The sequence below is a fragment of the Chenopodium quinoa genome, unplaced genomic scaffold (genome assembly GCF_001683475.1).
Source record: "Chenopodium quinoa cultivar QQ74 unplaced genomic scaffold, ASM168347v1, whole genome shotgun sequence".
In the NCBI taxonomy this organism is placed as follows: Eukaryota; Viridiplantae; Streptophyta; class Magnoliopsida; order Caryophyllales; family Amaranthaceae; genus Chenopodium; species Chenopodium quinoa.
Genome location: NW_018742204.1, coordinates 21,482,777 through 21,551,263, shown reverse-complemented (window position 1 = coordinate 21,551,263; position 68,487 = coordinate 21,482,777). Strand labels below are relative to the sequence as shown.

At 33.2% G+C, this 68,487-nt stretch overlaps 8 protein-coding genes across 9 annotated transcripts; 6 read left to right on the top strand and 2 right to left on the bottom strand.

The window, feature by feature from the left end:
- Positions 1 to 6,823: 6,823 nt before the first annotated feature.
- LOC110723270 (histone-binding protein N1/N2-like) lies at positions 6,824 to 11,185 on the top strand. Its single transcript, XM_021902616.1, has 6 exons — positions 6,824 to 7,269; positions 8,333 to 8,604; positions 9,179 to 9,376; positions 9,535 to 9,625; positions 10,200 to 10,419; positions 10,529 to 11,185. The coding sequence occupies exons 1-6, from the start codon at positions 6,983 to 6,985 to the stop codon at positions 10,862 to 10,864; spliced, it is 1,404 nt and encodes a 467-aa protein (XP_021758308.1). The 5' UTR covers positions 6,824 to 6,982; the 3' UTR covers positions 10,865 to 11,185.
- Positions 11,186 to 18,768: 7,583 nt separating this feature from the next.
- On the top strand, positions 18,769 to 21,555 carry LOC110723258 (BTB/POZ domain-containing protein At5g66560-like). Its single transcript, XM_021902605.1, has 3 exons — positions 18,769 to 19,315; positions 19,440 to 20,699; positions 20,825 to 21,555. Exons 1-3 carry the CDS (start codon positions 19,196 to 19,198, stop codon positions 21,377 to 21,379), a joined length of 1,935 nt encoding a protein of 644 aa, XP_021758297.1. The 5' UTR covers positions 18,769 to 19,195; the 3' UTR covers positions 21,380 to 21,555.
- A 4,961-nt stretch (positions 21,556 to 26,516) lies between these two features.
- On the top strand, positions 26,517 to 28,018 carry LOC110697660 (cold-regulated 413 plasma membrane protein 2-like). Its single transcript, XM_021875076.1, has 4 exons — positions 26,517 to 26,985; positions 27,122 to 27,229; positions 27,333 to 27,403; positions 27,494 to 28,018. Exons 1-4 carry the CDS (start codon positions 26,801 to 26,803, stop codon positions 27,745 to 27,747), a joined length of 618 nt encoding a protein of 205 aa, XP_021730768.1. The 5' UTR covers positions 26,517 to 26,800; the 3' UTR covers positions 27,748 to 28,018.
- A 2,457-nt stretch (positions 28,019 to 30,475) lies between these two features.
- On the bottom strand, positions 30,476 to 34,974 carry LOC110723247 (vesicle-associated membrane protein 724-like). 2 transcript variants are annotated; one of them, XM_021902589.1, is made up of 6 exons: positions 34,888 to 34,974; positions 31,583 to 31,830; positions 31,338 to 31,482; positions 31,010 to 31,130; positions 30,855 to 30,917; positions 30,476 to 30,744 (listed from the first exon to the last, which is right to left on the bottom strand). In XM_021902589.1, exons 2-6 carry the CDS (start codon positions 31,782 to 31,784, stop codon positions 30,595 to 30,597), a joined length of 681 nt encoding a protein of 226 aa, XP_021758281.1. In that variant the 5' UTR covers positions 31,785 to 31,830; positions 34,888 to 34,974; the 3' UTR covers positions 30,476 to 30,594. The 2 variants fall into 2 exon arrangements, with proteins under 2 accessions (XP_021758281.1, XP_021758286.1); XM_021902594.1 differs by lacking the exon at positions 34,888 to 34,974 and having other exon boundaries at positions 31,583 to 31,895.
- A 1,600-nt stretch (positions 34,975 to 36,574) lies between these two features.
- Positions 36,575 to 38,904, bottom strand: LOC110723238 (pentatricopeptide repeat-containing protein At1g20230-like). Its single transcript, XM_021902580.1, has one exon. The coding sequence runs from the start codon at positions 38,655 to 38,657 to the stop codon at positions 36,597 to 36,599; it is 2,061 nt and encodes a 686-aa protein (XP_021758272.1). The 5' UTR covers positions 38,658 to 38,904; the 3' UTR covers positions 36,575 to 36,596.
- Positions 38,905 to 40,384: 1,480 nt separating this feature from the next.
- LOC110723226 (CASP-like protein 5C1) lies at positions 40,385 to 43,956 on the top strand. Its single transcript, XM_021902569.1, has 3 exons — positions 40,385 to 41,207; positions 43,328 to 43,460; positions 43,559 to 43,956. Exons 1-3 carry the CDS (start codon positions 41,074 to 41,076, stop codon positions 43,751 to 43,753), a joined length of 462 nt encoding a protein of 153 aa, XP_021758261.1. The 5' UTR covers positions 40,385 to 41,073; the 3' UTR covers positions 43,754 to 43,956.
- Positions 43,957 to 56,239: 12,283 nt separating this feature from the next.
- On the top strand, positions 56,240 to 57,387 carry LOC110723216. The gene has a single exon (XM_021902560.1). The coding sequence runs from the start codon at positions 56,653 to 56,655 to the stop codon at positions 57,178 to 57,180; it is 528 nt and encodes a 175-aa protein (XP_021758252.1). The 5' UTR covers positions 56,240 to 56,652; the 3' UTR covers positions 57,181 to 57,387.
- A 7,865-nt stretch (positions 57,388 to 65,252) lies between these two features.
- Positions 65,253 to 65,624, top strand: LOC110686929. The gene has a single exon (XM_021863580.1). The coding sequence runs from the start codon at positions 65,253 to 65,255 to the stop codon at positions 65,622 to 65,624; it is 372 nt and encodes a 123-aa protein (XP_021719272.1).
- Positions 65,625 to 68,487: the final 2,863 nt, after the last annotated feature.

Genomic DNA, 68,487 nt, shown 5'->3' with positions numbered 1-68,487 from the left:
TATAGAATGCTTGGATCAATTGCCATTGTGCTAGATTGTGGTGGGGGCACTCTCTCTGTAGGTCCTTGAACCTCTCCCAAGCCTCATATAACGCTTCGTCGGCCTCTTGAGCGAAGTTCTGAATAGCACTCCTTAGCACCGCTGTTCTCTCTACAGGATAATATTTATTATAGAAATTCAAAGCAAGAGTTTCCCAGTCAGTAATACCAAGTGCAGTTCTATTCAAACCATTAAACTATAATTTTGCTTTGCCACATAATGAAAAGGGAAAAAGAATCTCCCTGATTTGGTCTTGCGTGACCCCGGCTTGTCTAATGGTGTTACAATATTGGCAGAAATCTGCGATGTGAAGATTAGGATCTTCACCCTTAGCTCCGTTGAACTGCTTCCTCTCTATCATAATGATAAATTGGGGCTTGATCTCAAATTGAACTCCATCTAGAGCCGGAGTGGGAGTAAGGTGCGGGAAATCTGTGAGCTTCGGTTGCGAGTAGTCACTGAGTTTCTTCTGGGCCGTCATCTCTGATTCTGAATCTAAAGGAATATCTGTGTCACTAGAATCAGAGGGAGGATCGCGGTGATTATTGTTATTATCACCAGAATCCGCCAGGATTTGCTTGTAGAGATTTTTCTGTCTATGGAAGGAACGTTCGATCTCAGGATCGAATGGGATGTAACCTGATCTGGAACACCTGGTCATAAACAAGAACTAGAAGCAAATATGAGAATTGCCTCGAAGAACTAACGTTCTCTGAGGCAAAAAGGGGATAATCTAGACTACAAAAATATAATCAGAAAACAAAAATAAAACCGTTTCCCCGGCAACGGCGCCAAATTTTGACAGGGTAAAGTTGTATCCCCTAATCAAAAGTAATTCCTAAGTCCTCTAACTAAAGTAGATAGGGAAGTAGGGTCGAACTCCACAGGGAAACAGATCTTTTCACTCCTAATTAATTATTATAGTCTAAATTATCTAAGTAACCAATAGTTTTGGGAATAAATTCTATACTACGAAGAATAAGTTTAGGGAGGAAAGAAATAATAATAAGGAAGCCTAGGGTCACAGGTTCACTAACCATTAATATTCCGGGATAGAACGAAGTAACTAATAATTAACAATGCACAAATAACATGATTAACAGGCTCTCGCAATTTACTAATCAACATAGATCCAACAGGCTCTCGCAATTTACTAGATCTAAGTTCCTATTGAAAATAGCCTTTAATATTAAATTAACATCTGCTCGATTCATCAATTCAATATTGCTAAACATTCACAATCAAATTACATCTGCTCGATTCATAATCTAATTGCAAAGAATTAAAACAATTCAATAAGAAATTATCATGCAATATCAATAATCAATAATAACAAACTATCCCTTCATATTAATTATGGATCCCCATAAACCCTAGAATGAAATTACTCACGCATCATCATAACTAAACTAATCAAAGAATCAAATAAAGGCATAATCAAAGAAGCAAGTAAAATAGCTGAAATTAAAAGAGAAGAAATTGTTACCAAAAAGAAATTTGGAATTAATGGAATAATTAAGAACAAAAGTTGAGAGAGAATTTAAGAGAGAGAAAAATACTAAGTAGAGAGAGAAAGTCTAAGAAAGAAGGTAATATAAAAATTCCTTACCAAATCGTACTTAAACGTTTCCTAAAACAAGATTTAAAACTAAACTTAATCAGGTCTCCTAAAAACGCGCGCCCGATCGGGCGCGCCTTTTTCTTCGCGTTCTTCCCATGCAGCATCGCCCGATCGTGCTAGATGCTCGCACGATCGGGCGCGCCTTAGCACGCACAACACAAAAGTCTTGCCGCGCCCGATCATGCTAGAGGTTGCCCGATCGGGCGGTTGCTTCTCCTTGTGCTTGGACTTCGATTGGGCTAGATTTCTCGGCCCAATCCGGATTTCCTCTCGGGTCTTGAATACTTGGTCCAAATGCCTCGGGATCCCAATTACCAAGCCCTTAATCACCGGCTCTCACCGATCCTAGGCTCCAAAAGTGGTTGTGTCCTTCTAGCTTCCGTAGTTGATCCATAAAGCCTGGGAAAATGCTCCAAGAGTGCAATTTCCTGTAAAATACAACTAAAACTACGAAAACACTAGAACACACAAATTAGTAATAAAAGTGGCTCGAAAGAGCCAAAAACACTACTAATAACGACCAAGGGACGGGGGTAAAACACTATATAAAATGGACATATCACCGTGTATGTGCTTTGAGGTTTAAGATACTTCCTGAATCTAAGCAGTCTTGTTTAGTGGTTTCAACAATCCAATGATACTCAAATTCATCAGGTGTTTCCGCACTGCTTGAAATTCCCATCTCAACAGATACCAATTGTTTTCAAGGCCACATCTAGAGGTGCAATGTAAAAGAAGTCACGTTCATATTCATTCAGCAAACACCAGCCATCATTATCAGCTGTCCACACTCCTGCAGGATCATACTCGTCAGCCTTACTTAGAAAGTCTTTAATTAATTCCAGATTCTTATCCAATGATGAGCTTGAGTCGACTAGCATGTCATTGCCTTCCATCTGGTCTTTTTCTTCATTGTCAACAGAACAAGGATTCAGCACACCCGTCTTGACCTGCAAAGATCACGCTCAAAAGGAAGGCTCTTACAACTGTACATTTCTAATCTAACCATATCAGAATTAACAAATCTACCTCTTTTTGCAGCATATTCTTCTTTTGCAATGCATCATGCACTCCTACAATACAGTACATCAGCTAAACAAGTAGATTTGAAACAATCAAAAGTTTACTGCCTCTCTCCATCCATTTTATAAGTCAAAAGGACTCAGCATCCAAAACATACATATGCTTATTAGTTGTGCTAATAACAGAATTTTGTCGGACACTTAAGTGAACTCAACAAGAAAATTACCTTTAATTTAGTGTAACAAAGCAACTTCCTAGTCTGCAGCAAGTGGTTTTAATTAGCAGTACAACCTAACATGGAAGTGGCCTTCTTTATCCTAAGTCAAGATAATTACCATCTTAGGGAACCTTGGATCCAGCTGTGCTGTAATACAAAATGCTTACTACTCATGTTTCCAACCTTGTCTGTGGGTCCTCTGATGATTGGGGATTCAAGATCTGTTGGCTGCAATTTAAGTTGGTGGAGTTCCAAAATGAAGATATATGCCATGAATAACTTTAAACATAGGAAAGACATGTTGGAGCAGGGACAACAAAAATGCATATATATCAAAGCTCTTGTTACCACAGTAAAACTAAGAATCGATTATTTTACATGTTATTACTTTTGTTCTTGATATGTTATTGCAAGATTCAATAATGTCACCCGAAGAATGTAGTTAGTTTGCACATGTGTGACTCCAATAGTTGTGAACTTCTAAAACTAAAATGTTACTGCATAAGGTTATGGATCTTGTCAACTTTTAAAAAAATTTACTCGTATCATCTTATGAGCTTAAGGATTTCCTCTAAAATAACTTAAATTACTACATACTTAGTATGCATAATGACAAGCACAAATACAAGAGATCATACATGCAAACATATTACATGATCAAAGTAGAGAAGCTTCATCACAATTGTGCACTGTAATGAGAAAGAATATAATAAAAAAGTATAAGCATACCAAATTTCATACTAGTATACCACTACTTTGCTATTTTTTTTTACCTTTTCTGGCTAATATATAATCAATCAATTTTCCAGAATTGAGTAGTTCAACTTCCACTAAAATACAAAGTTTGATCTCCAAATATTCAGCACAAATGCTCATCGCAAACAATAAATCCATATGATAGACACAAAATCAAATTACAACTGAATTTAAACTTTATGCTCACAAATTTATCAATTAACATTCAATTACAACTACTTTGTCAGACATTTCTGGAAACACTTGGCATAAACCACAGCTCACAAACTCAACAATAATAGTGATATTAGCCGATGAAACAATTAACACAAGAATAAAGGCAGATTTTGATGATCACAAAGTAATAATACAAAATTAAACCCTAATTCAAGCAACGAATAATCAGAAGCTCACAAACAACGAAAATTCAATCGATGACGCAATTCACACAAGGATGAAGATAGAGTTTGATGATTACATTGTAATAATACAAAATTAAACCCTAATGTCACGGGTCATCTCCCTTGCCAACCACTTGCCAACCATGGGCGTCATTTGGGTCACTAGGCAACGATCGTGGCTAGGGGGCTTGCCCTTGGTACCCAGGCAAGCACTTCCCCCTAAAGAGCTTTATTTAGCACCTTGTGTAAAATCCCAGTGAACACCCAAGTGACAGTAACACAATAATGGGTCATTTGGAGACCCAAACGAAGTCCAAATGGGCACAAATATGGGGGTCCACCGTATTTTGGGCCAAGGAAGACGATGGTGGTGTCGATTTTCCAAGATGAGGTTCCGAAGTACAAGTTTTGGCAGCAGGTAGTCCGGAAAACGCGGGAAGCTTCTAGAAGGTTCCGGAGCTATCTATGAGGTTCTTTGGAAGATTATTCTAGAGTGAATGACTCTAGAATAATCAAGGAAGGTCTGGTACATCTTAGAATTCTTCTAGGTTCTTCTATGTATGTACATTTGTATGATGAGTTTCTAGAATGTTCTAGGTCTCTCCTTAGCATTCTAGGTAGGAAGCTTAGCTTGTAGAAACCTCCATGTATCTAGTTCCTAAAGAGGTGGGAACTCTCTAGATACTTGTAGTCTAGAACCCTCCATTTGAGGAGGTTAGGAATTTTCTAGAGAAAGCTTGTAAGTAGGGAGGAGCACTATAAATAGGCTCCAAGGCCTCATTTGTACATTCAAGTTGAGAGTAATAGAAAAAGCCTTCCAAAAGCACTTGTGTTCTCTTGTAATTCAACCCTTTCCTTCAAACACTTAGAGAATGTGAGGAAAACCAAGGCACGAGGGTGCTAAGAGAGTGATCGGGCATACTAGCAAGGATGATAGCTTCTGTGCTCAATTGTCTACGATACTTAGTTGTAAATCCGGACTAAGGCACTAGGGGTGAGTGCTTAGTTCAACCAAGGGGACTTGTTAGCACCAAGGGGACGTGCTAGCAAACATATTTGATCAGCACACAAGGACGAAGATAGATTTTGATGATCACATTGTAATAATAATACAAAGTTAAACCCTAAGCTAAGTAGAAATTCAAGAACCGAATTATCAGAAGCTCAAAATCAACGGAAATTCCATCGACAATACGTTTAACACAAGAAATCAAGGATGAAGATAGACTTTGATGAACACATTGTAACAACACAAAATTAAACCCTAAGCTAAGTAAAAATTCAAGCGATGAAGTACCAGAAGCTCAAGATCAACGTAAATTCAATCGATCGAACAAATGATAGCAAATTTCATCTCAGATTTAGCAAAGAAACTGACAATTAACTTTTCAATTTGAAAGAAATTTACCAGAACATCAAATTGTTTCTGAGCTAATTCCTATTCATTCACCAGCTGTGTGACAACCTGAAACGAAAGGAGAAGCAGAGAATTGAACTTAGAGGTGTAAGAATGATCCGAAAACAGAGAAGTAACGAGTATGAATGAGGATTTTTAGAAAAACAACGAGAGATGAACCGCCATGTTTGTGAGATTGGAGAAAGAAACTTGCACTGCAAGATTAGAAAGGAAGGGAAAGGGGAGTTTAAAGTTGAAGGAAAGTGTACAGGAAAAATGGTGAATTGGGATATATATAAGATCGCGGGAAATTTGGGGAAGGAAATGTTCAAGGAGTTTATTTATTTATTTATTTATTAACTTGTACTCCGTAACATAATATTACGTGTGATCCGTGTCACCACTTTAATTTTATTTCGTGATATAAGCATATAAAATTTTGTTAAAGTTATCTTAATACTTAATTAAAATTTACTTTTTATTGAAATTCATTCTATTTACTTAATTTTCATCAATTTGGAAATATGGCTAAGTTAGGATTCAAAAATTATCCGGCTGAGGTTATTACTTTCTTGTATGTATCATTATATAATTCACTATACACATACCTAGTCTAGTAATCTCCAATGAATTTTTTGGATCGTAGGAGGGTCGGGGACTTGCTAGCCCACCCCTGGCTTTGCCCATGTCTGAAATTAAAAAGGTCTAAGATTACAAAATTTGATCATAACACTTCCCTTTTTTAGAAACTAGATCATAACACTTTAGGAACAATATAATATTGTAAGATCTTGTCCACCCAATGCTAAAATAAACTTCAATATTATCCTTATTTGAGCTTGTTTGACCTTACTAAAAAAAATCCCTATGAAATACTTCGTACGTTCTTTTTTACTTGACCTGTTTCTTTTTATCATGGTTGTCGATACACAACTTTAGCCATCAATAACTTTTATAATTTTATTATAAAAGTTATATATTGAGATACTATTTATTTAGACGATTCTAACAAGATCTCACATGAGCATGTTTTTCCTTATCAATAATTCACAAAAAAGACGGTCAAAGAAAAAGTAATGAATAGTGTAAAAGTCAAAACAAATCAAGTAAAAAACAACGGAGGAAGTAGCTCATAATAAGGAGAACATTATAAGATCTTCTCTCTCGTCTGTGAATGTAGGTAACACATTGTTAGTAAACCATGCATTGTTTCGAACCTGATGAATATTTTGCTTCTTAGACGAGGGTCCATAGCATACTAATTGAGTAATTGGTATCTCAAACTGACAAATAGCCTAATTCGTATCTTAGCCAGACTAAACCAGCCCAACAATTTAGAAACCAATTCATACAAAACAGTCCGTTTATCCAAAAAAAAAAAAAAAAGAAAAAAAAGAAAAAAAAAATGTGCGCTGATTGAAATAATTTTCCGTATAGTTTTTCCGCCACAACACAAACCAAAGGGTTTTGCATTTTCCCCTAAATTTCTTTTTCCTTCTCTCTCCTAAATTTCTTTTTCCTTCTCTCTCCTAAATTTCTTGCCAATTTCCATGGCAGATGAAGCTTCAACCATAACTTCTACATCAAAAATGGCGGAAGATCAACCAACGCCTAATCAGTCTGAAACTACAAACGAGGGAACAATTCAGTCGAATGCGCAAGGAGAGCACTCTGAATCATCCCTCAAAAACCTTGAATCTTCCGAAATCTCTGCTGTAAATGACCATGAGAAGACTCTGGAGTTTGCTGATGAGTTAATGGAGAAAGGAAGCTTGACATTTAAAGAAGGTGACTTTCCTGATGCTGCTGAACTTTTTAGCCGTGCCCTAGAAATCAGGTTAGGGTTTTAATTCTCTCTCATTTGAATTTGATTTTACTTAGAATTTGTTTTTTATGTTTGTTTTTGAACAAGGAATTGCTTGAAATGAATTTGATTTAGGTGTTTGATTTTAGTGGTGAAATTGAATGCTTCGAATTTAGGGTTTTAGCGAATTTAGGGGATTTATTCTGGATTGAAGCAAGTAGAAAATGACTGATGATTTTGGACAGTAATTGGAGGTTTATTGTTTGTTAAAGGCTGCCCCATTCCCAAAATATGTGCATTTGATTTTTAGGTTGTGCCCCTTTTTATGCAGAATTTGCAGATTAAACAACTTATTAAGATAAGACAATATGATTGCAGTAAGATCAAATTAGTTATAAACCTTCAATGTGTTTGGTTTATGATGACGATTCACTGTTTTCGATAGGCAATGCCGGGGTTGGGGGGGGGTGTTGGAGGGGGTTATCGAAAATATGAAACAAAGCATACCCAATGGCGGATCCTCCCTCTCTTGTGATCTCTTCCTTATGATTGTAACTTGAAAATAAATCTGGGATATCCTTCATGTTTTTGGTGGTCTGTAACTCTAAAATTCATTCAAAAACAACATTTAAATTTCCGGATATACCATATAGGTGGAACCAAAATCTCTTTGTAGTTCTAAATGATTGAAGATTGCATATGTGCTAGCCTCCTAGACCCTGTAAATAATGTGATAGATGTTTGCTGTTTTCATTTTGGTCTATGGAGAAGCCTTTAGATGAACTGTAACTCTTGTAAAATAATTAATTTGGAAGCCTTATCGTCTTGTATGTTTGTTTTTTGATGATTATATACCTTGACATTGGGTTGCCTTTTCTTTTACTACAACAGGCAATGGTTTAACTTGCTTAAGAACGTGTTTGTCCCCAGTTGTAGTGATATTCTTGTACTTAAATGGTGTAGCATTTACTTAGCTGCATTACTTGGAGTGCTCTGAATTTATGTATTCGCTTATAAAATATAAAATTTCTGTATATTCATATAATTATATAAATGGTTAGTAATCTTAGTATGGCCATCTTGTGTTGTTTTGCAGGGTTGCTCATTATGGTGAGCTTGCACCTGAATGCATTAAATCATACTATAAATTCGGCCTTGCATTGTTGTACAAGGCACAGGAGGAGGCTGATCCCTTGGGATCTATGCCAAAGAAAGATGCTGAATCCCAGGAAGGTTCTGCTAAGATTGAATCTTCAAAGAAACCTGTTGAGCGTGAATCATCCCTAGCTTCCATTTCAAGTAATGCTGAGCAATGTGCAAGTTCAAGTCAACCTGCGAGTTCAAGTCAGCAGCAAGGCGCTGATGATGGTAACTCTATTAGCATGTCTGTGTTTGATGTTTAAAAATGCGTAAATACTACCACCTCTGTTTCTTAATTGTTGCATCATTTTGACTAGACACGTGTGCCAATGTAGTACGTTGATTGTGACAAAGTATTATCTTTCATTATGCTTTTATAGATAATCTTATTTTGAAAGTATATAATGAGATTAACTCAACACAATTTTAAAAAATTAGTTTGCAAACGGTTCCTTATGACAATGCATGTTAGGCATGTAAGCTGGCCCCAAATCATTTTGGGAGTAATGTGGTCAAAGTTATTATAGGAATGGTGTAAAAAATTAATATGATGCAACTAGTGATAGATGGAGGTAGGAGTTTCAATTGGATGTTGGTATATTATGTTTTAACACCATTGAATAGATAAATCATAAACATCTCAGATTCATGCTTGGCCTAAGCCCATGTTTGTTAGTCTGGCAAAACAGTAGACAGTTGCAATGGCCAGAAGTTCAATCCAAATTTTTCTTCAGAAACATTATGCACTGTATTTGTTTTCCTCGCATTTCTTGCTTTGATGGTTTACTTTCTTTCGAGATAGTTCCAAGCAAGGATGATGGAGATGAAGATGAGGAAAGTGATACAGATGAAGTTAATGAAGCTGAGGAGGATGAGTCTGACTTAGATCTGGCGTGGAAAATGCTTGATCTTGCTAGAGCAATTTCAGAAAAGCAGTCCAAGGAGACAATGGACATGGTTGATATCTTGTCGGCTCTTGCTGAAGTTTCCCTTGAAAGAGGTATCATATAATAATTTCTTTTAATTGGCTATGAATCAGTCTGTTGATCATTACCCCAGTTATTGACTGCCTGTTCAAGTTTTCTTGCTGGCCTAATATATCATTCTGGTACTCAGTTTCACTAAATCATGTTTGATGTTTTGATTGCTTCTTTGCAGAGGATATCGAGACATCTCTCAGTGATTATCAGAAAGCACTTGCCATCTTGGAGACTTTGGTTGAACCTGATAATCGCTATATCGCTGAATTGTATCCTTCAAGCTTTGCTGTATTCTGAAAATCTTAGGTGGCATCAAGTTTCCCCCAGGATTGGGACTATGTTTGTTGACTGTTGAGTTCACTTCCCTTGCATAGTGCATGCTAGACATTTCTTTATATGTTTTATGATTGCTTCGTAAGCTAATCCATGCATAGCTTAACTAGAACATTCATAATTTACATACAGGCTGGAATACTCATGGTTATATGGATTACATACAGGATTGGGACTATGTTTGTTGACTCTTGAGTTCACTTCCCTTGCATAGTGCATGCTAGACATTTCTTTATATGTTTTATGATTGCTTCGTAAGCTAATCCATGCATAGCTTAACTAGAACATTCATAATTTACATACAGGCTGGAATACTCATGTTATATGGATCATTCTATATTCTTTGGACAAGGTTCTAGTTAATTAGTCTTCTTGGTAGCTTCTTATTCCAAGTGTTGATTCTATGTTAATAGAATGCTTCTTGAGTTATTGGTTCCAGGCTTGCTGTAGTTAAAAATCATTATCTATTTCATTGCTTTGCTCATTTGTAACCTTCACAGTATATGTCAGAAACTTCCGCATCTGCCTTTGTCTAGAGGTTGGCTCCAGGTCCCAAGAAGCTATTCCGTATTGTGAGAAGGCAATATCTGTATGTAAATCAAGGATGCAGCGTTTATTGGATGAATTGACAAGAACACCAGATGCTTCTGAGGATGCTGCCGCTGATAAACAAGCAAAAAAAGCAGAGATTGGAACATTGAAGAGTCTCTCCAGTGACCTGGAGAAAAAGGCAAGTCTCCCGCTATCTCTTTCTTTTTTGTACCTCCCCTTCCCCAACCTTCCTATGATTACCTCTTCCTGCTCTGGGACTGCTAGGCTAACTGTGCATCTGTCACCAGCTTGAAGATCTGCAGCAACTGGTATCCAACCCGACATCTATCCTATCTGATATCCTGGGATTGGCAGCTGCCAAAGCAAGGGCCAATGAGCAGGCTTCTGCATCTGCACCAGCAAGTTCTTCACGTGTTGGTGTTGCCACAAGCAATGGAGAATTTGATTCCTCCACTGTATCCAGTGCTCACACTAATGGAGCTGCCAGCGGAGTCACACATCTTGGTGTTGTGGGCAGGGGAGTAAAGCGTGTGAACATGAATTCTGTGAATGTAGAATCAGACTCCAGTAAAAGACCTGCCATTGATCCTAAACCTGATACAGGTGATAGCAGTGCTGCTTGAAGAAAAACATCAGAAATTCTAACAACCGGATGTGAGACATTTCTGAGCATCTAGATTCTGATTGAGCAGCATAATATTTCTCCTTTATTCTTCTTGTACTATTTTATGCATGTATGACTTGGATTGTACCAAGTAGTAGTCTGGCTTTGATTCCTCAAAACGATATCCTTCTGAGTGATAGTTATGTATGCTGTAGAAGCCTGCTGGGGCGCTTGTCCATGGTTCATCCTGCTTCCTCTTATTGATAGACACCGTCTCTTGTAGAGTTGTGATCATGGTTTACTATTTTCATAATCAAATCAGACCTATCTTAGATTCATACTTCGTATGTTGTTTAGTAGGCCGGCCTAGTCTTCACAAATTATGGCCTATAGATCTTCTGTTATGGCCTTTTTCTTTTCTCGTAACTTGATATCACTATATCTACATCAGTGGATGATGTTCTACAGCATTTGGGCCAATTTATCAACCTCAACAATTAGTAATGTGAAATGTCTAAACTATAGCAATTGTGATTATGTAAATTAGCCTTAATACATGTCTTTTAAATGTCATTTTTTTACTCGTTATAATCTTTACTCATATTTGATTAGATGACAAAATAATACTTTAGCAGGCGTAGACCTCAAAATGTAACATTTATGTTGAAAATTACTATGTAATTCTCAATTTATCTAAAAAATTACAAATATGTGAATGTAGATTGCATGGAAGTGGACAGAGGTGTATAACAGTGAAATAAAATCAAAGCAATGCATTGAATCATCAAATCATAATGTCATATTGTCAAGTACAATAACTCAATAGGCAATAATTAAACGAATTTTGACTACTTTTGTCTAATACCATAAAATAATAGGAAATAAATGTTGAGGTTTGTCGAATTTTGTTCATATTACACTGTAAGTGGCTCCACTATTTGATAATTACAGTGAGGCATCCTACTCAAAAGCGAATTTCATTTGCCACTAATTAAGAAATCTTATCTTAAAAATCTCCATTGATATTGAAATCTTAAATAAAATTGGATCACTTTCCTATATATACTAATTCTTTCTTTTGTCTCGATGATCTAGACAAATACTCGTGATAATGAGGTTTATTCTAATTGGAATTTAATTTATTCATCTCCAAAATTGTTGCTTAGAAAAATCATCTTATATTTAGTATATGTACATTTGTTCAACCAAGAACTAGTAGAAATAAAAAGTTTAACTTTTTGCATTTATATGTACATTTATTCAATATTAACCTTGTATTAACTTTTTGCATTTATATGTACATTTATTCAATATTAACCTTGTATTAAATTTTTGCATTTATATAGCCTAAAGTAATTGAAAATAAGATGAACAATGTTTTGTTCACCTTATTTTCACTTATTTCAGGTATAATAAGTTCATTTCAGGGAAAATAAGCTTTGATAAGGGTTGTCTAATTTCACATTACAACTAAAATAAGTTTTAATATGATTTGATAAGTTCAGATAAGTGAAAATCATGTAAATAGAAAATAACATCCAATTAAAATTTCAATAAAGTACATTATTTTTATTTATTAAAAAAAAGGCATTACCATCTTACGGTAAAGACAACAAAAGTCAATAATCTAAGTGAATATTTTTCATAAAATTACAAAAGCATAAGCTATATATTCCAGAGAATCTTTGCACAATACAATATTTATTAGAGATTGAGATTTGCCTTAAAGATGAGTAATATTTTTAATCCTCCGTGAGTAATGCATGAGAGGTTAGATTAGTGACTTAAATTTATGGATAAAACTATTGTTTAAAGAGTTAAAAATAATGTCAACTAGTAACTGATCAAAGTTCACGAGTGTATGATCTAATAGTCATAGACCTGAGACCTCAAGTTAATTGACCAACAATTAATTAATGAAAGTTTTGGATTCTAATTAATCTGTTTTCTACCTACTTGGCTTTTGCACTTTGTCCAATGATTAGGTGAATAACTAAGCTTATTGTCCTCAAATATTCAAGTTTAATTAGTTTTTCTATATTGTTAGTCTTTGATGATTTCTTTGTGCTACCAAACAATCAACAACATATTCCTTTTTCACCAATATATAGGAATAGGATTAGGCATTACGGCAGTATAGTTTAGTTTAGGGTTCTGTTATTAGTACTCCCTCCGTCCCAAAAAGAACGACCCATTTGAGTTGATTATGCGGGTATTAAGGAAGTTAAGTAAAAAGAAGTAAAAGTATATTGGAAAAATAAATTTACATGGGGTTTGTAAAAAAATAGAGAGAGAAAGTAAAAAAATAACATGGAAAATCAAATTTTTATATGAGGAAGCTAATTTTGCACAAATATTGTAGCAAATTGGTGGGTGTTTTAATGCAAATGGGTCATTCTTTTTGGGACAAAGTTTTGGCCAAATGGGTCGTTCTTTTTGAGACTGAGGGAGTAATTAATTAATATGATTATTTATTTATTTTCGTGCTAACAATATAATGCATTAATGCTCCTAAAACAAGACCAGTGCAATTAAGATTTTAGGTATCAGACTGTACATAATCAGTACATATATTGATATATATGATATGATTGAGATTTTTTACCCCACATTGTATTTTACTAGTATCACTATTTTTGTGTATGGTTAATTTAGCAACCATAGACGTGAATAGAATTTGATTTCGGATTTTAGAAATCGCCCCATGAGCGTAATTCAACCTATATTTACCCTTTTACCTTATTGTTTGAATTTAAACAGTACACCCATGTATAATACTTGTACCTTTTCACTTAGTATTGATACATAGAGTTTGATCATTTATTCAACTTCATTTTTGTAATATATTTAGAGCCGAGTCACATTGTAAAAAATTATTTTTCAATTATATATGTACTCCGTGTCAACACCTTATACGAGTTTGTCAGCCAAGTTAAGTCACACTTGGGTTCAAACTCGTGACTACAAAGTAGGGGTGGCAAACGGATCAGGTCGGGTCGGGTTCTTGTTCGGGTCACCTAGTTTCGGGTCAGGTGACCCCTAACCCGAACCTGATCCATTTAAGTTTTCGGGTTGAAAATCCCAACCCGAACCTGATATTTTCAGGTTCGGGTCAACCCGAAAATGACCTGATTTGACTTGTTTTTTTTTTTTTTCTGTTCGAATTTTTTTAACATATTATACACAACATTCCTTGAATTCTTCTGGATCTATCAATCATAAAACCCAGAAAAATATTCAAACAAAAAACCCAGAAAACAATACAAACAAATCGCAAAAAAAAACAAAAAAAAACCAGAAAAAAATATGTAAAAAATCAGAATAACTAGATCGATGAAGAATAGGCGATTATCAGGAACAAAATGTATATACTTACATTATAATTTCATCAAAAAAAATTATAATCAGAAATTTGAGAAAAATAAAACTAGATGTACAATCTAACCTAAATTTAAACTAGATCTAAAGTATAAAAAACCCCAACAATAGACGGTGACAGTGATGGTGGTCGGTCGGGCTTGCTGTGACAGTGACGGTGGCTAGCTTACTCACGTGACATTGTTGACTTGCTCGCGTGAAGAGAGAGAAATAGGAGCTTTTAAGGATTATTCGAATATAAAGAACAAAATTCACAAAAATCAGAGAAGAGAAGTTCAAATTCGGATTTTCTGGATGAATTGAAGCATTCTAGAGGAAGATAGAGAAGGAGAAGAGAACGAATGAGAAGAGATAAGGAGAAGAGAATGGATGAAGAGGGATATAGAAGGAGGAGAATGAGTGAAGAGAGATAAGGAGAAGAAGGAAAGAGAAAATGTAGGTGACGGCTTGTGAGAGTGAAAATGAGTTAGGGTTTATGCTTAAAGATTTGGGCTTGGGTAGGTAGTAGTTTTTTTTTTTTTTTTCTTTTTTTAAAATTTTCGGGTTAAGTGGGTCATTTTCGGGTTGAAATTTTCAACCTTAACCTAACCCATTTAATTTCGGGTCGGGTTCGTGTCAACCCATTTAAGTTTTCGGGTCAAAAATCTCAACCCAAACTCGCTATTTTCAGGTCGGGTTCGGGTCGGGTTTTCGGGTCGGGTCAGTTTTTGCCACCCCTACTACAAAGAGCATGTTCACTTCAGTTTAGTTTCAGTTCAGTTCAGATCCAATCAGTTCAGCTCAGTTCAGTTCAATTCAGCTCCAATCAGTTCAGCTCAGCTCTTTATTTCATTCTCTCATAAAATATTCATTTCAGTTCGGTTCAGCTCAATTCAGTAAATATGAACAGACCCAAAATTTTCACCAAGCAAGCTTAGTTAGTATTTTGAACTGATAAATGTATTATCTATTATAAATACATAAAACTTGGTATAAGTATAAAAAAAAGTACAGTACTTGGTATTTACTTTACATGAAAAGAATAGCATCATATTGTGGTGGGTAGAAGGCAAAGCATTAACATAAATAAGCAAAGGAGAGGGTGGACCAAAGAAAGAGACATGAAATAAAGTTGGACAAAATAAGATAGCCGTGGGAGAATTGGAAGAATTCAAATATGGACATAGCAGTTTCAATCGCCTCATTTAAGAATGAAATAAATGCAAAAAATGTCACATACATACATTAACATTACTCAATTGTACGACCTAACTCTCTTTATGTCTTACCACAGTGGGGGTTGTTGCACTTGCAGGGGTAGATACGATCTTATTTATGATTATACACGAATTGCCAACAACACCAATTTCATACCATTGGTTTTCTTAGGGTACTATTCTTTTGAATTTTGAGTAGTAGGCCATATATTGGTAGGATTTCTGGATTAAAGGATTAAATCATAAACCGATTTGATAGAGCTTGTAAGTGTGTATATATATATATATATATATATATATATATATATATATATATATATATATATATATATATATATATATATATATATATATTTGTGTTCCTAATAAGCAATTAATTTGAACATGAGGCTAACAAATTACTATTACTCCGCAGTACTTTCGTTTGGCAAGGCAATTTCTTGTCTTATACTCCATTAGATTTGTGTTGTTTTAAGACAGACATGCAATAAGTATCATGTAACTAATGTTAGTGATTGAATTTGTAATTTCATAACATACATAAACGTACAAACAATAAAAGATATAGTTGCATACATAGGTACTGGTTCCTCAATTTCTTTTTTTTTTTTTAGGAGGAAGGTTTGTGTGATGATGTAACATAAATAATGATCTTTGTTTCGATTATCTAAGCTTCATGCTTCTTGTTAAGCTTTTATACGTAGTATATATTAATCTCTTAGGGTATGTTCGTTCTGTTTACCTTATATTCACTTATTTCAGGTCTTATAAGTTCAGTTCGGGAAAAATAAGTTTTGATAAATGTTGTTCAAATTAAATTATAATTAAAATAAGTTCAGATTAATTCAGATAAGTTCATATAGGTAAATATCAGGTGAATAGAACACAATATTAGGGCGTTAAGTTTTATGAGTATGTACTCCCTCCGTCCCTAAATTACATTCTTCCTTTCTATTTTTGGTAAGTTTTTTTAGTAAATCAACTCTTTTTTTTGTTTTATATTTAATGCTTTCTCACTCATCCTTACCTAATCTCACTCATAATCCTTGTGTCAAATTACAATGAATATGATTGGTTAAAAATTTTCAATTAGGAGCATGTGATTAGTCCTTTTTTTTTTGCAAAGGATTGATGACATGTCATGAGTAATAACTAATCTATCTTTGTACTTCCCATTGCATTATCTAATTATTGTTATTTGTCTTATTCTTTCCTCCTTAATTCCCGTGTAAATTTCCAAAGAGGAATGTAATTTAGGGACGGAGGGAGTATCAATTTGGCTAATTGGCCTTGCTTACCATTCAAAGCTAAAGCAATTAAAGAGAAGATTCTTGGAAAATGGGACAAACTATTTTACATGGTTAAATGATGTTATTATTAAATACATGTAATATTTCAAAAATTGATCATTTCATCATTAGATTGGACATTGATTGCTCCTGTCTTCACTTTTTTTTCATTAATTCATTGTTTAAAGCTTTCTATACACTCTTTTAAACAAGTGGGTCCAAATTATGAGCAATAATTTACATAGCCATCCAAGACCAAAACAATAATTATATGTCTTCATGGTTATAATGATGCATGAGTACTTCGTAATTAATTTTGAATCATTTCATTAGAAGCATAAGTGTTACTCCAAACTATAATAATGTGAGGTGAGGCACGAGGCAATAATCATATGTTTCATATCCTTCTCTTTTCTTCTCATTCTTGGATGTGACTCTCATACTATCATACACTACACTAGTTTGCTATTGCATGCCTATCAATATTGTAGTAGTATAGTTTCAAATTCTTTAACATAAATAAACGAGCTTATGAACATAAATGAAAGAATTATTTGAGGAGAATAAAAAATGAAATTACATACTCCATACTTATGTGAACTTAAATGAACAAACACTTCTACCACGCGTCGTACTTCTATTTCAGGCTCAAGCTTATCCTCCCATCATAGTTTGTTTAAAATTATTCATTAACTGTACTGGATATTACTATGTTGGATGTCTAAGTTTATTGATCATTAACTCGATATTACTATGTATTGGAGAAAAATAATCTTACTTTCATTTTTCATGTGGCTGAGCTGAGGGTTTGTTCTCTTCAACTTATTTTCAATTCAGTTCGGTTCAGCTCCAATTAGTTCAGTTCCTAATTTCCTGCTCGATCTCATAAAATATTTAGTTCAGTTCAGTTCAACTCATTTCAGTATTTCAAAACAGGCCCTAAGTTTCATATATAGATGCAAAGATCATACAAAACTTAACCTAATAGTGAGTCTTTGGAGATAGGAATTTCCTTATTCTTTCCCTCGCTTTACACAAATTTAACTTGCAAATCTACATTGAAATGTATGAAATGATAGTATTTGCCACATCTCAAACTCTTTTTGCAATTGAATAATGGTTTTTTTTTTTTTTTTTTTTTTTTTTTTTTTTTTTTTATATTACTATATACATAGATGAGCCAACAATATTCAAATTATTGTACGTAAACCAGACCCATACGTAGTTTAAAAATCTCATACATTGATTCATTGTTTAACATTTGTGGGTGACAAAAGAAAGGCAATCCCAATAAAATAAATAGAGGGGGTCTCAAATTATTTATTGTAGTGATGTAAGAGAGGGGGAGTCTAGTACTCTGTTTATATTTCATTCAAAATTTCAAATTAAAGATTTATTTCAAAATAGAATTACTACCTTCATTTCTTATTATTTGCATTAAAGAAGGATTATTTGTATGATATAAAAAATTTATCTGTTACAAATAATACGAAATATAAAGGTATGTTAGTTGAAATGCATATTTTAAACATATTACGGAGTAACATTTCAAGTGTTACCTTGTCCGATAATTAAAGATAATACTTAAATATTGTCATATGAAAAAATTATTCCTATTTAGATGGTAATTGTCGTTAAAAAAAAACATTTATTAGATAAGAAATAAATAAAATTAAATTAAAACTATATGATGATCATGATGCTAATAATTAGTCACCACTAAAATACCCTAGTTACATCAATAACAGTGAATGTAGATATTTTAAAGTTTCATAACATGATAATATCATCTTAAAACTAATTTACATTTTATTATGTATACTAAGGGTCTGTTCTGATTAACTGAACTGAACTGAATATTTTATGAGAGAAGGAAATTAAGAATTGAACTGAACAAAAATGAACTTATTGGAACTGAACTGAACTGAATATTTTATGAGAGAAGAAAATTAAAAACTCTACTGAAAAGAACAAAAAATAAGCTGAAGAGAATAGACCTTAATACTACATTAATTTTTATAATAATTTTATGAAAAACTCACCTGCTGCATTTGTTTTGATTTCTTTGTAACCATAACAGAGATTTTCTTTATATTTTTGGACGGATTACTGTGAGATTCTTCTTCTTAATTGAAGACAGTAGGATATTTCTACAATCATAAAATAAATAATTAGAAAAAAAAGGTAGAATATTCAAAATAGAAAAATAAGGAAAGAAAGACTGTAGTTGGACCCCCTTCCCTTTTATATGTAAAATTAAACCAAAATCCTTTTCCTCATTATTGGATTCCATTATACCTTTCCTTTTTATTTTCTCTTCTTTCATCTTCACTTTATCATTTCCCATTTTTATTCCACTCATTTTTTTTTTTCTGTTTTTTTTTTTTTTTTGGGTTTCTCTCTATATTTCTTCATGCTTTTTTCATAGATCTGTAGCATTATAAGTTCTCTTTTGAGTTTTCTCAGAAAATAAATAAATAAATAAAAATGGTGAATGGAAAATCTGGTGCTGCTACTCCTAATAAAGGTCAAGCATGGTTTTGCACCACTGGTTTACCAAGCGACGTCGTTGTTGAAGTCGATGACATGACTTTCCATCTTCATAAGGTACTCGATTTGTTAGTTTTTTTTTTTTTTTTTTTTTTTTTTTTTTTTTTTTTTTTTTTTTTTTTTTTAAAAGGTGGAATTTTGTGTATTATTGTGTAATTTGTTAATTCGTAAATGATTTCAGTTTCCATTGATGTCGAAGAGTAAGAAACTCCACGACCTCATAAAAGAACAAGAAGCCAACAAAGTACAACCACTAGAGCAAAGACAAGATACACAAAACGACGACGTTGAATCCGAAGACGACGAAGACTTAGTTGAGCAAGAGCAATGCCACGTGTCACTCACAGAATTCCCCGGCGGCTCAGAGACATTCGAAGCCGCCGCGAAATTCTGTTACGGTGTAAAAATCGACCTGACCGCCGCCAAAGTGGCCCCACTCCGGTGCGCCGGAGAAGTTCTAGAAATGACGGAAGAATATTCTGAAGACAACCTCATCTCCAAAACAGAAAGATATCTCACAAACAACGTTCTCAAAAACATCAAGGATTCCGTGAAAGCGTTAAAATCATGCGAGTTTATATCGTCGCTTTCGGAAAACCTTGGCATTGTTGACCGATGCATTGATGCTATTTCATCGAAAGCGTCGCTTTATGATCCGACATTGTTCGGGTGGCCGGTAAACGACGTCGTTGTAACCTCTTCCGGAGGTTCTAGAAAGAAGAATATGACGTCGTCGAAGATGAGAGACGCATGGGTTGAAGATCTTGCTCAACTGAGCTCAAATCTCTTCAACCGAGTCATCTCCTCAATGAAAGAGAAAGAAGTGAATCCGGAGGTTATTGAGAGTTGTTTGATTCATTATGCGAAAAGATGTTTCCCTGGGATTAGTCGTTCCAACCGCAAGCCGACGCCATCATCGTCGATGATGGCGTCGGAAGCGGAGCAGAGACAGTTATTAGAGACGATAGTGTCAAACTTCCCGACGGAGAAGAGCTCTCGATCGCAAGCTGCGACGAGGTTTTTGTTCGGGTTATTGCGCACTGCGAACATTCTTAATGCTTCGGAAGCATGTAAATCTGCTGTGGAGAAAAAAATTGGAGCTCAACTAGAGCAAGCAACATTAGATGATTTGTTGATTCCGAGTTATTCGTACTTGACGGAAACTTTGTATGATGTTGATTGTATTGAGAGGATTTTAGGCCATTTTTTGGCGGATTTTGACGGGAGAGAAATTGAAGGTGATGGTGATCAAACCCTAGGTAATGCCCGATCACCGGCGATAATGCTCGTCGGAAAACTTATTGATGGTTACCTTTCGGAAATCGCTTCGGATTCGAACTTGAAACCGGAAAAATTCATTCAATTGGCTCTTTCGTTGCCGGAGGAAAAAGCACGGTTATATGATGATGGTGTTTATAGAGCCGTCGATGTTTATCTCAAGGTATTATCTTATATATTAAACTATTTCATTAATCATTTATTATATTAAATTTTGTATTAATTGTATAGTTGAAATGTTTAATGTGATTATTAAGTTGTGTTAATTATTTGTTGATGTTGTTATAGGCGCATCCATGGTTATCAGAGGAAGACAGAGAGAAAATAAGTGGAGTAATGGACTGTCAAAAGCTAACACTCGAAGCGTGCACACACGCAGCACAAAACGAGCGGCTGCCACTAAGAGCAGTAGTTCAAGTACTCTTTTTTGAGCAGCTCCAACTCCGGCACGCCATCGCCGGTACTCTAATCACAGCCGACATTGCGGCGAGTGAGTCCACTCGTCCTTCGGTCCAAGACGAGGACGAGGGGGAGAGGGATGGCGGCGATGGTGGAACCGGGGCGGGGAGGGAACAGAGTACATGGAAGGAGGCAATAAGGGAGAATCAAGTGTTGCGGCTAGATATGGATAGTATGAGGACAAGAGTACATGAGTTAGAAAGGGAGTGTTCAAGTATGAAGAGAGTAGTTCAAAAGATTGATAAGGTGGGAAGTGCTTCTCCGAGTTGGAGAAGCACTATAACACGTAAGTTTGGGTGTAAGTTTAAGACACAAGTTTGTGATTCGCATGAATCAACGGTTGTGGAGAATAGGAAAGGGAGACATCACACCAATCAACGGTGATTAATTAAGTCTAGTAAAAGTAAAAACAATGTGTCTATAGGATTAGAGAATTATATTTAAATTCATACTTAATTGATAGGCATATTTCGTACAATTTGTAATTTTGTTGATTGTGTATTTGGAATTGGAAAAAGAGAGGTTCAACTAGCATTCTAGCAGTATTATTTGGTGTGGTATTTCTCGATTCTTTTATTATCTTCTGGATTTGGTAAATTCTTTTTGGTGCGATCTGATATGATGAGTACATAATGATGTTTTTATACTCCGTAAATGAACCTTCATAATTTACAAATGACAATAAGGTAGATAAAATTCGAAAAGGATCCTGAAGTCAGTATTGTAACCGCATTAATAGTGTACGAGTAATATAGTATTACTGTATTAGTAAAGTTGGTACTATTGTAGTGAGTCACTTTATTGCGCCAAATAAAATTATGTGAAAGTTGGCAATACCAAAAAATATTGTGGGACTTTTGAGGTGGAATGGAGGGAGAGAGAGAGGGACCGCTAGAGGCCAAGATGTATGGGGGAGTGGCCTACGGTAGTGGGGGGAAGTTGGGGGGGAATTACTACTTTATTTGTGCGAATGATTTGGGGGACTGAATGGGTCCGGGTTCGGGTTTGGGTGCGAGTCTGAGTTCGAGTCTGAGTCCGTCCGAAAGACTTTAAGGTTATATTAGTACTAGTAAACGTAAGATGGAGAAGTGAGTGGGTCGCATTGAAGTGGCCGGTGAACAATACAGTTGCCCATGCAAGAGTGGGGTTGCTCGTGAAGTTGCCTACCTGATACGTAATGGAATCATTTGGTTTGGGGCATGTACTCAATTGGTGTGCAAATGTTTTAGGTGTTTTAGATCTTAAATTGCCGGCGAAGTTAAGACTAGTTGTAGCGTGTAAATGAGATTAACAAAATACTAATTTGTACTTTTTTAAAAAAAAAATTGGTATAATGATTATTGATTAATAAGCTGGTAGTGTTTGGGTAATAAAAAAAAAAAAACTAAGTTCATTTAAGGCATGCTTATTGAGATTCATCAAGCCATGTTGAAGTAAGAGAAAGTTAGTTGCATGAGAAAAAGTAGAATGGGAAAAGTAGGTTTTGTTTGGGTGGCAGATTAAACTCAGGATTTGTGTGAGTAAAATGAGGCGAAAAGGGTGATTGGTTTGTAGGGGGGAATTAGTACACAGTAAGGTTGGCAATGCTTGATAAAATATACTAAGCTCTTAGTGCGAATTAATTCCACTTTAAAGAAAGGGCGGATGAGATTTGAACCCGTGAACCCGTGACCTTTGTGTCACACTGGCTCCAATACCATGTTAATGTATCAACTCAACCAAAAGCTTAAGTTAATAGTTGAGGCCCATGAATATGTTTTATACCCTATCAAATAATTTATTAATATTAAAAAATATTTATGAACAAAGAATAAGTATTTCCTAACGGCTCTATATTACTTTGATTACAGCTTTTTGTTAATTACAATAATATACTTGTACGTTAAACTGTTAACTATGTATATGGATGATGTTGGATTAATTTTATGAGTGTTAGAGTTTTAAAGTTTTACTATAATTAAAATCTTGTAAGGGTCAAATTATGCATTTACAAATGTGTTGATTGAACTTCCGCAATTTTACAAATACATAGGAAGTACTTTAAAAGGTTGTACACTATACAACAGTAGGTGGTTTAGTGGAAAAGAAGTTTGTGGAACAAATTAACAAACACAAATTCATCTTTAATAATCTAAAGTACGCGGTTTACGTAAAATAAACGAACTAAAGATTCGAATAGAATATGGAGTAGAATATTTGAGGATCGGATTTGCATTATAAATATTTTGCATAAAATTTGGTTGTTACAGTAAGAGCTTTTAGTGGAATAACATTCGAACAGCGCTTTTGAGTTGGTGAAAAGCTCATAATAATTATGTTTGTGCTTCTCACAAAATAAACTATGAATGTTATTTCAGTGATAATATGAAATGGGTCTGGGCAATCCGAATAAAGAGGAGAAGAGTTTGGTCTACAAACAAGGCTTAGGAGTTTCTATACTAGAATCAATTGGCAATAGTAGGGGTAATTTCTCTACATTATAAAGTGGAACCATCTCTCATTTTTTTTCTCCAATATAGGACATACACAAGTGGACTACAATGAGTTTCAACAAAGAATTCAACTACATTCTTCAAAGGTGGTGAACTTTCAACACTGTAACTCAATACAAAACTCTCTAGATACATAAACCAACAGAAAAAGATCGTAGAGTGTGTTGTACATAGGTCGTTTAAACCTATTTAATTATTTATAAGTTATAACGATAAGACCGATTTAAATAATTATTTAATCATATAGTATGAAGCATCAGATAGCTAATTTTAAATTGATTAATTATCTAATAAGAAATTAAAAGGAAGCAAATTTGTTTGGTCGTTTTGGCGATCATACTCATAGAATTTGAATATCAAAGTTCAACCAACGAGTTAGAATAAACTTAGAAGAGAATTGTTTCTTTTGTTAGTTCAATTTGGCCTTTGCACATAGCTCAAGTATATCTTAAAAAGGTATTGGCAATTATTTTGTTGTCTTTCTACAATATTTTAAGAGAAGCTTTTTTTTTTCCCCTTCCAAATAGAACAGCTTTGGAGCATGTTGATCAATTTCTTAAGTCGATCTTATACTGATAAATATTATCTAAGTTCAAATAACAACTAAATACGAGAATTAGGGCTTGTTCACATTTACTGAACTGAACTGATTGGAGCTGAATTGAACTGAACTGAGTTCAAATGTATTTTATGAGAGAGGGAAATTAAGAGCTAAACTAAACTGATTAGAGTTGAACTGAACTGAAATTAAGTAAATGTGAATAGGCCCTTAGTTTTAATAAATTCTAATTAAATGAAATAAGATAAGTTCATAACAGGTAATGAAAATTAGTGAATAAAACACAATGTTAATGGAAGAAGTCATAAAATTTGAATTTCTATGGAAAAAAATACTACAAAGTATGTAATAATTATGATGTCTTCTATATGTCAGTTTGTCAAATTATATGAGCCTTAGAAACCCAAAAATGTAATGTCAACATGTACAATTGAAGTATAGTACATTAACAAACTTGTAAAATCAATCTCCACATTGTGCATATGCATAATTAGTTAATTACTAATTACCAGGTCAAACACAATGTGAATTATCAACTATCACCAAGTCTCCTTGAACCTAACATGTAACAAACTTTAAAAATCAATCTCATCTTTCGGTGCATCCATATAATATTATCTCCTTGTGTTTAAGCAATAATGTTAATTAACGATGATAATCATAATCCAAAAGTGAAGACGACCTTTTCAACGTGGGAAAATTGGGTAATTATTAGTCAAATTATGAAATAATCAAGTAATTATCAAGGCCCAAAAAAGTAGACTTTGGCATAAAACTCGGGCCATTGAAAACATAGATCAAGTATAATGATGACACTCATAGTTTAATATACCATAATTTCTTGACAATCATGTGTGAAAAGTTTTTTCATTGATTTAGGACAAAGGAAAAGACGTTCTAAAAAGGTTAAAAATAATATGGTGGAAATGCCTTTCTATAGGACTAATAGGAGTAGGTGGTAAACAGGTTATTAAAAGGGTCATGCATAACCTGCTACTATCCTTTATTTTTGACAAAATAATTTCTGCCCACAAGAATCCTGTTCATGATTGAAATCGTCTTTTGTGGGATCAAATTATAATACTAATTATATTTCATTTACTTGTCCTATTTTTCTATTTAAATTATTGCTTTATTTAATCAAATTTATTATAAAATAAAAAATAAAAAAATCACACTCGCCCCCTTTACATTTTCTAGCATATAATGCTAGGCAAATGATATAAATGGAGACAATGAAAGTATAGAATATGTTTTTGGCTTAAAATGTGTATTGAATTAAATTTACGGCCTGTTCACATTTATTTAATTTCAGTTCAGTATTTAATTTTCCTAAATGTGAATACGTCCTTAATATTGGAATTTTTTTTTTTTTTTTTTTTTTTTTGTGTTTCACCCGGTTCACCTTTTGAGCTAATCCGGATTTGGGGATCGTTTTTGGGTGGTTAAATACCACTCCCCTTCGAATTGTTGTTGCGGGAGATCAAACACGGGTCCTCCGTGCCAATTGTAGTCTCAATCACCACTACACCAACATTTAATTTGTTATTGGAATTCCCTTTATCTTATACTACGTATAAATTCTAGATATGTAATGAAAGTTGAACCTTTATTCATGAGAGCATACTGGAAATAAGGATATGGGCATGATATAGTTGTTTTTTCATTTTCCCAAAATTAGAATAAGTCTTTTTGGTAGTTAGTAGTGACCAGCATTGTTTCATTATTTTTAGACGTATTTCTTTGTATTGTTGTGCCTATTATTGTACATATTTAATTATTAATACCTCTGATTATGTCTAAAAAAAGAAAAAATCATTTATTCAGACAAATCAAAAGTATTACACAATTATTTTTTTTCTTACATATCAAAAATAATTTAAATTATTCCCTAAATTGTGAAAAATTGCAAAATTATGGTTAGAGATGGAGGATTGGGTGGAGCGTTATAATTATAATAAATTTTAAAAAGTTTACATTAATACATATCTTTAATCTATGTATCGAAAGAGAGTACAAAAAACTGTTAAATCGATCTCTTCAACAAATAAAAGTAGTTTATAGTTTTGATGTATTATGTATATTATACATATGACTTGAAATTAAGGAATGATATTTAGCTCCAAAAATATGAATGGTTAGCTTTTCGTCCTAATGACTATGTAAAAATGTACCACATTACATTGAGATGCAAAAATTAACTACTCCGTACGACTCTACAAGACTACAAATACTACCTCCGCTAAATGTTATGTGCAACTTTGAGGTATTATTTGTGAGATATAAAATATTCCAAAGTTGCACATAACATTTAACGGAGGTAGTATTAATTCTGAATTGAAGCAGCTTAGAAAATTACTTTATCCTTATTTATTTGGGCTGGACCATCTCATTGTAATTCATAATGGCAGATCAGATGACAACTTGAAGCTAAAAACATTGAAAAACAAGCAATATTTTTTGGGCCTTTCATAAATAGAAACATGGGCCAATTTTGTACAAAGGCATAAATGGGCTTATGGGCTTATAGTATAAACTAACAAGTGTAGTTCCGCTTGTTAAGGTTTCAGCAGCCTATTCATTCGGATCAAGCAAATTTTGTGGCTATTTTACATTCTAATACGTTCGAAACGTTACTTTATTTTCTTCAATCTTCACATACTTACCGTAATAATATTACACTTTGGTTTTTCACACACATATTATCATTTTATAGGATTTAAGCGAGCTAAGGAAAAGAATAGGAGACCGAAAATGGGCAGAGGAGTGAATTATATGGCAATGACACCTGAGCAACTAGCCGCGGCCAATTTGATCAACTCCGACATCAATGAGCTCAAGATCGTTGTGATGACACTCATTCATGATGCTTCTAGACTCGGCGGCACCTCAGGATTTGGAACTCATTTTCTTAGATGGCTAGCCTCTCTTGCTGCTATGTGAGTTTCTATTTTCATTCGCAATTCAATTGCCTATTGACTAGGTACCATATGATCATGTATCATAGTTTGGCTGATGAAATAGAAGTGGCTTCTTGTATTTGCTAACGCAAAATTTTTAATATTTTCAATGCAGTTACTTGTTGATCCTGGATCGCACAAATTGGAGAACCAACATGCTCACATCACTCTTAGTACCATACATATTCCTCAGTCTTCCTTCTGGCCCTTTTTACCTTCTTAGGTTATTCTTCCTTTCCTTCTCTATTACCATCATATAGCACCCTGCTTTCTATAATGGTTTAATTCATCGATCATATAACTAACTCACAAATTACATGCCACAGGGGTGAGGTTGGGAAATGGATTGCTTTTGTCGCGGTTGTGCTAAGGCTATTCTTCCACCGCCGCTTCCCAGGTACATATCATCCTCTAAACTCACACTCCTTATCTGTATCAGCTCATGAAATCATTTACGAAATAACAATTGAACACGTAAAATGTGCAGAATGGTTAGAGATGCCAGGATCACTGATACTATTGTTGGTGGTAGCTCCAGAATTGCTAGCACACAAATTAAAGGATAGTTGGATGGGAGTTGTAATTCTGTTAATCATAGGGTGTTATTTGCTGCAAGAACATATCAGGGCAACTGGTGGTTTAAGAAATTCGTTTACTCAAAGCCATGGAATTTCCTATACGATTGGGCTGCTTCTCTTATTGGCTTACCCAATTTGGTCCATGGTTATTTTCATGATTTAATTTGTTCATCAACTTTTACTTTTTAAATTATACACTGCCATAATTATTACTCCTGTTAAATTTGTGAAATAGGTAATTAAAAGGTTTTCATCCAATTTTCATCAATCCCATCCCATTTTCTTTGGTCCAACTTTTGCTTTCTAATGTCATTCATTATAAATCCTTGAGAAATGATAAATCTATTCCCGTTATATTTATACAAGAATCAATCAAGGGCCTTTTTTGAAAACTAAACTTAAGGCCTGTTCTCGTTGACTGAACTCAGGTGAACTGAACTGAACTAAATATTTTATTAGAGAAGGAAATTAGAAGCTGAACTGAACTGATTGAATTTCAACGTAAGAGAACAGACCCTTAATTGGAGGTGAAATGAATATTAAGAGAAGAAAATTAAGAACCGTACTTATTAGAACTAAATTAAACTAAAAATAATCTGAAGAAAACAGTTTCAAAATTAACATTTAAAAGCATATTCCTCTTTAAATCCGTAATTGTTCAAAACTATTGCAAAGTACAGAGTAGTTTATACAAGAATACTTTACCAACTAAATTAACTAAAAACAATTTGATTAGAACAAAAACTTTACCAACTAAAATTAACCAATTAATACAAGAAAAATGAAGAAATAGAAATATATATTTTGAATATTTTCAATTTAAATTTAAAAGAGCTTTGATGATTGAAAGCGGGGTAAAACGCTCATATTCTATGGGTGTATAGATGAGTCTATCATGCCATTAAAATAGCAATTCAGAACGAGGAATTTTTATAATCACTGCTATTTTACCCCAACTTTGGAAAAATTTCTTTAATTCAATTTGTTGCTAACTAATTCCATTATTATTATTGTAACTTTCATTTTAAGTAAAGTAAAATAATGGACCACATTTCTAAACAGAAACAAATCCCTACATAATATCCCATCAAATGAAAGCCCATTATTGCTCATCATAGGAAAATCATTATATGGTTTTGTAAACACCTTTTAATACTATATATATATTAACATTATGTTATAATTTATTCATTAATAAAACTATACAATTGAATCAATATTAACTTAAAATTATCAAGATTAAAAATTTCATCCAGGTTGAAAAAGCAGAGAAAGGGGGGAAATTGCAGCTCAAAAGTGCTTGAAAAATAATCATGAATAGCATAGAATAACTACCACTATTCTCATTAATTTAATGAGTGTAATTACTTTCTCATCATAGCTGCTTTTGCTTCCCTTTTAAGCCTTCACAAACACCCAGAATAATAATCAATTGAAACAAATATTAATGAAATTGCAAATTAAAAAAAAAAAAAGTTCAAATTTATTTATAAAATTTCATGAAATTAAAATTAAAGAAAAAGAGGGAAGAAATGTATGATTCCTCTCAGACAAATGCCTCGTTTTGTCGTCACAATGTTAAGAATGGATCGGACTCGTCATCTGTTTGTATCATCAATGAGAAATCAACCATTTCTTCTGAAATTTACACCAAATTTTTTTTTCCAAAAAACTAACAAACAAATTAAATTCAAACAAATAAAATAGATTATTCAAAAAATATTGAGAAAAATCGAAAACAAAAACAAAATGGATTGAAAATGAAGAGTGAGAAAGGAGGAGAGAGATTGGAAGAGAAATGGAGAAGAAGGAGGAGTAATTATAGGTAAAGTCTAAAAAAAGCGGTGGATATTAGGGTTAAGGAGTAGGGTTGAAAGTCAACTACTCATTATTTGGTCTAAGTTAGGCCCAGGCCCAGGCCCATTTACCCACTTGAAGAATTTCCATTCAACCCTCGTCTAATGAAGTAATGATGTGTAATGAGTAGTCACCATGTGTTGTTAAGGGAAAATTAAATGATTAGGGGTTACTTTGATTTGCTTCTAAGGTTTCATGATTTGAGCATGGGGTTAAACATTAAAATTATAAGGAATTTTGAGAGTTAGGTTAAGATGATTTGAAGCAATGGGAATATTATTGTTAATATTTTTAGTTTTGTTCGTTTTGATTTGTGTTAGAAAGTTAAAAAAAATGGAGTCCTATGAGGGTGGGAGACTTGAATTAGAAGTCGATTATTTGGTTAGCTAGATAACCAAAGTTGAATGGAATTGAATGATTTGTATCGATGTGCCTGGACTTGGTTGTTAATGTCATTATCATTGATTAATTTGATTTTAGTTATATTTACTCAAATAATATCAATTCAAACTTAACAAATAATACAATAAGTACTGATAGTCTGATAGATATCAACTATATATATATATATATATATATATATATTTTTTTTTTTCTCATAGACACTTTGGAATGAAGATTTCCTTATTCTTCCCCCCACTTCCAAATGGCCTAGCCAGCTAATACGGACCAGGTAATGTCAATTAGGTACATTTATGAGAACAATAAAGTATAAGATAAAAGTCCATGTGCTTTACTTTTTTGGGAAAACGCCTAGACAAAATATTTGACCTACAAGCCTTTATCAAAAATTACAATTTCATTACATTATTTCCTAGTCTGATATACGGAGTACTTCCCCCCAAATTTCTTAGAGCAAATAGTTTATCATATTAGCTTGTTTCATACATGTGTAACATCTTTTAGCTGTGGTGTACCAAAAAAAAAAAAAAAAAAAAAAAAAAAAAAAAAAAAAAAAAGAAATCTCATTCAACTGTTATCTATTTTTTCAAAAAAAAAAAAAAAAAAAAAAGCACAATTGAACAATAAGATAATTTTGAAACAAAACCGAATACTTCTCATAAAACAATGAAGGCAAACGTTGCCAATTGTCCTCTTCACCTCTTTGTACAACATACATAATGTAACACAGCCAGTCCACAAATCATAGCAGTCAGCTACAGTTAAAACCGTTGCAAATTGAAGCCCAAATAATCAATGCCAAAATCAGAAAAATTACTCCTAGGATGATTAGTTTTATTTTGGCATTCTGATACCACATCTTCCTTCTTATCTCTATTGCTCTATTTTTGTACTCAAGAGACTGAAACAACAAAGAATTAACTACATATATTAGCAATTGCACAATCCTTCTAAGAAAAGGCGGTATGTTTTTCACTTTCAAATAGATGGAGTATGATATAAATGAATTACCGAATCATGTAGAGCCTCAGCCTTGTCTACAACAGTGTTTATTTGCTCCCCTCTCTCAATAATCTAGAATACAAAGCAATTAAACAGATAAGCGTTAAACTCAAAACATTGCAATCGTTCAAATCCATTTCCTTATTAGTCTCAACTTTATTTACCTTGTTTACATTGTCTGTTATGATAACTTGGACCTCGGAAATTTGAGCTTTCACTTTTGCTACCCTATCAATTTCTTCAGCATGATCAACAACCCATTGCATATTTTGCTTCATTATAGGCCTGCTCATTATACCGGAAAAAATAAGCTAACATAAAAGTTATGTTAACTGGAGGAAACACATTTTTTTTTCAAGAAACTTTCTTCCATATTCCTTTATTTGGTTTGTTCAGAAATCAAAATTCAGTTCAAATTAACTTACTGCGTACCAAATTTAATCTAAGTGTTTAGATTTAGATGTTTAGTTTGGCAAGGACTTAAAAACATACCCAAATTTCTTACTGAGACTTTTTGCAGTGGCAGCATCCCCTTCCCCATGACCATATCTTTTCTTGAAGTCCTGTTTAATTCGGTCAAGAAACTCGAATAGAATCTGTTGTGTTCCCACGGTTTCTCTGGCTACAACACCGTAAACTGCACATTTGGAAAAGAGCATACCTCAGCATAAGCATATTACTTAGAACATACTCCTTTTAATCTAACAAATAAATGTTATTTGGAATGTTATGACTACCATATGGTCCATATCCCTCTTCAACTAGGAAATTAAAAGTGTGGCCATCGTATTTCATGGTGAACTTCTTGTGAGGATCAGCAGGGAGATTCTCGAGCCATTGAGCAGCAATGCTCGGTAAGTTGCTAGGCCGGGTGGTGTGCTCAGCCAATATAACCGCCCCTCGAGCTACAAAACTGTATACAATCCATTCTTGACCCATGTTATTATCCCCAAAGTACCAGGATTTGGAGGTTTCGTAGCTTAATCTGTAAGTGGCAAGAAGTTTTAGAAAGAGCTCTGAAAAATACGTACAATATATACCTTGCTATTAACTTTGGCTTGTTTAATCTGTATATATTTGAAGCTGAAATTTCTTTATTAACTTAAAGAAATAATTCTTGAAAAAATCAGATGTTGAAATTGTCTTATTTCAAAATGTATCAGCGTTTGGTTAAGAAGACCTTTTCTTTTCCTTCCAAGAAAAAGCATAGATTTAGTTTAATTGACGAGGTTTGTTCAATATTTTGGTCATCTTGACCAAGGAACATCACATACTGGATTCAATATATCGTTAGCATTCTGTTCACGCCATCAAGCTATTCACTTTTGAAGACATTATTTTACATATAAACAATTTGCAACTATATATATGCTAATATGCAAACACACCTGCGGCCTATTTGACAAACAAATATAAATGGGATGAAGTAATAGTGTAATACATTTCAGAATTATTTCTTTGAAAATTATTCAAGAATAATATTCCAAAGTTTTGATGAACCTTCTTCCCATCTAGAGACAAGTTTGAAATCTAACCCAAAGGAAAGTCTCAATCTTCAGGATTAAATTTAAAACTCCAGATTCTTTTCAAATATACTCATCCTTTTTCACATTATTTACTCTAAAATTCACCTCAATTATCCTATAGCATTTTTTTTTTTTTGACAAAGATATATAAAATATCAGTTATTTGATCTTTATCATTGAAGGGGATAGCATTTATCTTTTGGGAGGATCAATAATCTACTTGTAGTAATTATCTTATTAAAAGTGGTGGTTATACCTACACTGACCAGGACTTCATTCCTAAAAAAATAAAAAAAGAAAATGACAAGGACTTCATTGTGTAAAGTACAAAAACTATTAGAGAAACTACTAGCAATATTAGCCTCAAGTCTTCAATAGAAGAAGACCTCTTATCATCGTATGACTCCTATCCTATCTTTTTGTCCTACTCATATAACCACAAAATACCCAAACTACCTAGATTAAGCTCTCTTTTTCTCAGTTTTACATAGCACTATAGCAGAGAATAAAGAACCCTTCATGCAACCCTCTAAGAGTCTAAGGTAAATCCTTGAGGCAATTGGCGGCGAAGCAGATGCTGGCCAACCATCTTTCTTCAATGTAGGTTTTGCGTCGAGTTTGATCTGCTACCTTCGATCTCACTTCACGCACATTGCCTCGGTAAGTTGCCTGGATCTCTTATTAGGCACTCTCATTTAATTGAATAAAAATCAAAATCATTTTTAACAAATACAAACTCGTGTGTCCAACCTAGACGTATGATGTGGCTAGATAATAAGAGTTCTTGTTTCAAATCTTACACATTGGTAGAAAGCGTATTACATTTGAATTCGCACAATATTTGTTGTGATGATTTATTGTAAAGGCAAGAAAAAATACATCATTAAGGTTATATTAAAGTTTTTGTAATTTTTGTAAAAATCATTAATTACCTAGTCAATAGCTAAGTATATTATGCCTAAGATAGAGCCTAGAATCATGCCTATTAACAATGCAGAGGTTAAGAGAATGAATATAAATATGAATATTTAGTTGTCTACATACATACTGACATACATAAAGAAATGTGCTTTAGATCATTTTTTTTTTTTTTTAGAAAACTAGGGACTCTATACTGCTCCATTGGATTAGTAGACAATAATTCCTTTGGAAATGCAGAGTACCCTGACATTGAATAATACACCATCTTTGTTCCAAATCAGTTGCATTGCTATGTTGCATCTGATTCGTGATAGATGGTGACAGACTCATCTTGTGTAGATGATACAAATTCGTTTCAAATATCTAGCAAGTTATTAGATGATTGAGGAAAGTTTTTAACAGTGTGTTTGGATAGGGTAATTTGGAGGGGTAGGGAGGGAAGAGAAAGCGAGGAATTTCGTCCCTATTATTCCCTCCCTTCCTAATACTTCCAATGTTGATACATTTGGAAGAAAAAAAGCAAAGTTTCTTTCCCTTTTGTCCCCTCCCTTCCCTTTCCTTTCTCTGGTCTTTCCTTCTTTTTATTCTGTATTAGAATTTCTAAGTAACCTATTAGAGCACTCACACTAGTGAGCAAAATTTTTTTTGCTCATTCTCTCTCTAGCCACTTTCTCTCTCTTACCAACCATGAGCATTTTTTGTGAGCATTTTTTGTGAGCAAATTTTATCCCACTAGTAAGCAAAAAAAAAATTGCTCATCAATCTCTCTCCTACTTTTTCACATACCCCATCAACATTTCTCTCTCTTACACATCACCATATTATTATTAATTATGTTTTGGTTAAATGAAGTTTTAGTGCTACTAATTACAATTATACTATTATTTAACTTAATACAATTATTAAATATTAATTAATAATATTGAATTTTAATCGCTAAACAATTATAAATTATAAATCTCACTAGAAATGGGAGAAGAATAATATAGAGTGTTTTTGTGATTTTTGAAATTATACCAAAATATGTCAAAATTGATCTCTATTTGTAGAGAAAAAAAATTATAACTGTTGATAATTTTTTTTTTAATTATAAATCGGCCAAAATAGCCGTTTTAAATTAATTACCGTTTAAAAACGGTAATATTTGCTGATTGGAGGAAGAAGCTGACAGAGACATTGGAGAAATGCTGGGCCCCACATAGTTACTATTCATCCTCAAATTTGCTCATAAGATGAGCAAAATCAGAAATGCTCATGAGCATTTTTCAATATGCTCATTGATGGGGAACCATTTTTAACAAATTTGCTCACCATTTTTGCTCATGAGCAAAAAAATGCTCACTGATGTGAGTGCTCTTAGGGTCTGGTGCAGATATAATTTCGCTATACTGAAAGATTGGTTTTTGTTGTATGATGACAGGTAAATTTTACCAACTGCTTCGTATCATTATTGTACATATTTTATAACTTTCTGTCTCATCAAACTGGCAGAAAATGTAATCACTCTAGCAAACAATGTGTTATTAATATTAAGCTACTATTAATTGAACCCACAAGTCACAAGAGATTAAAATGTGATGAGATCTAAGACTTACCTTGAAGACGAGGAACTGGATTGCCAATCAGTGTTCAATGATTTGCATGAAATTTGACTAATGGCAAAGTTCTGCCTTTATCTGAACATATACACCGACAATCTGACAGAGGGTATGAACATAGCTCCACTGAAGTTCCATGACGCTAAACTCCTATATCATCTGACTTGCATAATGAGATGAAGGGATCATTCAAAACCCTGATTTGATCCTACTCTGAAGTTCAGCTTCCTGCTGGTAGGACTGTGCTCTTCTTCACTATTAAGGGACTTCTAACAGTTAAAAAGCCAAAAAGCTACATTGGAAAATTACTTGTCCCATCATATGCTATTTTCTCCAAAGAGGTAGCTATAACTATAACAATTTAGTAGTGTTGCAAGCTCGAGGAGAAATTTGAACAAGAAGAACAACACTTCATCATCCAAGGAGCCAGCGCGTAGTCTTGCCAGGAGCAAGCCTGAGAGCTGGGTGGTGATTCAGGTGTACCAAACTGTACAGTTATCAAGACAAAGGTGCAGAACGATGTGAGTCTGGTGTGATCGAAAGCAACATCACATTTTGTGTATGAAATAATGATGATTGCACTCAATTTGTTACCTTTACCATTTTAAAGGCAGTTTTGATGATCCCAAGGAGAAACTCCAAAAGTTATACAGCCTGTGAATTTGTGATTGTGGTCAAGAAGCCAACTTCTCATCTGAAAAAGCTCATGTCCTGCATCATATCAAAAATCTGTATCAACCATGACTGCTTGCACCAATGGTAAATCGAAACACACCTCTTGAATCTAATCTGTTTAAACCAACAAAAATATTTTGCAATTAAGTCATAAAAATTGAAATTAAATATACAACAGAAGTTTTCCAACCTAAACCACTGTAGCTTTGGTAAGGTCAGGAAAGTGAGAAACAGGGAAGAGGGGGTTAGGATTTTGTACAGAACAGCCCATGGAAATGATTCCATTCTCAGAATCCTTGATATAGATGTAAAATGTATCACGTATATATTCTCACTGTTGTTACAGATTAAGCTCATCACAAGTGCTAAACCAGTTTCTGAAAGCTGGCTGTTTAATTTTTCAGTACTAGCTAAAGAACATGCATTTCATGTTTTACCTGAGGCTAAGACCTATGTTTGAAGCATAGAAACATTATAGTCTTTGCAGCCCTACATGAACAATATGAAAAAATAATCATAATAAATAAATAAGAAAATCATAAAGGCTTCCACATCTTTCAAAATGGCTAGAGGCCTTAGCGAGAGCAAGACAGTCCAGGATTGGACATTGTCAATACCTAGTCCATGATGCAGGCTGTTCACAATACATATGTAAGATGATGGTTTTACACTTTTACCTCCGGTTTTTTGCCTGATGAACTATGTTAATCTCTAATTAGTCTAATAAAACAAATTATGGACTTGATTTTTTTTACCTATTTTCCTTGAACTTGGTTGAATCGTTACCTCTACCGGTCTACCCTGTAATTAGCATCCATATTGAGCATCAATTTCTTCCAGCAGTTGTGCATGCTATGCTCATCAGGGACATAAAGCATATGTCCCTGCTGCTTGACAGCATAATAAGTACGAAGTACATGTCAAACTGAACTTCTAACATCAAAGCAGCTTTGGAGCTCATAGGCCTTGAGATAGATCATGTCCACAGTTCATACACCGTATATTTTGCTACCAGATTTTCAATGAAGTAATCACCAAAAGTCTTGACAAGAGCACAAGCCATCCTTGAAATGGTGAAATCTCAAAGAGTCTCTAACAATTATCTGTATGCCAACAACCTTGGCTGTGAATTTTATGAAATTATGACAGTCACCACATATTCTTAAATTTTTGAACACACGAATTGAAGATTCCCCGTTTAAATTCAGCAACCCAAAAGCAACTGCTAGCTTCTCACTATGGTTGCATAAGACTTCCTCTTTCTCTTCTTGATCCAGATCTTGCAGAACAAAATCAGTATTTGGCAAATACCCAGCCAGTCTGACCTTATATCTGATGTCACTTAAGAATTGGGATATTTTATCACTTTGTTCATTGCTATTATCACCAACAACAAATGAGTAAACCTTGTTCTTGACCTGAATCCAACTACAACCTGGAGGTTTTGATATTCCCTTTTCTTCCATTATTTTCCTATACTTAGAAGCTTCACCCCACAGTTTGCCAGCAACAAAGATGTTTGACAATAAAACATAATTTCCAGGATTGTCAGGTTCAATTTCAAACAGATGCTTGGCAGCGATTCGTGCCAAATCAACATTCTTATACACTCTACAACCACCAAGTAAAGCTCCCCAGGCAGCAGCAGTTGGTTTCATGGGCATATTCTGAATGTATTCATAAGCTTCTTTTAGGCGACCAGCACGACTGAGTACATCAACTAAACTTGAATAATGATCTGCGTCGGGCTCAATAAAGTGATCCCTCATTGAATGAAAAGCTTGAAGACCCTCATCAACAAGTCTTGAGTGACTGCAACCAGAGAGAACCCCTGTAAAAGTTACAGAATTTGGCTTAACCCCATAAGTTATCATATTTTTGAAGAGCAACAAAGCTTCTTCCCCTCTCCCATGCATGGCATTTGCAATAATCATGGTATTCCAAGCTATAGCATCCTTTCTAGGCATCATGTTAAATATCTGACTGGAAATCTCAAGCTCACCGCATTTAGCATACATATAAATCAAGGCTGTTGTGGTAGTCATATCAGCGAAAATCCTATTCCTTAAAATGTATGCATGTATCTCCTTTCCCTTCCTTAAGCTCTCTAAGTTCGAGCATGCAGGTAAAGCACTAGTTAAGGTAATATGATTGGGTTTGAGCCCTTGAACCTGCATTTGGACAAGCAATTCAAGAGCTTGGGTGTTCTCTCCATTATGAACACAGCCACCAATCACAGTATTCCACGAATCATAGTTTAAGGTGACCCCATGTGTTCTCATTTCACCAAATAGGCCGAGAGCCCTCTCTGATTCTCCATTTAAGAAATACGCCAATAAGATAACATTCCAAGAGACGATATCACGCACAAGCATACTATCAAACACTAATTGAGCCTCTTTCAAACATGAGCAACTTGCATACAAGTCAACAAGCGCACTAGTAACAAATGTATTCTCTCCAAACCCATCTTTCACAACGTACCCATGAATTTGTCTACCTAAATCCAAGCACTTCAATTTAGAACAGGCAGGCAGAATCGAAGACACTGTCACTTCATTCGGCCTTAATCCACTCAACCCCATCTCACGAAACACGATCAAAGCATCCCCAAGAAACCCACAACTGACATAACTCGACAACAATGATGTCCAAGAAATAACATCCTTGACAGGCAACTCATTGAAAACAGACAGAGCACCCTCACAGCACTTACATTTCCCATACATATTAATCAACGCATTTCCCACAGTAAGATCAGACAGAAACCGAAACCTAACAGCATCATCATGAATCTCTTTCGCTTTCGAAATATCAGCAGATGCAGCACAAGCCTTGACAGCTGATAGAAGCAGTATTCTATCTGGCAGCTGAATGTTCTGCTTCCTGAATAAAGTATACAACTTCACTGCTTCATTTGAGTGACCTTGCTTTGTGTAAGCAGAAATCAAGTTTGCCCAAGAATGTAGATTTGGTTCAGGAATTTTATCGAACAGTTGGCGTGCACGACTTAAATCGCCCGAATTTAGAATGGGTTTGAGCAGTTTTTCTCCTAGATGAGGAGAGATGTTAGTGGGTATTTTGAATCGCATAGTTTATAGCTAGAGGAGCGGCAGATTAGAAGAATAGCAGATGAATTTGGCGGGAAAAATCATTGACTATAATGCTTGCTCATAACTGGAATAACGACTTTCAATTTGAATTTTAGTTATTTACAGCGTCTCTCATATGATTTAAATTGCCCACGCGCAACGGCGGAGCCATCTATAGACTATGGCTGGTGGACTCCTGAAAGGTATCAAATGCAATAAAGATGGTAGTAGGTTGTGTCGAGTCGTGTCTCATTTTGAGCCTAAGTGTTTTATTTATGGTTAATAAGGCCTGCACTATGACTATGTTGTGTTGAAATTTTTATAAGGTGAGTAGGTGACTCATACACGGCCTAAGCCCACGTATCATTATGTCGTGCTTACATGCCTAAAATAAGTTCAATATTTCAGTGTATTTTCGTCATGGAGAATCGTGTTGTGTCTTGTACTGCTTCTCTAAAATAAATGTGGTACACGATCTGACATATATAGTAAATTGTCGTGTTGTGCCTACATCATGTCCATGTAGTGTCATGTTTCCTTCGCGTTGAGTCATGTTGTGCCTCGGATTGGCCTGTTCTAATGCCATCTTTAGGTGCACCGCCTTGTATTGACGTAGATTTGCATTTGATTACTCGATTGTTGCCACTTTGGATGGGCGAAATTGCAAAATCAGTGTTCTTGCTCAGCTAAATTGATCATTTTAGTGACAGAGCACTTGCCTTGTCTCTTTTCACTCTCTTATCCTTCTATCCTCAATCTTATAGGTTGTTTATTGTATGATATGAGTTTGATGCTCTATGGTTTTGATGATAGAAATTATTATCTAAGTAACTTGGTATTGAGTTAAATCTTGACTAGGTCGAGATTTTAATTTCAATTAAGCCCTGAAAAGTTCACTCATAAAAATCTCTCTTACACTTCATAATCCTTATATATTTTGTCTAAATTTAAGCCCCCATTTATCTACAATTCACCCTTCCTCCTATAGTAGTCAAATAACATACAATATTACATAATATCATTTTGTCAAAATCAAATAACATTGAAAATTTCTACTATCCAATCCCTCAAATTCTCTAAGTAAAGTACATCTTTTCAATAGTCATCCATTTTGAAATAAAGAGAACAACATCAATAATATAAGCCCAGGGAATCAAAAGTCTACAATGCCTAATTGCCTTTGCATCTCCTTGGACCAAAGAATAAGATTATGTGTACCCTATAAAGTAGAATATATTATGGGTACCCTTAACCACCCAATCAACTAACTTGATCAGCATGAGGTACAACAAAAAGAATGGCTGGTAGCAAGATTTAATATCGTCCTTTGAATTGGCTGCTGCTCATCTGTAATTTGCTCTCATCAACCTCTTTTTAAATGGTCCACTTGGTATTCAAAGATTTTTGTCGCCTAACTTTATATATCTACCAATATTTCTTCATTTTTACTTTGTTAGTGCAACCTTTTTTCTTTTTCTTTGTCTTTCTTATGCATGTATTTTTAATGCTTAATAATGCTCCATGTCTCAATAATATTGTCATGTGTGCAAAATAAATAATGCAACTATTAAATCGTTGCAACTCAATACAAATCGAAGAATGTATAACGAATACATGATAAAACAAAAGGATAGTACAATTATTTCCTCTATATATATCCCACAAAAGGCAATAATTATCTTTAAAATATTGATTTCTTTCTAAGAAAATCAAACATTTTTTTCACACTACATACATTCAAATATTCCATACAGCATTACTTCATTACTGATATTTCCCGAATTCCTTATTCACGTGATTTTTGCAGTTGCTTTCACCTTTTACTCAAGCTACTCTCTTAATCTCCGTTTCCACCTTCCGTAACAATATATACTCTAAAATGTAAAAAAATGTGAACTTGTATCTCATTTACACCATTACCCCTACCTTAAATTGCTAGATCCACCCATATATGAAGTACAAGTTCAACCCAATTGTTTAAAACAACCAAAGAAAAAAAATTGTAGGACCAAATGACAGTCCAAAATTCTTAAACACCCCCCTTAAATAGTTAAATGAACATAAATACAATTCTGAATTCTGAAATCAATTAAATCGAATTAATATATTGAATCTCATCATCCCATTCATTCCACATTTCCACACATTTCTCTGTGATTGATTTACACGCTGCTGACGAGTGGTGGCTGAGAACTGAGAAGCTGTTACTTTATAAAAAAAAAAAAAAAAAAAAAAAAAAAAAAAAAAAAAAAAAAACAAAAAAAACTGGGCACTTCACATTTAACACCAAACCATATAGTTTACTTTAAATTTTTTTTTAATAGAAACTGTCAAATAATTTAGGAAAATAAAAATGAGAGAAAAAAAGTATGAAGGAGAAAATTAGTAGGAAGAAGAAGAGAAGAGGAGAGAGAAAATGGTGGATGAAGTGCCAGGATCACTGGGTACCAGCGCAAGTTTAGCTCTTCGATTGGGTCAAATTATGTTTTCCTCTGCTTCCCTCTTTTTCATGTGCCTTGATGTTGATTTCTATGCATATACTGCTTTTTGGTATGATTTTTACTCATTTTTCTTTTATACCCTTTTTAATTTATTCTTTGATTTTGGGGTTTTTATGATTTTGTGTTGGAATTATGATTTTATTAATATGCATGTGATTTTTACAGTTGATTTGATTTCCTCTGTTTTTGTTTATATGTTTTAGTTGATTGCCATCATAGGTTATGAATTTTGTTTGAGAAAGGGTGGAATTGTTTAATTTGTTATGGGAAATCATGGGGTTGTTACATAAAATTCAGTTGAATAAAATTGTTTAATTTATGGTGTTAAATTATGTTGTTTTTTATAACTCCAATTATGACAGAATTGAACATGGCAATTATATTAATCACTGTAAAATTCATTTTTTTTTGAGATTAGGGAACTTCAGAGATTATCATATATGGAAATGAAATCATGTGCCTTGTTGAGGGGTTTGGATGTTGGTTTGGTTGGTTAGTTTATAGGTTTGATCACTTTGATCAATCTTTCAATCATTCACATGCTGATACTGTCATTGATGAATGCTGTGGATTGTTGGGTTAATATTATTGTGATCACTGATCAGTCCCTAGGCCTCGGTCGCAATTTCGAGGTTAGTTTCTCTTTTAGATGTGTTTGAATAGCTCATAAACCCTAGAGTCTTAGATGGTTCATCAAGCTAATAGTGTGAGAAGCCAAAACTCTCGTTTAGTTATTCCATTTGGAATGCAGACTGTAATCTGCTGTAAGATAACTCTAAATCCTGCGGCCTAAAAAAGCCCGGGCAGATCATGTTCATGTCTGTCCCTAACTGCAGACACATATTACAGGCAGGCTGTATCAGCCAATTTATCACACCCCTTCAGTCCTCTGCTGTGATGTATCTTCAGTCCAATGTTTATTTATAGTTCAAAATCAAGGATGCATCTTGATTGAGTCCCAACCTAGAGTATCTGTACTATACGAGTCGCACTGTCACAGAACAGTCAAGGATGCACCTCAATTAAGCCCCAACCTAACCTCTCGAGCCACACTTTCACATAAAAATATCTTTATGATGCACTAAGGCCACTAATTAGTTCTTGATGTCAGCAAACAGTTTAATTTTTACTTGCGAAGGCATCAATGGAAATTGTATGGGCTATGTTTTTGTTATTGCAAACAAGCATTGAATGGACTATGTTTTTTATTTTATTTTTATTGCAAACAAGCATTGAATGGACTATGTTTTTGTTATTGCAAACAAGCTCAAAAAGTAAAATACTACCGTACTAGTGGACACAATATGGCTATTATCTGTGCGTAAATGGAGTAGGATTGGGAAGAGGGGCTATTTTGACAGAAAACAGTTAAGAGTGGTGATCAAGAAGGAAATGAGCTTATGAATCTATGATGATCTCATAACTCACAGACTTACATCTAGAGCTATTTGTTTGTATCTTGAGCTAAGACAATAGCCCATCTTGTTGTCAGCAAACAGTTTAATATACTTTTTTAGTACATATGCTTATTTTGGATTATTGTTTAGTCGTCTGTGTTTTTGTAACTCTGTAATGTTTGAGATCTTTAATTGTTCGAGTATGAGGATTAATGATACAAGAAATTGTGAGTTTATTATTCAAATAGGAAACAGTAATAATTAGATACTAGCATTGATGCATGTTTTGTTTATAACTTTATATTGTTGTTTTGTTTTTGAAGCTTATATTTTAGTCAGTATAGGCTATCTGAAATGATCATAGTCTGAGAACTGAAACCTCAATATTTTGGTGCCTACAAGTTCTGTTTACTACTAAAAGGTGCTAGTAAAACTGTAGGAAGTTTGGCCTTGTGGAGTTCCATGTTTTCTCAAGTTTCAGCTGTCTCAGAAAAGTGAGCAGCAAAACTTACACTACAGAGTAGAGTGAAGAATTTACGCTATTTTCTTTTTCTGTTTAGTTAAAGATTCTTTTTGAAAAACTATTGATGGGCATAATTGATGTGCTTGCTACTTCCTTCTTATATATAATGGATCCTGCATTCCTGCTTGTAAACAACGGACTTGATATAAAATTTTGATTTCCGTTGTTTACTTGTCAAAGATGAAGCATAGTTGTCAGCTAGTTTTCTTGCAATGCATGTTAATTGAATTCTTTCTTACTGTTATGCAGCTTCTTAGTAACGGTCATGGGTTTGGTGATTCCGTGGAGTATGACATTGGGGCTAGTTGATGCATATTCTGTCTTTATTAAGAGGCCTTCGCGTCAACCTGGAGTAATGACTGTAATTGTTGTAGGAGATTGGGTAATTCATCTGCACTATTTCATTCCCTTCAATTTATTATCTTAGATTCTAGATTGCAAAGGTAAATGGTAGACATCTTCTTTCTTATGTGTTATCAGGTTTTGTCATTCCTTTCGCTAGGAGCAGCTTGCTCATCTGCAAGTGTTGCACAAATAATGATTGCTGAAAGCATTCCGGCGTGTCCTGTGAAAATCTGCAGTAGATATTCTCTTTCTGCTGCCATGGCTTTCTTGTCTTGCTCTATATCTTTTGCACCATCTCTCTTAAACTTGTGGATCCTTCCTAAATTATGAGTAGTTAATTGTATATAATCCGTAATACAAAGTAGTTTTTTTGGTGCTAAATTATACAAATAGAAATGTTTAAAGAGAAAGAAAGAAGATGGCTACCAAAATTCATGGTGGTATAGGCTTCTTAGCATGATTGTGTCTTGTATACTGTACAGACATTTAGATTGAAATTACAATTATTCTTATAAATTTGAATTTTTTTTACTTTTTATCATGGACTCTTGAGTAGAGTAGCTGTAGATTTTGGGCCTAGGAATTGATTTTGAGCCCAAAACCTAAAGAAAATTCAATATGATAAAGAGGAAAGCCCAACATAGTCAAACTTCAAAGTAGCATTTGAATTGATCTGGCTAATTGGGGTGAATCTGATATCCTGTTGTCAGATTGTATCAAACAGTACAGGTTTACCCCAAATGAATGGCCCAAAATAATTGAACAATGTTTAAAGTTTTAGACAATGAAGCCTTCACACATTTACCACTACGTACTCAGTCAGTCCTTTTTTGTTTGCAACATCGGCCCACTTTTTATGAGCTACTTTTGGGTCAAATGGTGTAAACAATAACGGATGGAGAGAGTATAACCCAAAAACTCCTAATTCTTTCCAATTTTTAGACACTAGAATTGTCTAGTACTGTATACATTTAAGTGTACCTAATTCTAGATACTAAGGGCCTATTCTCCTCGGCTTAATTTCAGTACAGCTCCAATAAATGTAGTTTAGTTTAGCTTCTAATTTCCTTCTCTCATAAACAATTCATTTCATCAACTCTATTCAGTTCAGCTTCAACCAATTCAGTTCAACTCAGTTCAGTAAATCAGAACAGGCCCTGAAATACAATTTTTATTGCTATTGTATTCACAATCGTACTAAGATACTACGGAGTATAAGAGTTATAAATATTATACATGTACTACTTAAGAGTTCGATTTTCCCATCTAATGGGATTACATAGCTGAATTTGTGGTTGGTATTTCGATTGCAACTCGTGGTTACTGACTAGAAAATTCTTGCAAATTTCGAAACGTCAATGAAGATTAGATTGATACAATATTTCATCATCTTCCATGACTTTCACCTAATCCTGTGTTAGGATAAGAAAAGCTTTCAAATATATTGATAGACAAATTCCGAACTATGAGTTAAACTAAACTTGAACATAGTTGAACTGAATCGAACTGAATGAAATTAATGAGGTAAACCAACTGAATTGGAAATAAAATCCAAAAGAACATGGGCTTATTGAGCTAATTTAAACCCCATTTTTGACTAATTGGTTGTCATAGTATCGGAACTAGCTAATACCCATATTTTATCGGTCATGTCTCATGTCATGCCAAATCTGATATTTTTTTTAAATGAGCACATTGTGGAAGACCATTCAAACTTAGATCTTATAGTCAAAAAGGAAAAAATGATTGAAGAATAAACGACATGATAACTAAAATTGTCTGAAAATATACTTGTATTTCGGTGGCAAGAAGAATGAAGCTTCGTGGGACTAAGTATATATAATTAGATCGAAATGACAATTTAGCAAATTACAAAATTAGTCAATTATTATAGTGTAAACTACAGTATTAAACATTGCACTAAGACAGATATATATATTTCAATAATTAAAAATCTATTTATATTTGATGAATAATTGATTAGATGCAGCATAAGGAAGCATAATGTCTTACAACTAGCTTTGAAAATTCTAGCAAAAAAGCTCAAAGTAGTTGTCTTGTTTTGGTGTCCCATCAAATTAAATAATTGTAGCTAATAATTGTATGATAATTATACGTAAACTTGGTTATCAGCTTTTCTATGATCCTTAATATATTAATTAATTACGCTGTTATTCTAAAAAGGAGTTGTACATTAGTACATACATTCATATAATATGATTGATATGAATATATGATATGATAATAGGAAGATTAATAACAATTAATATATTTTCTGACAACATTATTGGAGTTTTGCCTTTGATAATCTTTTTTCATGCCCAATTCTTTGAATCATATCGATCGATTGATTCCTTTCTTTAAGTAGCGGGAAGTGTATAAACATATATATACATAAAGCGATATTTGGTTGGGCCAATAATGTATGGTTAGACGATAATATAGGAGACTTAGTATTAATCTACTGCGTATTAGCCTATATATCCTTGTTTCTAATGTGTCTTGATGTTGTTTAGCATGTTGTAATCATATTATTTTGTAACGAACAATATAATCTAGGTAGATTTTAGTTCCTACGTTTGAAAGGTGGAAAGCTTATATTAGGGATTAAGCTAAGCTTATTATTATGCTTGTTTATAAGCAAATCTATTGATAAATTTGTTCACCAGAGACACCGGCAACTATTCAAGGAGTCGTAAGACTTAATTGATGGTATCAAAGTAAATGTACTTGACGTACGTAACCTACATCAATTTGGATCGAATGTTAATTGATTGGTTTTATTAGCCATATATAAATGTTTTATGTTCAATAGGTTGCTACTTGCTCATACGACTACCAATTAACTTTAGTACGTTATGACTTCGCTCAGTGTCATATGGTTAGGATTGCGGATGCCCCTTGTGTTATGATGTTAGCTTTGGTTCAAATCATCAAGTTTGGAAAGTCGTTTGGTTTTTATAATGGTTGCACGCTTGTGGAACGTATTTTGTTGCACATTTGCTTCTTGTACGATTTTGTGATCACATGGATTGAGAGTTGTCGCCCCGGCATTGTCTTTTAACATAAGTAATGATAAGTTTTTAATTAGGTTCCATTTTCATGGTCTAGTTATATGCTATTTGGACCAACAAAATATTTGTAAGAAAATGTAAAGGAAATAGGTCACATACCATAAATTAAATAATCCAATATAATTGATTGAATAATAGACAGGGTTGTGAATGAGAGCCACCTCAGAATATTGACTTGCGTTGCCTTTCTTAGCCAACTCACAAAGTGATGTGAAAAATTAAAGATTGGATTGCTTAATTAGAGATTGAGAGCCGGCCACCGTACCTCATGAATAATAAAGTCAAATAGATTGAGTGAAATTTTGAGTCAATACAAAATGGGCTTGGGTCACTCGAACAAAGTGGAGGAGAGTTTGGTGCACAAATAAGGCAAAGTAGATTCCATACTAAAATCGTACCAATTGGTAATTAATAACAGGAATAACTGTTGTACCGTACAAAGTAGTTACATCTCTCTTCTTTCTCTTATATGAGACACTCACAAATGTAATACAATAGGTACGTTTTATTAACAATACTCTTGTATTATTTTTCATTTTAGTTTTAATTTTTTGGAAATAATAATATAAATGAAAATCATGAAACTATGTATGCCTATGAATATTAACATCATCATAATCAATTTTGTGTTTACATAGATTAAAAAGTTCTAAAAGTATAAAATTCAAAACAAATGGTTTCTAATTGTTAGGTTGTTATTTTCAAAATAACATAATTGTTATAGGTATGATTAATTTTTACTTTATTATACAATATTATACATTGTAGAATACTAGAATTATCACTAATATAAAAAACTCTCATACCAAATTAAATGAGTTACGTCATAGATAATCAGCTAGTTACAATGTCATTGGAGTGAGTCTCACTCTTTATAAGTCCAAACATCTACTTTTTTTTCACTTGACTTATATGCCACCTTTAACATTTGTTTCTGATTTTACTCGTTGCCTTTTCAAATCTAATAAGTTATTATCGTCAATAACAGATAGTCTTACAAAAGAGTGAAGAGATACACTCTCTAATCCTCCATCACAATATGATATTCAGATTAATTTATATATGTGTACGTAATTTGAACTAGTTAATAGCATGACAAATAATTTCGAATAGGGCCGGCCGGATTCCGTAATTGATAGGGATAATCAAGCTAGGTTAATCAAGAAGCAACGTAGATCAGAGTAAAGGCCAGTGCACAAATAGCTAACTAGTCGACATACATTATACTCCGTACAATACAATACTATTCATTCTCCAATAACACCAAGAAGAAGCAAAACAAACCCTCCATATAAATTGGTGCAAAATCCAACGAGCAATACATAAAACTATATAATATACACTTGGTTCATTAAAATCGAATAACAACAATATATAATATCTCATATCTGCATTTTTTTACCACAACTAGAAGATATATTAGATTAAAAGGCTAAAGCCTTAGTATTTACATAATACATCCAAAACATTGTACACTGAAAATTGATGTACTTACAAAAGTTGCCAGTATAATTGGCTAACCATAGCACCGAACTAACTCTCCTAATGAGAGAAATATATACATCATAAGGTAACCCAAAAGCTATTAACATCCATGCCTTGTAACCAAAAGCTGCTAACATCCATTACTAAGACAACCTTAACATCAGTTTTGTTGATTAGTACCTGCTGCAACACGAGCCTTCTCGGCTTCATAAAGATCTGAAACACAATCTGGAACAAGATAATGAGTCTTGTAACCAACCGCCATATCTCTACCATGAATAGCCAATCTGTGAGCCAACTCATTTTTCTCTCTTGGAATATGGGTAACCACGGCCACATCAAAGTTAGATAAAACAGCAGCAACATCGCAAATAGCTGCAGCAAGTTCATGATGAGGATTCGGACCAGCAGTCAGAAGCATATCACAAAGAACCTTTGCATCAGTTTACACAATAACCTTTTTTAACCTCAAATCTTCCGCAATAGATAATCCATCATTTATGGCATATAATTCAGCCAATAATGGAGAAACAGCATCATACTTGCAGGAGAATCCAACATACCAAGAGCCATCAGAACGCCTTATCACCCCTCCTCCCTATGAAACAGCAGAATTTAACCAAGCACCATCTGAATTAATTTTGAAGTAGCCTTCCTTTGGAGGCTCCCACTGAGAGCCTGAAGAAACTTTGTCCTTCCCTTTCCTGTTCCTTGTTTCCTGTAAGATTGAGTTTGAAATTTTAAAGTCAAAGAAGAATTTAGTGAAGAGAGAAACTGGACCTATTTGTTTTCCATCAAAGATCGTGGAATTTCTATGTAGCCAAAGACGCCACAAGGCTGTAACAAAAATCAATTTCCATTCTTTATCCAAACCAAGATTATAATTTATCCATATCTTCCACGAAGAATTTTTAAAAATATTGAAATCAAAATTTTTTGGAAGATAAACCTTTGCAAATATATCATTCCATAAGATCGAAGAGGAGAAGCAATCTCTAAAGATATGAATGTGAGATTCCGAATAAAGATTGCATCTAAAGCATATGGGAGAAATCAAAGGCATAAAATTGGCTAGAGTTTCAGCTACTGGCAGAATAGTATGAGCACAATTCCACAAGAACATTCTATATTTGAAAGGAACATGAATCTTCCAAATACTTTTCCAGGAATTTATGTTAGAGGAAACAATACATTTTCCTTTCAAGAGGAAGTGATAAGCTGATTTAACATTAAAAATACCATCCTTGCTTAAATCCCAAGTAATAAAATCTTCCATATCACTATATCTCATATCTGCATTAAATATACCATATACAAGTATAATATAAGATTAAAAAATTAGATTATATGACAAAGGAAATAATAAAATAAACGGACAACCGAAAAGTTATGGGGTTAAGAATAAAGCCAACAATGTTGAGGTCTGAATTTGTCGTAATACAAAACGATGGATTATATAAGTTGTGGGTTTGTCGGGTTGTTGGGTTAAATGCAGATTTTTTATGGGTCCAAAAGTTTATATACGTGCCTACTTTCTTGACGTTGCAACGAAGCTACTTATATCTCAATTTGCACCACGTAATTAACTTTATAATACTATTTCATCTTCGGTCTTCCTCCTCGTTTCTCTGCCTTGACCCTCACTTTGTATGGGTTCGTTTATTTCATGTTGTTTGTATATATGTTACAGTAATAATGTACCTGTATTTTCAGGCATTGCTTTAAGATAGTTGTCATTTTTTGTAAGCTAGTTACTACTAGTTACAAGTACCATAACTAACCCTTTTTACACATGTAGTGCTCAGTAACTAATCATGCTTGGTACAATTGGTGAGAAGTTTACATTGCGATGATTTAAATGTTATAAGTTCGAGCTCCTCAGGTTAGTTTTAACTAAGCTCTGACATGTGAGAAGTCTTGGTCTGTTGAATCTATGAACAAACCCTGGCCACATACATCATATGAGTGAAAGTATTGTCCACTTATCCTACATTAAAAAACAAGTGTAAAAAGTAAGGAGACGTTTGAAATGTGTACTCACATTAAAGAAAAGTGAAAGTTATGCCTACTTTATAAGATTAAAGGTCTACCTCGTTATCATATGATTTTGAGGTGATAGAAACCTTCTTAATTAGACGTATAAGTTAATTACTTATGGTGAGTGTGTTTAAAGGTCGTCTAACATGGTTCATGATGCTTTAGTCAATATGTCCCATAAATACGATATGTTCACTTATAATAAAAATAAATAAAATTATACTCCCTCTCCCTCCCTTCTTTATGTATATGCTTTTTTTTTTTTTTTTTTTTTTTTTGCGAGAATTAAGAGATGAAAGCAGTATATTTAAAGGAGTTATCCACAAAAAATGAGTTGGTTATTTATAAAGATTTTGTAAGTTGCCAAAGAGATAACTAAAAGAGGGAAAAGAAGAGTATAAAGTATGATAAGAAATACTTGATTGAATTTATGATGGAGATGGAAAAAGGTAGTAAGAAAATACTTTTGAATTACTTTTTTCAAGTTCATACCTTGATTTGATTGCTCTTGCTTTGCGCTTGGAAAGTCTAGTTATTCTAGTTTGTGGGATTCTTTAGTGTTAGTTCAAATCTTAACAACATGCATGTGGTAAATCTAATGGGCATATAGTCATATACACATGCCTACGTAGGATCGAGGAGATTCAAGTATCATATACAAATACAAGAATACTTTCTCCTTTTTATTATTTTTTTTTAAATTTTAATTATTTTTTTGATTTATAATTATAATAAACTATTACTTGTCTGTTGTATTGTGAGTATCTCGTTTGAATCGTCTAAATATATATTATTGTACGTTAGTATATTTTAATATTATCAGTTTTTTATATATATAATTTTTATTTTATATTAATTAGAGACAAATAAAAGTGATAAAAGATACACGTCAAATAATACAAACGAGAGAACGAAGCAAGTCCAATAGCATATAGAAAATCGATAGAATTTAATAAATTTCGTGTAGAAACATCAATTTTTGTATTTTCACTATCTCTTTTACTCTGTAAATTAGTTTTTAATCCCTAACAAATTCCACTTACATAATAAATTACTCAATTCAATTCACAATTCTAAAACTATGTAGCAAGCAAGCAATTAAACTGATGAATGTGTCAATAACGTAAAAAGTGCAAATGTTGCAACATCAAAATTATAGATAGTACAAGTTACGTATTGTGTGACGCTACTGTTAGATTCTATTTTTGTGTTTCAAAAAATAAAAAATAAGGGTGAAAATTATAGTCCGTCCATACATTTTAAACATTAAAGACAAGTACATTAATAGAAGAGGAGTTCAATAAAATTTTTCTTATTATGATAAATTTTCGAAAGACCCAAAATATAGCCAAAAAAAATGTTAAATTTTACTTCACTTATGATTTAAATATCCAATGCATTGACTTGAATAAATATATCGATGCACATGCTCGGACAGTTAAACGATAAGATGAGCAGAATTAGCCGGTGAGACGAGAATCGTTGAATTTTACCGACTTCAACTTGTATTCATTTACTGATTCAATCCTATTATATACGACTTGATGGAATTAATCCATGTTGTTGAGCACTTCTTTACTTATCTACTACTAGGTCTACTACTAGTAGAATTGTCTAAGGGCGGCCTAGAAGGTACGAATGTTACAACATTACTTAGGGAACTTCATGACTATATTATGATTTATCTTTAATCTTTGCCATCCTTTATTGGAGCTTGTGGTATGAATATAATTGCAACTTCTACTCTATTGCAAAATGATCATATTCTAATACTCTATATCCATCTAAATTTATTATATTTTGCATAATATAGTTACCTTATAATGTTACACATGCACTACGTACTTACTTGCACAAAATATCTTAATTGTCCGATTTGTGGTTTAAGAGAAAAAAGAGAAAGACTAAGGGCTTGTTCTGATTTACTAAACTGAGCTGAATTGAACTGAACTAAAATGAATATTTTATGAGAGAAGGTTATTAAAAACTGAACTGAACTTATTGAAGCTGAACTAAACTGAATTTAAACGGAAATGAATAGAACATGCCTTAATTCAAGATAAACACGTCGTATAAATAAACTCCGAGCTTAGAACAAGTAAACAAATATGAAAATAACTAAAATTAAAGCGTACTAGAGTAAATTATGTTCATATGATGTACTACTCCCTCCCTTAATCCTTATGCTGTTTCAAATTACGTCAATTAATTTGTTGTTTCTCATTAAATTAAATGTATATATAATTTCATCTCATGCTAATTATACTCATTCAATTTAAAGTAAGAATTCATCTCATGTTAACTGTACTCATCCAACTAAGAATTCAAAAAAAAAATGATGGAGATTAGATGTGAAATTTTAAATAATGAAGGGATAATACAATATTTTAACGAATTTAAAATATTTCACTTAATTTATGTACCCTCCTATTCACATGTGGACTATTTTATTTTTGTGACAGATAGATGAAGTATCAAATTCGATACTGTAATACTTATCTTAAGTCAACTAATATATAATTTTAATCTTATCAGTATAAATCTTTAATTAATCCTGAAGATCTTTATTTTATTATATAAAACAATAAACTTCCACACTAAAGCATCTCATGCTTCGTACCAATTTTCCTCCTTCTTATATTTTCTCAACAATAATTGAAGAAAAAAGAGGTGATGCATTAAGTAGCTAGAAAAAGTGCATTTACATGATCTTCGTACAAAAAAGAAAAGAAAAGAATGATACGGAGTACATTATTAAAATTAAATTATTACAAAAAATACATAAAAATAAAAAATAAAAAAAGCAAATCTTATTCTAACTACATAAATTTTGTTACGCCGTATTTTTATGATGTACTTGTATTTTTCCTTTGTAAAAAGTTTCCACTATAGCCGTACCAAAACGTGATTTCATTATATTGCGCAACAGTCTTACTTACGTTGAAGCTTCGTTGAGGCAAGAAAGGTAATCTCATATAATTATAAGTTTGACTCTACTACTTTATTACATAAAAGGCAATAAAATGTTGCTTTCATAAATTCATACTTTATCCTATAAACTTTTTGACTATTTTTTCTTGCCGTTCAATTTCCATTTGATACTTGGTAATCACTCACTTAGGAGTATTAGTCTAATAAGTACGCCCATTGTTTTTAAAAAGCGGCTTATGTAACTGATTACGCTTAATTGGTGGCTTATGTAACCTATTACGGAATAATCATTGATTTTCATGAATTAAAGTATTAAAACCTATTTACCTATTTTTAGTGTCTTTTCCATATTTATGTTTCACTTTTCATAGCACTAATAATAAATATTCTAAGACTTCTAACCTAATCCATTATATAACCTTTATTTCGTCAAAATGATAAGATTCTCCCTCGTTTGCTATTACATTGTTAGTGAATCACGTAATATGTGTCATGTGTGTATTTAACGTTGTTCTTCCTTAATTTTTCTTATATCAGTCGCAAAACATAAAACTAAGGAATAAAAACAGTGGATTATAAGCGAGGATAATACAGCTTAGTAATGTTTGTTAAGTGTCGGGGAAATAAGGTGCAAAAGTCTCATGACAAACAGCTATTTGTAAAACTGGCTTAATTAGTTGGGTGGTTTTAAGTATAAAGAATAGTGTAATTAATATTAGGAGTCCCATGGTTTAAGTAGCGTGTCTTGCGACCTATATCACGTGAAAGTTATCCCTCTTTAGGTTAGTGGTACCAATGGATTAGCGCGTTACATGTTGTTATACCATGAAATACATGTACTACTTTAATTTTTTTTCTGTTTTATGCGTTACGTGTTCAAATTAATTTAATTAATACACTAAAATGTGAGTTGCAGAGAGTGAGTGTGAGTACTGAGGGTGAAGGATCCAAGCTATATATTGGAAGTTGGAACTCGACAAATATAAGTGTTTGTGCAATTTTGTAGCTTGTCATTTAGGACATTAATGTTAGGATCGGATCCATCGATAGTTTTTAATTATGCGTTATGTATGGTTGTATATGAGCGATTTTTAAAATGGGATTTTCTATTCGTTTTATATAAATGTATTACAGTATGAAATGTAATGTTTAGAGTTACGATACATTTATCAGGTGTTTGTCTTTACGTTCTAGAGAAAATATAAAACAAATAAATGTGTGTCTTATGTGGAAAGTTCTTTGTTATCTAAAAAATTGAGCAAATTTGTTGGAATTTATTTGAAACTAATATTATTAATTCATTGATCGGTTGAATTTTATGATGATATTTACAATAAAAATTTGATTTTAATGAATACTCCTTGCCAAATAAATTAAATAAGGGTATGTTCATATTTACTGAACTAAACTGAACTGATTAGAGCTGAACTGAACTCAACTGAGCTGAACTGAAATGAATATTTTATGAGAGAGAGAAATTAGGAGCTGAACTGAACTGAACTGAAATTAAGTAAATGTGAACATACCCTAATTTTTGTTCAACAAACAAACTACAGTTCACATTTGAAAGTTTATTTTGCCCTCAATCATGTAGTTGTTCCATACATAGTTCCTCAAGAAGTTAAAGTTTATCAAATACTCTTTATATGATTAATGCTTTAACATAAATTATGAATTGAAGATAATTATTTTTTTTGAAATGCATATGAAATTAATCTAACATGCCATAGTTTATATTTTTCAATACATAGTGTGTATGTATTCCTATAGTTGATTTTGACACCCAATTAAAACAAATATTAAAAAAAAAAAAAAACAAATCATATTAAAAATGTTTACAAGTCACCTATTTTATCATGATAACATTATTTAAAAACACAACCTCTTATTGTCTATTAGGCCATTAAATAAATTTAGAGTGAACAGAATATCGCCCCGTTTTAAATAGTATAGTCTCGTACTCACATGTATATATATACCTTAGTTCATGCATGCAAAATGCTAAAATATATTAAAATTCATGATTAGGGTCTGTTCACATTTACTTAATTTCAGTTCAGTTCAGTTCAGTTCAGTTCAGCTTCAATCAGTTTATCAGTTTAGTTTATAATTTTCCTCTCTCTTACAATATTCATTTCAATTCATTTCAGTTTAGTTCAGTTCAATCCAGCTCCAATCAATTCAATTCAGTTCAGTTCAGTAAATGTGAACATGTCCTACATCATTGTTATATAAAAATTCCCTGGCATGCAACATTAGCAAAATAAATCAAACTTTTTTTTACTTTTAATATTTTATCAACATATAACCACTAATTGAAGGTATATCAACCATTTAGCTGAATAAAATTACGGACCTACATGATGGATTTAGGCAATTTAGTAATTATGTTTAATATTGAAGAAGAACTTAAACTTTAAATCTCATTTAGTAATCCTAAACACGCACATAATTACGTGCTAGAACTTAATTTTTGAAATCTTTGATCACATATGCTATATAAGTACAAAAAAAAGTGTGTGAACAATCAAAACTTAAAATTTGTAAGAAAGTTCTACAGTTTCAACCCTTATCTTCTTGGTAACTTCTCTGTTACATCATCTACATAATTATATCCTTTGTCGTCAACTCTCCATACGTTACCATCACAGAATAGTAAATACCCAAAATATCCAAAAAAAAATTCCCTAAATTGTTTTTCCCCAGTTCGTACTGTAGACATAATTACTTAATTGAATTACTTAATTAGTAAGTACAATTATTTATTGACCAGTAACAGCCAAATAAACACCCTAATACTCACAATAACTTAATGATGTGTCAATGTGTCAAATATGCGAAAATATAAATTTACTCCGTATATAAATGTGCATGGTTCAAATTAAAGAAACCATCAATATTTTGTTCCGCTACTTTCCCAATTCTTTTTTAGTTGACACAGATTTTTATCATGTTTACCAATGATTACTTTTAACAATTAATATCTATAATTATTATCAACACTTAAAAGTTTGCACCAAAATATAACATGTAAAGTTATAAACAGTTAATATCACTCCTTATTAAATTTATATTGAGACAATTTAAACACAATTCCATATATATTACTCGTAATATGAGTAGAAAATACTCGTATGATTTATCATTGAGAAGTTTGTGAAAAGTGTTAACTAGCTAGACTGTTTGTCAACTAAAAAAATACGAGTAATTTGTATGGAGTATGAAGGAAGTTTGTCTGTGAAATGTACTCCGTACAGAGTAATGTCAAAAATCAAAATGTATAAAAATACTCGTATTTCCTATAGAGTACGGAGTAGTATTTAATTTATGTATTAAAATTTAAAATCCAAAAAAGAGTAATGCTAAAAAATCTCTACTACAGTACATACGACTTTTACTGCTAAACAAATTTCGATTACATACACCCTGGCGTCAACTTATTTCCAGCTTGTCACTATTTCCTCACCCCACCCCACCCCACCCCACCCCTCCTTCCTCCTCACGTCTACTCTTCTTTTCTCTCTCCTCCATTCCTTCCTCTATATATACCCCCCTTTCTCATCTTTCCCTCATTACCATTCATTTCCCAACTCAAAAAAAAAAAAAACAACATTTACAAACCTTTGAACATTTTATTGTACTACTACAATTACAACAACTAAAAGAGAGAATTCATTGTGATAACAATCTTATTATACAATTATGGGTATATGTTCGTCTTGTGAATCGACCTCGGTCGCAACAGCAAAGCTTATACTAGAAGATGGAAGACTAGAAGAATTCTCCTACCCTGTTAGAGCTTCATATCTTCTTTCCAAGGATCCCAATGTGTTCATTTGTAATTCCGATGAGATGGATTTTGATGGATTTGTTTCCGCTGTTCGGGCTGAAGACGAGCTTCAGCCCGGACAGCTTTACTTTGCGCTACCATTGGCTAAACTTAGCCGTCCCCTTCACGCGGAGGATATGGCGGCGCTCGCTGTTAAAGCGAACGCCGCTCTTTTGAAGAGCCGCGCTGCGGGGAAGTGCGGCTGTCGGAAGAAGGGTGGGTTTTTCGGGGGTGGGGAGAAAGAAGAGAGATCTTCTGCCAAAGTAGCGGACATAGGGTCCGCTGCTGGCAGAAGAATGAAAAATATTGGGAACCGGAATCGGAACCGGAGTAATGGGATTAATGGGATTAATGGAAGGAGAATGATTTCTGTGGGTAATTTAAGCGCGATTCCTGAATAAATTGGAATGCAAATCAAAATTGGGAATGAGAATTTTAGATTAGATTTGTGTAAATAGGTTGATTAATTGTAAAATTATTAGATGATTAGTGGTTCAATTTACCAATTTTGATCATGGATGGTTTAGATTAGCCCACAATTTTGTTCGTTATTGGATTAATTTAAGTGAAATTACTCAAGTACTCAACTATTTGATTATTTTGTCGTATATATGGTTCATTTTCCAGAATTACGGGAATTTTGATTAGTTTACTATAGTAAATTACTAAAATGGAAACTGCATATTCTAATGAAACTTTTCTAACAACTTTTTGAAAAGTCCTTGGACAGTTGGAATAGTTGCAAGATTATTCACATAAACATAGCATTAACTCGAGTTTAAGACGTTCGAAATTCAAAGTTTACCTGTAGATGATATAGTATTTAAGTCCTTTCGAGTTATGATGGTTTATTTTAGCCAATCACAAATTATTACGCGACTAACTTTTATTGTTGTTATTAATGATACGGAGTATTAAATTGGATTTAATTTTAGTATATTTATATTTTGCCAAACTGGAAAGGGGACCGAAAAACAAAAAGAAGGGTATTTTAGAATACAACATGCATTATTCTTGCCTAAATTAACGTTACCGGCAATGTATTAAAACAATTTACTCAATTCTTAAGCTAATGATAAACTCAAAAACTATAAAATAAGTATAGTTTCAATGATTATTAAGAACGATTCATATATAATAATACACTTGGTTTATAATATTAACTTAATTAAGAATATATAATCGTATACTAAAAAGACGATAAATGCATGTTATCGATAGTTACAACTTGTAATTAATGATTAATGAAATCATACATTAGATACACATAATGCCCGGACCACCGATTGTACCCTGGCCCCCTCTAATCCTCTATGCATGTAATTAGGTAATATATCCAACATGGTGGACACATTATTTGACAAATGCTATAGATTAATAATTAACATACCTAATAACTTTAATTTCACTTAATTAGCACACCTAATAATATCTGGTAAGTAGTTATGGTTGAATGCATGTTCACATGCAATTCGTTATTGTTAGAAATATTCCGGCCAATTACACAATATAAAAGGAAGAAAATGTAATCGGTTGAGATCATACATGTGGTCACTGATTTACTGTAAAAATTACTCCCTCCGTCCTTCAAAATTTATCCCATATTTCGTTTTTCACATTTTCAAGAATCATGCGTAAATTTATGATTTTATGCACATAAATGGACATAATTTTGATATGAAACAGGAACAAGTGTAATTGCAAGTGAAAACATTTCTAAGGGCTTGTTCTGATACGATTATTTTCAGTTCAATTCAGTGCAGTTCAGCTCTAATAAGTTCAGTTCAATTCAACTCTAATAAGTTCAGTTCAGTTCAGTTCAACTCCTAATTTCCTTCTCTTATAAAATATTCGGTCCAGTTCGTTCAGCTCTAATCAGTTCAATTCAGTTTAGTTGAGTTCAATTCAGTTTAGTTTAGCTCTAATAAGTTCAATTCAGTTCAGTTGAGTAAATAAGAACATACCCTAATTAAAAATAAAAAACAAAGTATTTTATTGAGTAGAATGAAACGCTAAATAAAATTATTTGTCATGTTTTTATATTTTGGTGGAGCTATTGGATAACTCTTATTTGGTGAGGCGGTTATAAATGCAATTCAAATTGAACTCTTGTATTTGAGCTGGAAGTTCAATATGAATTTACAAACCCTTTGTTCGACAAATGTAGTTGCATACCTGAATTGTTAACTTCATTTTTAATAGTAGTTATTAACGGTTGTATATTAGATTTTAGCATGCAATCTAGTTTATACTATAATTGACTTAAATAAGGGGCAATGAATATATATATAGTCAAGTATAATTCCATCACTTGATTTACTGAACTGAACTGATTGAAGATGAATTGAACTGAAATGAATTGTTTATGAGAGAAGAAAATTAAAAGCTGAATTGAACTGAACTGAAATTATGCTGAAAAGAACGAACCCTAAGATCAGATTAGCAACCCCTTCAATTTACTTCGTATACTAGTAAAGTTTTTAATCCTCTCATCTTTCACTAATGTGGAAGTGTGGAACACTTACATGTGTTATTTAGGAGGATCATACCTCAAACATGCAATCTAATCTAACAAAAAAATGAGAATATAAAGATATTTAAATAAGATACTTACCCTACTGGCTACAGCTACTGATCTAGCTCAATATCTAAGAGTAAGATTCGAATTCCAACGTCTCAATTCATTCACAATAAAATCTACTCCTACTTGTATAATAATTTGTATTATCGATCGTCCTATACTATGCTACAAAGCTACTGGTACATACGACATACTCAAGTAGAAAAAGATTGGTACAAGAGCATTAAGTTTATTCCCGAAAATAGCAAAATAAGACAAATTATAACGGGACCATTGCAATTTAGCATTGCCAATAAATAGTATAGCAAATTCTTGGAATTGATGATGAATGACTATCACTGTAAAAAACCGAACCGAACTGGTAAAATCGAACCGTTTCAACCGATCCGAATGAGAACCGAACCGATTAAAAATCGATTTTATGAAACCGAAAATCGACCCGAACCGCATGTTAGTAAAACCGAAACCGAACCGATCCGAGTAAACGTTAAACCGTTTAAGAACCGAACCAAATCTAAACCGAACCATTTCTAACCCGAAACCGTTTAAACTGGCATAAAAACCGTTTACACCGGACCGTTAACAAACTGCAACCCGTTTGCACCGAACCGTTTATAAATCGAACTGATTATAAACCAAACCGCTTATAAACCGAACCGTTTATGAACCGAATCGCTTATAATTCGAACCGTTTACAAACCACTTCCTACTAGGAGTATTTTGAACGACTCGATAAAAATCCGATTTTTTTAAATAAAAAACAGACCCAAACCGTAATTTAGTAAACCTAAAATAAAACTAATCCAAATAATGTTAAATCGTAGAAGAACCGAACTCGTTAACAAACCAAACCAGTTATAAATCGAACTAAAATAAAACTGAACTAAAAAAGAACTGAACCGTTTCTAACCGGGAGAAAAACCATTAACAAACCGCAACCCGTCTGCACCGAACCGTTTACTACCCGGACCGTTTACAACCCGAACCGTTTACAACCCGAACCGAATTTAAACCGGGATAAAAACCGTTTACACCTAACCGTTAACAAGCCCAACCCGTTTGCACCGAACCGTTTACTACCCGAACCGAATTTAAACCGTTCAAGAATAAACCGAAACCGAATCGAACCGATAATTATTTAAACCGAACTGAAACCGACCCGTAAGACATTCGAACCGATTTCAAACCGACCCGATTTCAAACCGAACCGAAACCGAACTGTCAAATCGTTTTGACAGTACTATGAATGACGAACGATGAACTATTACTAGTAGATTATTATAGTGGATTCCAGCTTTCTTCAACGTATTATGGACTTGAATTTAGTTTATATGAATTGAATCATTTGAGTTCGTCCTATTTTCATTTGTATAAGCTGGCATGCTGTAGACTGTAGTCACGGACTTTTATGTTTACGTACATTTTATCTTTTGCTTTTTATTTATCACGAGTACAAAAGATTAATCAACTATGGATGGATCGGACTAGTCGGAGTAGATATTGGATAAAATTAGGACTGTTTTATTGATCAATTGGATAGACCAGTTGGTGTACAAGGGTCTACATCATCATCATGTAAACTACAATAGGGTAATGCTATTGGTTCTTACTATTGTACATGATTAAGACGGTTCAAGAGAAACTGATAGAGTATAAACCATAAACCTGGTAAGCTTTTGGTTGAGGCCCAAGATTATGTTTCATTCTCTATCACGCCCCCTTGCACGAGAGCCCGTTGGGTTTAAAGTGTGAATGCAGCATGGGTCCTCTGTATAACCGCTCACATTAAGTATCACTTAGGCTAATAGTAAGTATTGTATCTCATTAAGTCATAACGTTGTGGGATCAATTCCTACCGAAGACACTTGAGCCATCATGCATTTCAAATTTAAAGGCATTGTGTGCTCAACTCATTTAGATTGGCATGTGTGAGATTTTAATTTGATACAGCGTATTTTCTTTCTATAGGAAAAACTACTAAAAAATATTAACTGGTGGCTAGTTTATTACTACCTCCGTTACAGATTATGTGCAACGATTAGACATTTTCCCTCTCTGCTTTATGTCAAATCGTTGCACATAACCTATAACGGAGGTAGTATGAATCAAAATAATTTCGCGAGTAAATAACGTAAGTAACCTCTTAGGTTGGCTGACTTGAGCATCCTCTACAACATTATACGTACATTTTCCTTTGCAATGTAAAGTAGACACAAGCTATGAAATTGTTTGCGTTCCCCTTAATGAAAAAAAAAAAATGGGAAGACAATTAGACAAATGTGGGTCGAAAGCATGTCTAAATCTTTGAATTCTTTGGCTAGATGACCAACATTTACAAAAATGCTTGGTACTATAGAACATTGATAATCAATAATCAATATGCATGGGTATTTTGAGTAGGTGGCTTGTCTCCAATTGTCATTTATCAGCGTCTCATCACTGCTTCAGTACTATTTATGATTTTATGTGTGTGTCTTATAGCTAGCAAATAGTGTTTATTTGCACATTAGTATTAGCTCTATTTATGTATTCATTGAATTATGCTCTTGTCCATTACATATAATAATAACCTTGTAATTATAACAGAAATAAAACGTGACAACACTAATATAATCTTTAAGGACAACTAGGCCCTTTTACATAACATGGAGTTAATATTAGCAAGCTATTAATTTTAGTTTTATAAAACATCTTAAATTATTTATGAGTTACCAACTACGCAACTAACTCAAACAACCAATGTAAACATGTTTATGAAGTTCTTACACCGTTTACAAGGATAAGAGAATGAGGTCGAAACTTAATATCCGAGTGAGAGCTGTGATGCACAATGTAGAGGAAAAACATCAGAAAATCAAAACGTCAAATCTACACAACATTGCGTGGATTGAGAACAACATCATATCAAACATCAAGTATAGTTCTAAAACTGATCTATCTCAAGCTGGTCCATAAAATTATACGAGTACAATTACCATATTGCTCTCAAAGACCGGACCCATTCATAAGTTTTTGTGTTAAATTCAGTCAATTAACGTGCCCTTTAATTTCTAACAAAAACAAAATCCAAATTATCCGTATGATACAAGTACTGTACATAATTTCTTTGAATCTTCATTGTATAAGCTTAATTAAGAGCCTCAAACTTACGGTTTCTTTGAATATTCCTCGAAAGCCTATGATTATGTGTGGAGGAAAATTAGATTCTTCAAGTTGTAAAAATTCTCTTGGATATCATTACATGTAATGTGAACATATATAGTCAAGATTTGTTGTTTTTTGTTGATAGTTAAGGGTTTTTTTTGCTATTGTTTTGGAATTTTACCTTCTCACTCGTTAGGAATGTGATAGAATTCCTCTCAACAAGACAACCACTTTTATTGGTTACATACAAAAGGTTCAAAAATCGACTTTTTAAATCATTTTTTTTTTGTTTAAGTTTGTACAGAGTATGAATCTATTATCACCAAACAACAAATATAAGCGTCCTATATTAATCAAAGAAGATGATATAATTCCAGAGTATTTCATAAAGATAAAGACCTATTACTTCTTTAAAATAAAACATATTCCTGGGCTTCAACCATCAGCTTAAGCTTTTGGTTGAGTTGGTCCCAACACAAATGATGTACATGTAACTACTATTTGTAATTAAAGTGTGATGGATAAAATTGAGAAACTGTCAATAACTTGAATAAATGACTTGAATAAATGGACTAATAAACTATATTAGGGGTTAACTTTTCCCACAAATTTGTGGACCAAAGAATTTGTTGGGCCGTGGTCATATTTCAATATTGATCACTCCAGCTGTAGTTCATCCTTTATAACACAAAAGATAACACAAAAACTGCGTAAGAAGTATTAAAACCCTAGCTAGAGCAGTTAAAGATGCAACACAGAATTTTCTGTAACGAAAGGGCTACTCATGAAGTCATGACAGTGATGACTGATGTGGAACCGCGGCTCATCCTAGACCATTATAACATATATAAAATCAATGACATGGAAAAACAACTCTAGTCACATACTCTTATTTGTGATTAATTGATTACTTTTCTTGACTCTTGTATGATAGTATCCATTATCCTGTAATGTATATCCCTACTTGTATCATTCGGGGCCGACTCAAAGATTATTGGGTGTGTATTAAATACAATTGGTCACTCGATTGGAGTCGTCTTAGGTGATCCGTGTAGGAATATGAATGAATTATTATGAGCTGGATTTCCGTCGAAACAAAATATAAAAATTAAAACACGTAATATCATTCAAATGTGGGTTCTCCTATAATTTTGTCGCTTTGGCGACGATTGATTTGAAATAATCTTAGCCCTCAACCCCCCTTACCAACCCACAACTCAAGGCCACAAAGCGAAGCCAATGCATTAAGCGAGCTCCCACATCTAGACGCGCAGGGCCATGGAGTGAGCCCCGGCTTCTAGATAGAATATATCATTGATATATGAATTTATTGCTAAACACCTAGAGAAAGTAGCACACTACACACCATACATACATGATTCAAAATCATTGAATTGGACCTGATAATGATGTGTCCTTCAACCTGGATAATAAACAACATGATTGTGGGTCTTGCAAATTAAAATCAAAGGAATTTGTGGTTCTTAAAAGTTGTAATTAAGAAGCCAGCTAATTTTGTAGGCACCTGATTCCCACCATCAGACTAGTATGTTAATAGACCTTTGTCACCAAATGAGGAAACTAGATTAAATTCTTGGTGGTTTAGACTAGATAGAAGAGTAAAATTTCTATCCATTAGTTTTTTCCCATGAATGAAACATTTAATTTTATAGGGTGTGGAAGATATTGTTTTGCTAAATACAGAAAATCAAATTTTCAAAGGAAGTCCCATTTGTTTGGCCCTTGCTCTCTTGATTGAGTGGAGCTAATAAAGTTAAACTAAACTGCATTGAAACGATTAAATTGAACCAAAATGAATAGAACTAAAATGATGTCTAAATTGAACTAATAAATGGAGTTGAGCTGAATTGTGTTGAACCAAAAGCTTAAGTTGATGGTTGATATCTAGGATTATATTTTTTTTGCTCTATCAGTATGCATAATAATTGTGTCTGTTTGAAAACCTTAATGAAGTTACAATAAAAATTATACATTGTTGTTCCAAAAAAAAAAAAAAAAAAAAAAAAAAAAAAAAAAAAAAAAATTCCTACCATCAATTTATATAACCCCTATATGGTAAATTTGAGTAAAGTTGATGTGTACATTAATACTCATATTAATCAATGTCTCTAATTCAATTCTTGACTAAAAGAGCTCAATTCCAAATCTTAATATCTAGGGCAAGCTAGATCAATGAAGCACAATTGTACTTTATTCTAATTTATTATGAATCAAATAGTTTCAAACTCAAACAAAGAAAAATAAAAAACCAAAAAAAATTGACTGGGCCTAACCCACTTGAATGACGAACTGGTCCATGCAAAGCTATGTTAAAATCATTTTTTAAAATCTTGCTCTTATTGGACTCAACAAAAAGGGGTCGGGTCAACCCGAGTATCCCGAATACCCACCCGAAAGCCATTTTTCCTATAAATATGCTGAGTCAGGCTAATTAAGAATCTGACAATGTCTACCCAAATCGTGCAACATTAATCTAAGGAAGAAGACACACCAATATAATTATATGATTATTATTATGCAGATTAATGCTATTGAGTAAAATTCCAATCTTACAGGCAACTACTCCACTTTCATTAATTTAATCTATAATCACATATCATCAATCGTCCTTAATTACCGGCCTTAGATTCAACTCTCTGTAACACCTTAATATATATTACTACTGCTACATAATTAACGAAAATATTTCTTACAAATTTCGTATATTATTTTCTCTCAAAACTTAAAATGGGTGGATGTGCTTCGTCTCAAAGGAACTATAAAAGAAAGTCTGGTAAAAGACCGGGTGCAAAGGTGATCAAAGTGATTCATTTAGATGGTCGAGTGAAGGAGTTCGAGCCGCCTATATGTGCTGAACAGATACTGTCTTGTAACCCTAGTTGCTTCTTATGCAGTTCCGATACGATGTCTATTGATGCGTACCCTACGAATGTGCCTGAACCTGAAGAGCTTCGGCCTGGTTTGTATTTTCTGTTGTCTAAGGCTCAAGAGAATAAACCGTTTTCGCTTGAGGATTTGTGTGAGCTTGCTGTTAAGGCTAGTTCTAATCTTTCTATTCATGATCTTCAGCTGTCTTTTAGGCATTATGCTGTTGTTTGATTAGTCTTTTTTTTTTGTAGTAGTTCTATTTGATTGGACTGTTTAATTCAGATTAATTAGGATGATGTATATTATATAGTGCAGTTATGTTTAACATATTTAATTTCTTTGTATTTATTCTTTTTTTGGATCGTTCATCATAATCAGTCTTGCTATTCACCTACTCGTAATTATAAGCTCCTAAATTGCCACTAGTACAGAATAGATGACTATGTTGAGTTAAATCCAATTTTGGCTGCTATAAACCTCTTTAAATCATTGAAAATCGGATCAGAATCAGATTTATTTCCTAATGCAAGTATACTGATTTTTACTCTGTAACAAGTATGGACTAACAACTAATTTTTACAAATACAATATCCGAGTGTATAAGATGCACATGACAGTACGTACTTAAATTTGATATAGAATCTTATCAACATTTTGATCACCTTTGTTTAGTGATTCTCTTTAAATATAGCATAAATACATAATACATACAATATAATGATACAGAGTAAGCTAGATATTTTATATAAATTGATTAAATTCCTAGCTACTACTTAGTAGGCTAGTTACACTAGTTTCAACAACATTTTATTATCGGTTGTGCTAACAAGTTAAACTGATTGACCCATTTTCATTTTTAGTTCATCTAGCTCATGCAAATCGAGATTGATGATTAATTTTCTTTTAGGTTATATGACCGAGCAAGTTAATTGTACATATACCTAGTATTTGTACATATATAAGTTCGTGAAAAGTTCAATTTGTGATGAGTTAGTGTAAATTACTTAGAGGCCATGTCACCAATTGACAATATTTAACACTATAAGGCTTATAATCAAGAGATAGATGATTTTGGAATTAAATATAACTATGGTTATCTTATTTTTGCACTATTATTAAACTCTTTTAATAGAAATGAACAAATGATATGTATGTTCTTTCATTTTAGTATACATTCCCTACAAATTAAAAGTGCATACTTGTATATATTAAACTCTTTTCATTTTGATATCATTATGGAAATTTCATTTTTGTAAGATAAGAATGAAAATAAATTAGAAACTACTATCTTTCAAAAAAAAAATTAGAAACTACTAAACAATAGTAGTTCCGTATTAGTATAGTACTCTAGTAATGTAGAATTTATAATGTAATACAATACTCATCTACTCAACGTATAGTAAGTAGCTGTATTAATTAATTGATTGGTTAATAATAAACCAAGGACCATATTATATGATTAATATCTTAAATAATTGAAATTAAAAATCCAAGTAGCAAAATGGGATTTGCAAATCAAAGTCGTCGTTAATTAAAAAAATTAAATAAAAGAAACAAAATCTGAAATCCCCAACCTAAATCAGCTGGCATGTTTATCTGTCACGCCTAGTAACACACGCTCGGGAATCAGCTCACGTTCACATTTATTTTTTGCATTTGACATTGTTTTTGATTAGGCAACGACATCTTACTACATTTGAATTTTTGATTAAGGCCCTGTTTGGTTTGATGTAAAATGTTTTCATGGAAAATGAATTTTTCATTTTTTCTCATTTTCCTTTGTTTGGTTTGTTAAGGAGTGGAAAACAATTTTTCAAGGGTGGAAAATTCCATCCTTAATGATGGAAAACATTTTCCTTCCAAAAACAAGGGAAGCCACATTTTCCTCTCTCCTCCTTACCTTTTTTTTTTACTTCCCTCTCATTCATCCTTACATTTCCACTCTTATTTTTTATTTTTCTTGGACTTTTCTTGTATGCAACCAAACAAAGGACAACTAATTTGCAATTGTCTTTTTCCTTGAAAATATGTTTTCCATGAAAGCTAATTTTCCATTGAAAATGTTTTACATTAAACCAAACGGGGCCTAAGGGAAAGCATGGCAGCAGCTTGCTTTTCGCCCTTACTCTTTGGAGCTACCGGATCAGAGGGGAAGGCGGTGATGACATTGACACCGCATCTGTTGTGTCCTATTTCAGCAAATTTACTTACACCGTCTCTATTTAAATGACACATTTTTTTTATAAGGTCGTTCTTATTTAGTTGATACACTTTTTTTTTCATGAGAAAGAATGATCCAATCAATGTTATATTATTTCTCACATGTTTGAGTCACTTTCTTTGTGTATTTCTATGAAAACAATTTAAAAAAAAACCACCATTTCTTACTCAGCAACGGATTCCACAAGCACAAGGCCACAACCCAGTTAATTTGCCTAAAACTCTATGGTGATCATATGGTGTCAACTAAATAGGAAGAGCAATTGGTTATGTACAAATAAGAACGACTAATCATAAATTGGGCCTGAATTTGGGCTTAAGTGAGACTAAATATGACAACGGGCTTATAAATTTGTCAATTTGGGCCTATAGAGCTAGCATTTGGGCAAATTTATAAGTTTGAAAGCACAGAATTGTAGTATTTGGGCTAGGCTAAACATCAATATTGAGTGATAAAATTTCATATGAGGTTCATGATCTTTCAAACACAATCCTCATCTCAACTGCAAATATAGTTCTATGTTGCAATCTTGCAATATTCTTAATGAGGTTTTTGTACATTTTTTGTTCCTTCTAGCACAAATACAGAAATACTACCCTATCTTTCTCCTCCGATCAGTGTAGGAAATATGAATGTAAACGCTCAGTATCAACAATAAGTTAAACAACCGTGCATTGGACAATTCAAAGATGGGCAATCTATTGATGATGAGCTTTAACTCTAATGTCTCTTATCAATTATTGTAGCTTAACCGACCTCATCCAGTATCTTATCTGTATCAAATGTTAGCTGTTACCACCTTAATATCAACATTCAGCAGGATAATCCTATAAATTATTATGATACAAAGACTTCTCATCTTCACTACAATTA

Excerpts from the sequence above, each read along its gene's own strand:
- LOC110723270 (XM_021902616.1), top strand. The coding sequence starts at position 6,983 with ATGGCAGATGAAGCTTCAACCATAACTTCTACATCAAAAATGGCGGAA. Across the intron at positions 7,270-8,332 it reads AGCCGTGCCCTAGAAATCAG|GGTTGCTCATTATGGTGAGC; the intron begins GTTAGGGTTTTA and ends GTTGTTTTGCAG. Across the intron at positions 10,420-10,528 it reads CCAGTGACCTGGAGAAAAAG|CTTGAAGATCTGCAGCAACT; the intron begins GCAAGTCTCCCG and ends ATCTGTCACCAG.
- LOC110723258 (XM_021902605.1), top strand. The coding sequence starts at position 19,196 with ATGGTGAATGGAAAATCTGGTGCTGCTACTCCTAATAAAGGTCAAGCA. Across the intron at positions 19,316-19,439 it reads TGACTTTCCATCTTCATAAG|TTTCCATTGATGTCGAAGAG; the intron begins GTACTCGATTTG and ends AAATGATTTCAG. Across the intron at positions 20,700-20,824 it reads CCGTCGATGTTTATCTCAAG|GCGCATCCATGGTTATCAGA; the intron begins GTATTATCTTAT and ends ATGTTGTTATAG.
- LOC110697660 (XM_021875076.1), top strand. The coding sequence starts at position 26,801 with ATGGGCAGAGGAGTGAATTATATGGCAATGACACCTGAGCAACTAGCC. Across the intron at positions 27,230-27,332 it reads GGCCCTTTTTACCTTCTTAG|GGGTGAGGTTGGGAAATGGA; the intron begins GTTATTCTTCCT and ends TACATGCCACAG. Across the intron at positions 27,404-27,493 it reads CTTCCACCGCCGCTTCCCAG|AATGGTTAGAGATGCCAGGA; the intron begins GTACATATCATC and ends TAAAATGTGCAG.
- LOC110723247 (XM_021902589.1), bottom strand. The coding sequence starts at position 31,784 with ATGGGTCAAGAATGGATTGTATACAGTTTTGTAGCTCGAGGGGCGGTT. Across the intron at positions 31,131-31,337 it reads AGTCTCAGTAAGAAATTTGG|GCCTATAATGAAGCAAAATA; the intron begins GTATGTTTTTAA and ends TATAATGAGCAG. Across the intron at positions 30,918-31,009 it reads TAACAGACAATGTAAACAAG|ATTATTGAGAGAGGGGAGCA; the intron begins GTAAATAAAGTT and ends TTTGTATTCTAG.
- LOC110723238 (XM_021902580.1), bottom strand. The coding sequence starts at position 38,657 with ATGCGATTCAAAATACCCACTAACATCTCTCCTCATCTAGGAGAAAAA.
- LOC110723226 (XM_021902569.1), top strand. The coding sequence starts at position 41,074 with ATGGTGGATGAAGTGCCAGGATCACTGGGTACCAGCGCAAGTTTAGCT. Across the intron at positions 41,208-43,327 it reads TATGCATATACTGCTTTTTG|CTTCTTAGTAACGGTCATGG; the intron begins GTATGATTTTTA and ends ACTGTTATGCAG. Across the intron at positions 43,461-43,558 it reads TAATTGTTGTAGGAGATTGG|GTTTTGTCATTCCTTTCGCT; the intron begins GTAATTCATCTG and ends ATGTGTTATCAG.
- LOC110723216 (XM_021902560.1), top strand. The coding sequence starts at position 56,653 with ATGGGTATATGTTCGTCTTGTGAATCGACCTCGGTCGCAACAGCAAAG.
- LOC110686929 (XM_021863580.1), top strand. The coding sequence starts at position 65,253 with ATGGGTGGATGTGCTTCGTCTCAAAGGAACTATAAAAGAAAGTCTGGT.